The sequence below is a fragment of the Zalophus californianus genome, chromosome X (genome assembly GCF_009762305.2).
Source record: "Zalophus californianus isolate mZalCal1 chromosome X, mZalCal1.pri.v2, whole genome shotgun sequence".
NCBI lineage: Eukaryota > Metazoa > Chordata > Mammalia > Carnivora > Otariidae > Zalophus > Zalophus californianus.
In genome coordinates, this window is record NC_045612.1 from 29,727,919 (window position 1) to 29,799,613 (window position 71,695).

Consider the following 71,695-nt stretch of genomic DNA (forward strand, 5'->3'; position numbering starts at 1 on the left):
ATTTGTTTCAGAGGTACAGGTCTGTGATTCATCACTCTTACACAATTCACAGCGCTCACCATAGCACATACCCTCCTCAATGTCCATCACCCAGCCACCCCATCCCTCCCACCCCCCACGACTCCAGCAACCCTCAGTCTGTTTTCTGAAATTAAGAGTCTCTTATGGTTTGTCTCCCTCTCTGGTTTTATCTTGTTTCATTTTTTTCCTCCCTTCCCCTATGATCCTCTGTCTTGTTTCTCAAAATCCTCATATCAGTGAGATCATATGATACTTGTCTTTCTCTGACTGACTTATTTTGCTTAGCATAATACCCTCTAGTTCCATCCACATCGTTGCAAATGGCAAGATTTCGTTTTTCTGATGGCTGTATGATATTCCATTGTATATATATACCACATCTTCTTTATCCATTCATCTGTTGATAGACATCTTGGCTCTTTCCATAGTTTGGCTATTGTGGACATTTCTGCTATAAACATTGGGGTGCACGTACCCCTTCGGATCACTACATTTGTATCTTTGGGGTAAATACCCAGTAGTACCCTACTGGGTCGTAGGGTAGCTCTATGCAAAGTTATTTTAATATTATTGAATATAATCTCTATGCTATACTTTATATCCCTATGACTTATTTATTTTATAACTAGAAGTTTATACCTTTTGATCCCCTTCCCCTATTTCACCCATTCCCCAACCCCTCCTCTCTCTGGTAACCAACAGTTTGTTTCCTGTATCTGTGAGTCTGTTTCTGTTTTGTTTTGTTTGTTTTGTTTTTTAGAACCCACATAGAAGTGAAATCATATGGTATTTGTCTTTCTCTGTCTGACTTATTACAGTCAGCTTAATACCCTCTAGGTCCATCCATGCTGTCGCAAATGACAAGATCTCATTCTTTTTTATGGCTGAGTATTATCCCAGTGTGTGTGTGTGTGTGTGTGTGTGTGTGTGTGTGTGTGTGTGTGTGTGTACACATATATATCACATCTTCTTTATCCTTTCATCTATCAGTGGACACTTAGGTCATTTCCGTATCTTGGCTGTTGTAAATAATGCCACAACGGGGGCACCTGCCTGGCTCAGTCAGTGGAGCGTGTGACTCTTGATCTTGGGGTTGTGGATTTGAGCCCCACGTTGGGTGTAGAGATTACTTACCAAAATCTTTAAAAAAATAATGCTGCAATGAACATGGAGTGCATATATCTCTTCAAATTGGTGTTTTTCTTTTTCTTTGGGTAAATACCCAGAAATGGAATTTACTGGCTCATACAGTAGTTCTATTTTTAATTTTTTGAGGAACCTCCATGCTGCCATTCCCTTTTTTTAAGATATTCCCTTTCCTTGGTTTATCTGACACATCACTCTCCCCACTTTTCTCATACCTCTTTGGGTCCTCCTTATCCTCCTTTTTTTTCAACCATAAATGCTAAGATTCAACTCAGTTTAGCCCCTCTTTTCACTTTAAAATCTCATCCAGGGTGAGATTTAAAATCTTTAGATTTAAAAGCCTTAAATTTAAAAACTTTAAAACCTTACCCGGGTGGCTTGGTCAGTTGGGCATCCAACTCTTGATTTTGGCTCAGGTTATGATCTCAGGGTTGTGGGATCGAGTCCAGCTCTGTGCTGAGTATACAGCCTGCTTAAGATTCTCTTTCTCTCCTTCTCACTCTGCCCCCCTCCCTAAAAAATAATTAAAGGGCGCCTGGATGGCTCTGTTGGTTAAATGTCTGCCTTGGGCTCAGGTCACAATCTTGGGGTGCTGGGATCAAGCCCCGCTTCAGGTTCCCTGCTCAGCGGGGAGCCTGCTTCTCCCTCTCCGTCTGCCGCTCCCCCTGCTTGTACTCTCCCTCTGTGTCAAATAAATAAAATAATTTTAAAAATAAAAATAAAATCTCATCCAAATCTTGGACTTCAATTACCAGCTGTTCATATGTCTCATAAATTTGTATCTCCAGCTTTTCTCTGAGCTCCAAAAATTTTTATCCAAATGCTTACTATATGTCTTCTCTTGGATGTCTCAAAAGCACTTCAAGGGCTCCTGGGTGGCTCAGTTGGTTAAGCGACTGCCTTCGGCTCAGGTCATGATCCTGGAGTCCCGGGATCGAGTCCCACATCGGGCTCCCTGCTGACCAGGGAGTCTGCTTCTCCTTCTGACCCTCTTCCCTCTCGTGCTATCTCTCATTCTCTCTCTCTCAAATAAATAAATAAAAACTTAAAAAAAAGCACTTCAAATTCAACATATTCAAAACCAAACTCTTCCTCTTCCCCCTAAAAGTCAAGAACAATAATCTGGTCCTTTGCCAGTGTTCCCTATCTCAGTGAATGGTACTAGCATCCATCCATTTGCAAAAGCCAGAAACCAGGGAGTCATCCTTGCTATGTTCCCTCTCTCTCTTATTTTCATGCAGAACCCATCCTGAGGCCCTATCAATTTTGCCTACTAGGGATTTTTTTTTTTTAATGTATTTAGACCACAGAATGCTACCAATGCTACCCATTAGGGATTTTTCCTTCCTTCCTTCCTTTTTTTTTTTTTAAGATTTTATTTATTTATTTGTCAGAGAGAGTGAGAGGGAAAGGGAAAGCACAAGCAGGGGGAGCAGCAGGCTCCCCACTAGGCAAGGAGTCCTATGTGGGACTCAATCCCAGGACCCTGGGATCATGACCTGAGCCGAGGGCAGACGCTTAACAGACTGAGCCACCCAGGCGTCCTACTTACTGAGCACCGGTTAAAGCTCTCTTCTCTCTCGATGTCTACCACTCTCCCCACCATTAAGATATCTTCTTTTCTCACCAGAAATGTAGTTGTAGCCTTCTAATTGAGCTCCCTGCTTTCATGTTTGCCCCTCATCTAATAACTTTTATAGACGGGATAGTCTTTTTCACTTTTAATCTTTTCAATAATCCCTACTGTGCTTAGGATAAAGACACAAATCATCACCATAGCCTCTGAGGCCCTGCACAGCCTGGCCAATATCTATCTCATCAGCATCATTTTTTTTAAAGATTTATTTATTTGTTTGTTTATTTATTCATTTATTTATTTGACACAGAGAGACAGAGAGAGAGAGAGAGCACAAGCAGGGGGAGTGGCAGGCAGAGGAAGAGGGAGAGGGAGAAGCAGGCTCCTTGCTGAGCCGAGAGCGGGATATGGGGCTCATTTCCAGGATTCTGGGACCATGACCTGAGCCGAAGGTAGATGCTTAATGACTGACCCACTCAGGCGCCCCTCATCAGCGTCATTTTATAAAATTCTCCACTTGCTGACTGAGTTACAGCTGTACCAGCTCTCTTTTGTCCCTCATATGCATTAAGCTTCCTCCTGCCATAGGGCCTTTGCACGTGCCTTTCCCTCTGCTTGGAATGCCTTTTCTTCCTCCTCATCCAGTTAATTTCCATGCATTTTACAGATCTCTGGGGAGGTTTCGCTTGCTCAGAGAAGCTTCCCTGACCTCTCATACCTCTGTGTGCCTCTCCTACAGAGCACTCATCACAGTTGTAGTTTTACATGTATTTGAATTAATACTTGAATAATGTTTGTCTCTCTGACTAGACTGTAAGCTTCAGTGGCAGGCACCAAGGTTGTTTTGCTTGCTACTGTGCTCACAGTACCTAACATAATACCTGACACATAATAGGTGCTAAATATATATATTTTAGGGCGCCTGGGTGGCTCAGTCGGTTGGGCGGCTGCCTTCAGCTCAGGTCATGATCCCAGGGTCCTGGGATCGAGCCCCGCATCAGGCTCCCTGCTCCGCGGAAAGCCTGCTTCTCCTTCTCCCTCTGCCTGCCGCTCCCCCTGCTTGTGCTCTCTCTCTCTCTGACAAATAAATAAACAAAATCTTGAAAAAATAAAATAAATATATATTTTTAGAAGACAATAGGGGAAAGGTAGGAAAGCGATGAGGACAGAAGGAGGGAGGGAGGGAAGGGAGAGCGAGAGGGGACTCTCCCCCTATGATTGGTTATTTGTAAATTTTCATTCTCCTTGTATTTCTTTTTTTTGCATTTTGGACTGTTATAAAAGTTTATTTAACAAAAAAAGTTCAATATGAAAATGCACACGACCTGATTTTTATATAGTAGTGAAACAGGTACTATGGAGGGGACATGTGGAAGCAGTTGATTTCTTCCGATGAACACACCCGTTGTTTATACTCGCTCCAAGGCTTCTAACATGATGATACTATGTCCTCGTGTTACCACCATTCCAATATTGTTCTGTTGCCCACCAGTTGCCATCTCCACACATTCATCTATCACAAGATTCATAAACGGATCGAACCCCCACAATATTCCTTGGACATGTCTGCCACCATTTAATCTCAATGATAATTTATTGTCCATAAACTCTTTCAACTTGGGAAGGTGAGCTTTGCTCATGGTGTCTACTCGGCGAGCTCAAAGATGCCTCCAAACGGAATTCGTGGTGTCCCTCACGCTCCCGCGGTAGGCCCCTCTCCTTGTATTTCTAACACACTTTGCTTTGTATATCTTTAATTCATTTGTTGTATGCATTAAGGTCCACGATTGTCACACGTTCTTGGTGGAGTGTACCTATGTTTTTTAAGATTTCATTTTTAAGTAATCTCTACACTCAACGTGGGGCTTGAACTCACAACCTTGAGATCAAGAGTCGCACGCTCCACCAACTGAGCCAGCCAGGCCCCTTGTGTGTACCTTTTATCAGTATTACATATCCCTTTGGCTCTTTTAATATTCTCAGCTCTGAATTATATTTCCCTCTGATTCAAATTGGGCTCTTTTTATGCTAGCCTTTGGACAACTCAAAGCTTTACTATTTCTTTGTTTACTACTATTTCTTATATTCCACAATGTTCCTCTTTTAGGGATTCATTTTCCAGTTTTCTGTAATACCTACCTGAGTAATTCATAGAGGTTCTGAATATGTCTGCAACGTGTTCTGAATATGCCTGAAAATTAGAATCTGAAAATTGGAGTTTTGTTCCCTATATTATTTCACTCCCCCACCCCTTCACCACTTAGGGTCAGTTGTACTATTTATCCATTTTGGTTCTTCTCTCATGTTGTAGGTTTTCTCCAAATATTGTTGGTAATCCTTTGTTGATCATATATATTAGTGAATAAGGGACAAATCCTTAGCAAAGATAGCTTGCCTGGGTTTCCTGTGCAGTTTTGTGTCTCCCAACTGGCCTGTCTTCTGAGCAGGAGAGTTGTATGTGTTGCTTTAAAGTGGGTGGGTATGGAGGCTTCACTTTATTTTATTTGTAAAATATATATATTTTAAAGAGAGAGAGTGTGTGTGTGTGTGCGCGCGAGCAGGGGGAGGGGCGGAGGGAGAAGGAGAGAGAGTCCTCAGGCAAACTCCCTAGTAAGCCAGGAGCCTGACACAGGGCTGGAAACCAGGACCCTGAGATCGTGACCTGAGCCAAAATCAAGAGTCAGACGCTAACTGACTGAGCCACCCAGGCATCCCTGGAGGCTTCACTTTAAAGTGGGTGGGTATGCAGGCGACAGAAAGGCTGTTCCTCTGAATCCCTGCAAATTACCAAAACAATTTTACTTTGACAGCACAGGATTTGAGTGTATTTCTCTCGTGGCTGGAGGTGCTTCTCTTTTTTTGTTTTTCCGTATATTTTGTGGAAGTCTAGATTATACATACCAAGGTCTGCTGTGTGTGTGTGTGTGTGTGTGTGTGTGTGTGTGTGTGTGTGCGCGTTGTGTTTTCTAGAATCCTACACTCACACAAGCCAACTTTGGGAAGTCAATAGCTCACCTCAGTGTGAAAGTTTAAGCTTTACCTTTGGAATGAGTCGAGGGATGGAGGGGCAGAGCTGGTCACAGAGAGGCTGAGCTGATCCTTCTTTTCTGAATGCAATTTTTTAATTGAATGGAGGGACCCCCCCCCCCATTGCTTTTTCTATTCATTCTGAGATTTGACTTTCTCTGGATTTGCTCCAGTAATTTTCTCTTGCATTTTTTAGATGGGGCTCCTCCTCCTCTCTTATCAATAGGATTATATCTGATTTCTATCCTCAAGGAATTCTTCACAATTTCTGAACTGCTGATGGTACACTTTCCTTTAATTATACCACTCTTGGTCCTTTTAAAAAGATTTGGGGAGGAGAAGATAGGGATGAAGTTACCAGTGCTTAAGGCTGTCCTCCTGATCTAATCTGGCCAAAGTAATTTTCTTATATCAATTTGCCTAAGGCAAGGAGAGTGGCTAGGACCCTGAGAGGCAAGGGGAAAGGGCCACTTGCAGCCCTGGCTTCTGATTACTCAGGCCTAAATTAAGGCCCATTAGGATTTAGAAAACTAGTATCTGCATATCAGTGCTTTTGGAGAGAGCCAAGTTGGCCGCTAGCAGTCAGAACCCTCAGAGTAGAAAAATTGCACACACACACACAAAAATGACCCTCAGGGTAAATTAATTAGAAAATGGCACCCCTTTGGATAGGCCAATTGTAAAAAAGCTTGCCTTTCTCTGCCCATAGCGGCATGCTTGCATGAGGGCACAAGGCTGGCGGACTCCAGGCTCCTGTCACCGTCCTCCCACATACACCTTCAAATGTGCACCCTTGTGCGGGACATATCCTGCAGAAACGTATATAGCAAATGGTAGCCTCGGCTAATGTCAATTACAACAACCAGAGACAAAGCCTCCACCCTCTGGGGCTTCTCCCAATTCCACCCGCTGGCACAGGGCTGAGAGGTCAAGGTCAAGGTCAGAGAGACTTCGCTCAAGTAGGCCTCCTGTGACAGCAACCTCTGCTCCCCACCACCCTCTGCCCCAAGAGACAGGCTTCTGACTTCCCTAAGCCCTTGCAAAGCCAACATTGTAGAGAAGCCAGAGATCATGCCTCCAATAATCAGGGAACTCTGGTTTTAAAGACTAGGCCCTCTTCACTGGACATAGATCCACCGTCAGCTTTAAGAGGAGAGGTCTTTAATGCAAATGCCACCAATAGCCCTCAGAGACCATCAACCACCACTAGACCCCTCCAGGAGTTCTCCCCGGGAACTAGGGACAAGGCTTCTATTGACCACACTAGAGTGCCCCCTCCCTCGCCTGCCCCCACAACCTACCCACTTACCCAACCTGGGTAACTTTCACAAGCAGAACCAGCCATATCATGAGCATCTAGATCTCTCTCTGGTTCAGTTTCTACAAATAATAAACCTCTTTGCTGGGTAACATATGTGAAGCACTTAGAACAGTCCATACGATGTTGTGAGTGCTTCTGCATCATTTAGTTACCTGTCAACCCACTTCCCATTTTCACAAGTTATGCTTTCATGTAACACTTATCTCTTAGTTTCATGGAAGGTGGAGTCTACATTCCGATTTTTTTTCCTTGCTGTTTTCAGGTGATTTCTGTACTTCACTCCTTACAAAATTTTTATTTTTTATGTAGTCTTGTCCATCAATGGATAGCCAAAATGTACTAGATAAAAATCAGCAGCTGTTCCTTATAAAAGTTCTAAGTAGAGGGGGTGCCTGGGTGGCTCAGTCAGTTAAGTGTCTGCCTTTGGCTCAGGTCATGATCCTGGGGTCCCGGGATTGAGCCCCACATCAGCAGAGAGGCTGCTTCTCCTTCTCCCTCTGTCCCCCCTCCCTTCTCGTGCTCTCTCTCTGTCAAATAAATAAAATCTTGTTAAAAATTCTAAGTACAATAGAATAGAAGAGAACTTTCTAAACATAGGAAAGAGTATCAAAAAGCCATGTGCAGGGGTGCCTGGGTGGCTCAGTGGTTAAGCGTCTGCCTTCGGCTCAGGTCACGATCCCAGGGTCCTGGGATCGAGCCCTGCATCAGGCTCCCTGCTCCGCGGGAAGCCTGTTCTCCCTCTCCCACTCCCCCTGCTTGTGTTCCCTCTCTCGCTGTGTCTCTGTCTGTCTGTCAAACAAATAAATAAAATCTTAAAAAAAAAGCCATGTGCAAACATCATGATCAAGTTATCTCCCATCAAATTCAGGAATAAGGTTCAGATGTCTTCTGTGGTGTTTTGAAGGTTCTAAAATATAATAAACCAAGAAAATGAAATAAGTCATATAAATCTAAAAGGAATAAAGAGAAAAAGAATAATTATTTACAGATGATATGATTACATGCATTGAGAATCCAAGAAATGCAGTTTAAAAACTATTAAAACTAAGAAGCCTGTATAGTGGACATCTGCTGCTTTGGTTTGCCCAGCATTCTTTGTTCCCTGCTTCTAGTAAAAGCATTCCTCTTCCTTTGGAGAGCTGTTCCTCCTTCACCGACCATAGTCCTGGTGGGACAGGTAATGATAGTACCCTGTCCCATTCACCCTCCGCACACATGGCTGTGCACCTAACCCAGGATGGGCTAATCATAATAAACTCTGCTGGACACAGTGGCAGCTCCAAGCAGTTAGGCATGTGTCCTAGGCCAGAGATATAAGACCGTCCTTGGAATAATCCAAATCAGAGGTAAAGAAATAGCTTTCTCTTTTCTTTGGCTATTAAACTGTAAGGATGTGACCCCAAAGTAGATGGTATCGTACCCATGTCTCTACCATGTGAAAGAGTCTTAGAGAATGAGGCAATACAGAGAAGAGAGAAGCAGAGAAGAGAGATGGAGAGATGACTGAGAATCTGGTCATTTGAGTCTCTGGATCCTGGTGTGTCTGAGATATGTCCTGTCCTTCCCAGTTATAGAAGGCAATAAACTCCATTTTCCTCAAGCTTATTCAACTTGGGTTTCTGCCACTTGCAAACAAGAATCCTAATACAAGCGGTATGTAAGATAAATATACTGAATCCCATAGCTTTTGGTTTTTTCTTTTCTTTTCTTTTCAAAGTATTATAAAATAATTCCCTCTTGCTTTATTTTCCAACATTTATTATAAAAATTTTCAAATGTACAGGAAAGTTTAAAGAATTTTATAGTGAATACCAATATACCCACCACCTAGATTTAGCATTCTATTATTATATTCCAATAGCTTTCTTTTATTTTAACAATAACAGGAATAGAGACGGGAAAAAAACCTAACCCATTCAGAAGAGTAGAAAAAGAGATGTGTGAAACACCAACTGGCACAAATAAAGCCCCCACAAAATTCTGCTTTTTCTTTTCTTCTTTTTTTTTAACTTTATTTTTAAGTAATCTCCACACCCAACCTGGGGCTCCAACCCACAACCCCAAGATCAAGAGTCCGGGGCTCCACCAACTGAGCCTGGCCTTGCTTTTTCTAGACAAAGGACCAGGAAAGGAGTGACCCGGCAAGACAGAAAATTTTAGATAGAGCTACTCTAGCCAAATGCCATGGAAAGAAACTATGGCTTCACCCTCACCCACGTCAGCAATGGGCAGGGCGGGGAGTCTAGACTTCCACCCTTGGCAGGTTATAATGAGGCTCCCACCCTTACCCCATCACCCACTTGCCCCACCCCTCGCACCTCAGGGGAGACCACCTGGGGAGTCTGATGCCCCTCTACCGCCCTTCTCTCCCCCCCCCCCCCGCGGGGTGGTGTCAGAGGAGACCCAGTGGAGAGTCAGGATTTCGGTCACGGTAGGTTTTGCACAGAAAAACCTTGGCTGACTTACTGATGTTCCATAGGTGGTATTTTAAAGACAGAGAAACTCGGGACTTTAAGACATGTATCAATATCAGAGGGCCGCCTCCGTAGCTCAATCTGTTAAGTGAGTTTTCTGTTTTTGCTTCTGACGCCTATCAGGCCCCTGTTAGGTGAGTGGGGTTTCCCCTGAAGGGATTGGTCAGATCCGCTGTCAATCAATCATCCTTGAAAACCGTTAACTGCACCAGAATTCCGGGTTGGGTGGGCAGGACTTAGCTAGAAGAAAGCCCGCCAGTTGCCAGCGTGACTAACGGTCGTCGGTGGTCAATTGTTCCTATTCGGAGCTGTCGGGTTCTGATCCTAATAGATGGAACACCAGTAACCACAACAAATCCTGTTGATCCTGGGATGGTGAGTTAAACAGGTTCTTCGCGATCGTGGAAAGCGGAGAGGGTATCTATCCTTTAGGAGCTTACTGGCTGTAGGCCTGCCTTCGAGCCAAGAGACTCTATCTAAGCCAAGGCTCATCTCTGGCTATTTTAAGTTATTTTGTTGTACTTCTTTTCGTTACTGGGGAGAAAAAGCGCAAACTCAAAAGAGATATGTTGCTATAGAAGTTAGAGCCTTTACTCACCGGCGATATGGAGAAGTTACGGAAAAGCATGTTAGAGCCATAGTTACCTGCAGAGAAAATTCTCGGCCAGGTGGTGACCACGATGGGGCAGGGACCCCCAAAACCTTGGCTCTGTAGCCTGATGAAGAGGCCAATATATTAGATAGAGACCTGGTTCGGATCTCAGTGAGATCAGTGAGACCCTCCGAAATAGCTGGAGGACACCTTGATGGGAGTCTGTTGGCCTTGAACCCCCCCCCGGGAGGGGGCGGTGAGTGGGGGGCACAAGCCATAGTAATTTAGGAGGACATGGCAGATTTCCAATTCAAGATGTTAGTCTTAACAATTGCGCTTTTTCTCCCCAAGTTAGCATTATATGAAAGAAGAAAACTAAATATTAGAGCTGTAACCATAAGGGATGATGGATAAGGGTGCGGTTAGCCGGCCAAAATTGTGAGTAGCCTTTCAAAGACAGACTATGTCACAGTCATCAGAATCAGAGAATGGGAGTGATGATGCGGCCATCTCAGAAGGTAATAGTGCGTAAATGAACTAGTAAAAGTGAAATACAGAGTTAAATACAAATAATTGGTAAGAATACATCTAGGAAGGAGCGCCTGGCTGGTTCAGTCTGTAGAGCATGCAACTCTTGATCTCAGGGTGTTGAGTTCCGGTCCTACTTTGGGCATGGAGCTTACTTAATAAAAAAAAGAATCTGGGCACCTGGGTGGCTCAGTCAGTTAAACCTCGGACTCTTATCTCAGCTCAGGTCTTGATCTCAGGCTCCTGAGTTAGTTCCCCACCTTGGGCTCCAGATGGAGCCCACTTAAATTAAAAAGACAAAAAAAGGAAGAAAGAAAATCAAGCATAATGAAACCATTCATATGAAAAATTAATAGCAAGGTGGAAATAAATTTCTGGAGAGAGGATAGTGGTAAAGAGGGCATTTCTGCTTTGTTGTGGTTGTTTTACAGTGAGATTGAATTCACGTTTATTTTGGCAAAAAATTGAAAGTTTGATAATATTTAGCGTTGCTAATGGTGTGGGCAATCTGCAGTCATTCTGAAGGTGAGAGTGTATGTACTACATTTCTGAAGAGTAAGATGGCAATCTAGCAAAATTTCCCTCGATTCTACTTCAAATATATCCTCAGAAATACTTTTCCACATGCATAAAGATTTATATTACAGGATGTTCAATGCTGCATATTTGTATTAGAAAAAAACTGGAAATAACCAAATATCCAAAAATAAGAGAGTGGTTAAATAAACATGGTATGTCTTTACTATGAAATAGTTTGCAGCCCTTAAAAAGAGTGAGATTTCAGGTACTGTCATGGAGAGACCCCCACAGTATATGACGTTTAAAAAGCAAATGGGCTCCCTGCTCTGTGGGGAGCCTGCTTCTTTCTCCCTCTCCTCCCCGCTTGTGCGCGCTCTCTCTCTCTCTGGCTATTTCTGTCTCAAATAAATAAATAAAATCCCCCCCCCAAATAAAGGTGACCTGATACATATCTTTTTCTTTTTTTAAAGATTTTATCCATTTATTTGAGAGAGAGAGAGAATATAAGCAGGTGTAGGGGCAGAGGGAGAGGGAGAAACAGACTCCCCGCTGAGCAGGGAGCCCGACCCGGGGCTCGATCCCAGGAGCCCGGGATCATGACCTGAGTTGAAGGCAGACGCTTAAGCAACCGAGCCACCTAGGTGTCCCTAAAGTCTTTTTCTATACATTTAGCAACGTAATTATTGCTTTAAAAAAATAGATCATACTTATATGAATTGTTCTGTGACTTTCTTTTGCTTACTATTGTATCACGGACACCTTTCCTTGTCAGTATACATAAATCTGCCTTCCCACTTTTAAGGGCAGCATAGTATACTGTATGTGAATACACATATTCCTATCGCTTAAAAAAATCTATTAAGTCCCCATCTTGTGGACCGTGGAAAGTCTATTCTTCCACCAGGTTGGAGGGGGATTCCCCCAGGTCCCAAAGGAATCCATGAGAAATGCCTAAATGTTCCAAAAATCAGTCCTAGTTGTCATTTGCCATCTCTGCCAGCTATTCTTTCTCCAAACTACTATGCTCTAGTGTTCAACAAGTCACTACTTGGTCTTTATACTTTATTATTATTATTACTATTATTATTATTTTTAAAAGCTCCTTGTTTCCCTTTAAAAAAAAAAAAAAAAGGATTCCTCTATGCCCAGGGGCGTTTGGGTGGCTCAATCAGTTAACCGTCTGACTCTTGGTTTCCGCTCAGGTCATGATCTCATGGGTAGTGAGATCGAGCCCGGTATCAGGCTCTGTGCTCAGCAGGAAGTCTGCTGGAAGATTCTCTCCCTCTACACCTCTCCTGTTCTTGCTCTCAAATAAATTAAAAAAAAAAAACTTAAAAAAAAAAAGAAATCTCTATGCCCAACATGGGGCTTCAACTCACAGAGTCGCATGCTCTACCAACTGAGCCAGCCAGGCACCCTCGTCCTTATACTTTTAAAAAAAACTTATTATGGGGCACTTGGGTGGCTTAGTCGGTTAGGTGTCTGACTTTTTTTAAAGATTTTATTTATTTGACAGAGAGAGACACAGCGAGAGAGGGAACACAAGCAGGGGGAGTGGGAGAGGGAGAAGCAGGTTTCCCGTGGAGCAGGGAGCCCGATGCGGGGCTCGATGCGGGGCTCGATCCCAGGACCCTGGGATCATGACCCGAGCTGAAGGCAGATGCCTAACGACTGAGCTACCCAGGCGCCCCAGGTGTCTGACTCTTGATCTCAGCTCAGGTCTTGATCTCAGTCATGAGTTCAAGCCCCGTGTAGAGCCTCCTTAAAAAAATAATAACAATAAAAATAAAAAATTTTATTATATAATTTTAATACATACAGAAGAATATGTGTGACATGTAATTTATGGAGCATAATAAGAAAACAAACACCCATGAACCCATCATCAACCTAAGAACTAGAACATTACCAATGCTTTTGAATCTACCTAAATTCTCCCCCTTGCTTCCCCCAGAGCAGGCCCCTATCCTGGATTTTGTGTTTATTTTTTCCCTTCTATATTTTAATGGTTTTACCATATTTTCTACCCATTTAAGTTTTCCTTATTTTTGAGCTTTACAAAAAGTTATCAATTGCATATATCCTATAATTATTGCTTTTTTCATGTAACATTTTTGTGATTTATGCATGTAGCTGTAATTAATTTTTCAGTGTCATGTAGTATTTCATTGTGTGAATATACCCCAATTTATTTAGTCATTCTATCAAAGAATATTCTCTTGCTGTTTTTTGAGGTCTGTATCAAAGGTGATGCAGACTAGGAACAGATAATCCTTAGCATGTTTTAATCACTTCCCCCTTGTGCCACCACTATACAGTCTCCATATATCTATTATTAGCACTTTGTATATTCAAGGGCAAAGGTCAGCAATTTCTTTTTTCTGTAAAGCACTAGATAGGAAATATTTTAGGCTCTTAGCTGGCCATATGGTCTGTCCCAACTACTGAACTCTGTTGTTTTAGCACAAAATCAGCCACAAAAAATATGTAGATGAATAAGTATGGCAGCATTCCAATAAAACTTTCTTATTTAAAAAAAAAAAAAGATTTCAGGGCGCCTGGGTGGCTCAGTCGTTAAGCATCTGCCTTCGGCCCAGGTCATGATCTCAGGGTCCTGGGATCAAGCCCCTCATCGGGCTCCCTGCTCGGCGGGAAGCCTGCTTCTCCCTCTCCCACTCCCTCTGCTTGTGTTCCCTCTCTTGCTGTGTGTCTCTGTCAAAGAAAAAAAGAAAAAAAAGATTTCATTATTTCAGTGAGAGAGAGTGAAGGGGGAAGGGGCGGAGGGAGAGGGAGAGAGAACTCAAGCAGACTGCACTGAGCGTGCAGCCTGATGCGGGGCTTGATCTCACTACCCTGAGATCAGACCTGAGCTGAAACCAAGAGTCAGATGCTAAACCAACTATGCCACCCAGGCACCCCTCCAATAAAACTTTTTTTATACAATAGGCAGCTGGCTGGGTTCATTCCCCTGACCATCCTTTCCCAAACTTGGCTCTAGTTCATCTGAATTCCTGTAGCATTGTCCAGTATTGTGGTCATGTGTGCATCTGTATTATCATTTCTTTCTCATTACCTTATTTCCCATGCTTATCTCTCCCCATGCCCACTCTTCCCCCCCGCCCGCCCCAGTTCCTGAACCAGTAGCCACAACTCCAGCAGCAAGTACAGGATAGGTATAAGGCCTGGTGCTAATAAGAGGCCTAAGAATTACTGTACCAGATTTGGGACTGGGATGCTGCCTTGATCTCCCTCCTTAACACTCTAGGGGTTTCGGTTAGGACAAATTATTCCCCGAGAACTAGTTTCCTTGCAGATCCTAAATATGTCTTAGTCTTTCTCACCTTCAGGATTTAAAGCTGTACCCTGTTTTCCTTCTTTGTGCCCCCTGCCCCTCCCACTCTTCTTGCCCGGTTAATTCCCACTTATCCCCACAGATTTAAATTGAATTACTTTCTCGGGAAGCTATTATTTTCTCAGGAAGCTATTATTTTGTAAATCCCCAGCCCCACCTTATCTCGACCCTACCCCATCTTCCTAGGCTGTGCAGGTGTCTCTGTGTTCCTACAGCAGCTTTTATCACTCTGTCCTCTAATCGTCTGCCTCACCCACTAGGCCAATTGAGAACTGTTTGAGGGCAAGGGTTGTCTTTGTATACTCAGTGACTGGATCATAACAGGTCCTCAGGCAAGGCTTGTTCAGTGTTTGTCTGGATTTGGCTAGGAGAGGGAGCTGGTTTCTACCTCTGGTGAAATCAGCCATTGGCTGAGCATCCAGCTAAATGGGCTGATTCTGATCTCTAGAACCAAATTGCTACTGTCTCCTTGAATGTGCATTGCTTGCCGCTGGGTCCTGCCTGAACTGAATCCAGGCTTGGTCTCCTATTGGGCACTATGATTTGGCTCATCTCAATAAAGGAGTAATTTTTTTTATCCCTCTTTTCTTTTTTTCCTCCTGGTGAGTGGGGCTCTGAACGTCTTTTCCTAACTTGTCTATTACTTGAGACAATTTTATGGCATGTCTCCTTACTAAACTGGAAATTTGGGGAAGTACCATATTTGGGTTTTGAGAAAAAGTGGGTTTGGTTTAAGTCTGTGTGCTTCGTGTCTTTGGCAAGTCATTTTAACCTCCTTCCCTGAGCCTGTTTCTCATCTGTGAAATGGGGATGGCACCTGACCTATCTCATAGTGTGGTTATGAGGATAAAATAAGATTGTGTGTGAAAGTGCTTTGAAAAACCGTAAAATCAACCACAAATGGAATTTTGTATTAGTTCTGTATTCCCTTATGACATCTAGCACCATGCCTTGCCCAGAGTAGTTGCTCAATACATTTTTGTTGAATGACCAAATGAATTGGCAAGAAAAATAATGCTATTGGTGGGAATAAAGGACATTTAATGGAATCAGGAAAAACAGATCACTTGGCAATAGAAACATCCATATGGTGAATAATTCAGAGTTGGGCATTTATACATAGCCCCAAATCTACATTCCCAATGTCTGGTCTTTGTTTTGCTTATAAAAAATATTTAAATTTCTTTGAATAAGCTTTTGGCAGCTGAGATAAACTTGACTAGATCTTAAATATGCAGTCATCACAAAGCAGGATTGGCCCCAGGCAATACTGTGAGATCAGCAAAATGTACTCTCAGAAATCTTTCCTTCCTTGATGGTAGCTTTACCCACCCCTCACCCCCATTGCAATGCCTAGTCGTAGTTCTCTTTACCCCCAGGCACTTAGGACTCTTGTATTATCCTTTGTTCAAGGAGCATTCACCTTAAAGGGTCAGGACTGAGTCTCCCTGGCTAATTTGCATTTGAAAAAAGGAGTCCTAGAGAAGGAGACTATTTTTATCAAAAGGAATGAATAAATAATTGTGAAATTTCAGGCATTAAAGAGTACAAGGGCTTATCAGCCTCATTCAAATCATGACGGTACTTAGTTCACCTACAGCTGGGGTCTCAATCTTGGAGGTATGTAGTTCACCCTGAAAGCTTCTTAGAAATAATGATAATTGAGGCCCTACTCACAGAGATTCTAATTCGGTTGGACTAGTTTCAAAACCTGGGCAAAGGTGGTTTTTTGTTTTTCTTTTTAAAGTCCCCAGGCAATTCTGTTGTTTATTTGGAGTTGGGAGCCACTGATTTAAGCCTAAAACGGCCTTGCTCTTGAGAAAAAGAAAAGCCAAATGCCTTGGGAAGATCAAATCTTAAAGCACGGTGGGAGGGACTGTGAGAGTCATTGATAAAGTGAAGGGAAGGTTAAAAATAGGCCCAGCAATTCCACAATAAGCAAGTGCTTGGCAGCACCAAAGGAAGTAATCTGTGGCTGATCTAGTCCTCCACCCCAAACCCCCAGGGAAAACGGCCTGGCCCTAACTGTTAGTCCTAAAATCTGCTTTCCAGATGGTTCACAGGTTATGACTGTAGGTAAAATCTCTGAGCTAAGGGGCTAAGTCTTCAAATGTTTGATGTACCCAAGTCTGTAAGTCTTCAGTTGATATTTTATGTAGAAGATAAATGATTTTGTTAAAAATATGAGGTCTGTGTTCTTTATTTACATTGTACTGAGCACCACGGGTTTAGCATTTGTTATCAAGTTCCTTGCTTTAAACTCTAGGATGGGCAAAGGGTGAATTCACATTGTGTAGCTGGATCATCTTTGCTTAAGCTTTGACCTCCTCAGTCGTCCCCTAGCTGCCCCGTGCTGTCGATAGCATCACAAAGCCCTTATTATGATGTAATGTTGGCTACCTCACCGCAGCTTGGTTTGCCTTTTCTGTATTTCCCTGCTTCAAAGATGGTCTTTCAGAAAGGCAGATAGGGAACATGGACCACCATTTACCCACGAGTTCTCTTAAGCAAGCAGTGTCTCCTATTTTTAAGGAAAATCCCACCCGTGGATAACAAGGATTTCATGAGTGTCTATCCGCTCTGAGATGTCTGGAGAAGACTCAGAATCAAGCACTTTGGGGAATCTCTGTGATCAAAAAAAGGAAACAGGTTCATACTCTTTGTTAGAGACATGACTGCTAAAATAGGGGAATGGACATTAGAAAAACTAGTGTCTTTGTATTTCTTCCTTTATGTGTATATTTACCTTTATAAATAGCTACAGATTTATTTTATTTGCTTGATTGAAAGAATACCAGTAATAACTATACTTCATCTGGCAGCACTGTAAAGTTTAATTAATGTTTCTGAGGTATGAGTTGAACTCACAAGATGAAAGATTCTATATATGGAGTATGTGTTAAGTGCCCAATCTGGTTTAGTCTGATAATGGCCATAATTGTATGGTGTCCTACATTGCATGTCTTGATTATTGTGGTTTCAGTGAGTTCAACCTTGAGAAATGTATTTTAATGTTGAGAATTTGTTTAACGTTGGTTGGCAAATGTTTAGGTGTATAGAATATATATGCTTATGTTTTAATTAGCCCAATTATTTGATTCTTGATTCTTGATTTAAAATATGTTTTACAAAGAAACATGGAAGCTTTTTCTTTTTAAAGTGGTCCAAGGGTCCAAGAAGGCACAAAGTTCTGGCCCTTGCACATCACATAGTAATATCTAAGTTGGTTTGTGCCACAAAATCTAAATGTTAAATTTAAAAATCATTATTAAAATTACATATCTCTATTAAGATGTGCTAAATATGTGAGGATTGACCAAAATAAGGCTGTTAGGATATCAAAAGGAAGATTACTATTAGTGACCAAGATAAAAAAGGAAAATGGTTTTCCCACAAAACTCATTTAAAGATATTTCATGGAAAACTTAAATAGTAAGTTAGACTACCAGGTCATTCAAAGTGAGCTAGCGCTCAAGAGCCAAGGATCTGTGCTTTTACAGCCAACATGTAACTTGGAAGACTGAAGGGCTTAGATAATCATGTCAGATTAGGAGCTATTATTATTAGAATGTAGTTGAATATTAACAAGACTCAGCTATGCTTTATGTTAGTATAAAAGTTTATCTTTGAAGGGCAAAAGCAGTTTTCCATCGTTTTGTCTTTTAAGAAATATAATTACATGAATTAGAACAAGCCCCACTTTTTTGGTCTTGAGAAGTCTTTGGTTAAATTGCCAATCCTTCTAGAAAAGGTATCGATTTGAGCCATTATCAGCTGGCCCATCCATACACCCTTCTAAGAAATATAACTATACAAATCAGAGCAACCTTGTTCATTAAATCTGGAAAATTAGCCAGTTAATCCTCCCCTGTAAAGACATGGCATTATTTTAGTCTCATTCAATGAGATATTCAATAAGTATTTACACTGCATTTACAGTTTTTCAGCATCGTGCGAAATATGAGACAATAAAGGAGGGTTTAATGTTTTAGGATACCTTCCTTGGCTTTAAGAGTTTACAGTCTCATTTTAGGCAGCAAGAACGAAACGGTACATTCAAAAAAGATAGGAGTCCATCTTCCCCCCTCTTCAGCCTCTATCACAGTTCTCTGGCTCTAGGGCCCAAGTTCCATTAGAGCCTTGCTCTCAGCCAATTGTCATCAAACGGCACCAAGCTGATAGTGGCTCAAGGGGGTACCTCTTTCTAGGAGGATTTACATTTTAACCAAAGACCTCTGAAGACCTAAAATTTTAAAAATAAATACATAAATAAAAAGTGGGCTTGTATAAACAGCTAGAAAAGGGATTTATTCTTAGAGTTCTGATTTGTCTATCTCAAACTATACAATACAAAGTGCTTTTACACCACCCACCATCCTGTTACTCCCCTGCTTTTAAAAGCCCAGCTTGCTCCCTCCTCTCCTTGCTGTCTACCCTAGGCTACAGGGTAGACCAGATTTTTGGCTTTGTGTGCCAGAGGAGGGAAGGAAAAATTCTTCCTCTACCCTTCAAGGTCTTCCATCTGGATTAAGAATTAAATTTACATGAGACAGATTAATAGGAGAAAAAACCCAAAGTTTTATTATGCGGCACAGAGGCCCAATAATGACACTGAGACCCCAAGAAATGATTAAGACAGGCAGTTTTTATACGTTTTAGACAATGAGACAACAAACTTGTGAGGAATTGACAGGATAAAGAAAACAGGTGTTTGGGAGCTTTAATTAGTAGGGAATTCTAAGCAGAATTTAGATTGAGGTAGATTAGAAAAATGTTTCTGCAGCTTTCTCAGCTTTAAAGTCTCTGTCTCTGGTAATAAAGATTTTTTTTTTTACATCTTAGTACAGGGAGGATATTTTTCGTATGGGAGATTTGTTTCTTGCTTTCAGGGGGATAGCAGAGGGTCTTCCTGTCCTTGCACCAGTTGCTTCCTAAGTAGCTTCAATTCAAAATAATCAGTAGGTCATTGTGTTACATTTTTGAGCCTCATTTTCCTTACTTCCAACCAGACATCTTACTTTCTGGCTTCATTGCACTTTCCATATTTCCATAAACAGGCCAGGCCCTTTCACAACTCCCTGCTTTGCCCATTTCCACTGCCCAGAATGCCTTTAACCTTCTTCCCTCTTGTCTTTTTGGCAATTCCCACTTTGGGACCCAGCATAAACAATTCCTCTGTGAAACTGACTATTCCCAAAATTCCTCCAAATCTCTTGATTCACCTGTTTCCAGAGCACTTTGTGCATTTGTTATAGAACTGTTACAGAAATTAGTTTTTTTGAAATTGTCTTCCCCTACTGGCTTTCTCAATGGCAGGGACCTGGTATACTGTGTGGCATAAAGTCTTTCAGTACAAGCTTGTTGAATGTTTCTGCAGTTAGAATCAACAGGTTGGCAGACCTAGTTTTATTTGACATTGTGCTGCCCCCCACCATGCCCTGGGGTTAAATAAAAACTCCCAGCAGGAAATTTACAAGGTTTATTGTTGCTAATTTAACCAATTTAGAGGTTTGTTCTTATGAGTAATCCATTTTGAAATTTGAGCTTGTGGAATACATTGGTAGAAAACATTGATTTTTGCCAATGTCATTCTCCTAAAATGTGTTCTTTGAAACAGTATATGAACTGAGATTTAGTAAAAGTGGCTATGTTTAGGCTGTAAATTGCTGGATTGATGACGGAGGAGATCGGGGTTGGGCTTGGTACTGGAAACTGTGTTGTGTGTGTGTATGTGTTGGGGGGAGGTGTTAGTTACCTTCCTATTTCTTGGGCCTTAGAATGCACCCTTAACTCTGGCCAGCCATCTTAGAAAATGCTCCTGTTAGGAAGGTAAAAAGATTTGCGGCTACATAGTACTGAGAAAAGTATCAAAACTCAGGCCCTAATCATATTGGGTCAAGGGGTGTCCTTGACACAAAAGAAACAATTTATAGCTCAATCGAAGCAAAGACTCATTTTCTTTTCTTTTTGTATCTAAGATCTTTTTCTTTTCCTTTCCTATTTTAACATCATGACATTTCTTCTCAGCACCAGGCATAATGCCATGATTATGTTTTCCTCCATTTCGGGTTACTCCCCCTGCCTTGCAACCCCTCCTTATTCCTTTATCTCTTTCAAAGTTTCCATTCTCGGTTCCCTAACTTTTTACTCCCTCCCTTCCTCTCTTCCTCCTCCTCCTCCTCTTTTTTCCCAGCTAGCTCACCCCGCCCCTCACCGTCACCACCTTCCCTCCCCTTCAGGCTTCTTCCCGCTGCTTCTCCCGCCACCTTCCCCCCACCCGGCCCGCCTCGCGTTCAGAAAGCGCCAATCAGGAGCTCGGGAGGTGTCTCGAAAGCCCGCCCCCTCCTCCCTGTCCACTTCTCTTTCCCCCCCCTTTTCTCCCTCCCCCCTCCCCCCCCAACTCAAGTCCTGCGGACCTGGGGGCTTCGGGATCTGGGCGCTATGAAAAGTGTCTGCCCAGTCACTTCCGGTAAGGGCGCTGCAGCGCGAAGCTCCCCGCGGGACCGTTAAGGAGGGGGTGGGAGTTACCGGCGGGCCGGGGGAGGACAGTGCTGCCAGGGAAGGGGAGCGGGAGAGGGAGGGGGAAGGACAGCGAGAGCGAGCGAAGGAGCAGGAGCGTCTTGGGCTCCTTAGCCGCCGCTTTCCCGCCGCCTCTCCCGGAGCCAGCTCCCCCGCCCCCCGGGCGCCTGCAGTGCTTCTCTCCACCCCCCACTCCCGAGGACAGACACCGCCCCTCCCTCGCCGCCGCGTGACCGGAAGTGGCGCCATCTTTAGCCTCCTGTGCTATTGACAATAACAAGCCCTGGTTCTCTCCCCCTCCCCCTTCCCCCTCCCCCCAACCACGGCATCTCCCCTCCCAGAGAGAGGGAGAAAAGGAGGAGGAGCTGCAGCCTCACAGACTCACTGAGTCGCTCCTGCAGAAAGGGGGGAGAGAGACCGAAAAGCAGGGGAGGGGGACGGCACTGCCGTTTACCTGTCTGCCTCCTCACTCGCTCTCCCCCCCTCGTTCGGCTCACTCCTGGTGTCAGCCTATCCGCCTTCCCAAACCCTCCCATTCCCCCGGTGTAGCCCCCCCCTTCACTTTCCTTCTCGTCCTCTGTGTTTCTCCTCTCTTTCTTCCCTTCCCCCTCTAGCATTGCCACCTTCACTCCTACACGCACGCAGGCATATAAACGTAGGTTTTTGATGCTCCTCTGCCTGTTGACCCCGCTATTTTCATGTTTCCAACAGGTTTTTCTTCCCCCAATCCCTCAGCTGCTGCTGCTGCTCAGGAGGTCAGATCTGCCACTGATGGTAATACCAGCACCACTCCGCCCACCTCTGCCAAGAAGAGAAAGTTAAACAGCAGCAGCAGTAGCAGCAGTAACAGTAGTAACGAGAGAGAAGACTTTGATTCCACCTCTTCCTCCTCTTCCACTCCTCCTTTACAACCCAGGGATTCGGCATCCCCTTCAACCTCGTCCTTCTGCCTGGGGGTTTCAGTGGCTACTTCCAGCCACGTACCGATACAGAAGAAGCTGCGTTTTGAAGACACCCTGGAGTTTGTAGGGTTTGATGCGAAGATGGCTGAGGAATCCTCCTCCTCTTCCTCCTCATCTTCACCAACTGCTGCAACCTCTCAGCAGCAGCAACTTAAAAATAAGAGTATATTAATTTCTTCTGTGGCTTCGGGGCATCACGCAAACGGCCTAGCCAAATCTTCTACCACCACTTCTAGCTTTGCTAACAGCAAGCCTGGCTCTGCTAAGAAGTTAGTGATCAAGAACTTTAAAGGTAACCAAGGCCAAAATCCATAATCACCTACTAAGGATTTGACACTTGAGCGGTCACGTGCTCTATTTATGTTAATATATTAAACAGTATAGAGGTGGCCTAATGTTTTATGCATAATCAATGAGGTGGAGGGAGGTCCTTTTTTGGGTGGAGGGTTCATTTTCCGGGGGTGGTTAGTATTCTTGTGCTGAAGCATACACGGAGTGTTTCTGTGCAGTATTTTGATGTCTGGCTCAGTTTATATCTAATCTGTTACTCATTATAACATTGACAATCGGTATGATTGATCTGGATTATACAGGTGAGAAATTTGTATTCTACAGAGGTTTATTTCAGGTGCATGGTGAGCCTTGGCACTGCTGGGATTTTTATTTTTATGCTTCAGTAGGCCACATTTTCTAGTCCCTAGAAATGCAGGTAGCAATGGTGATCTTTTCATGCTCAATGATGATTTATAGTTAGATTTATAATGTTGGATACTATATTCTTGAAACTCATTGTGGAAGCAGTATTTGGAGGAAAATATGATCTCTGCATTTCTTTCCAAAGGTAGGGTTCGGAAGTGAAAAATACTGTATACACAGAAGTAGTAACTCTGTGTACCACTAGTCTAAAGATAGGAACAATTACTACATCTATTTTTTTTTTCACTAAAATGGGTTTTAAAGTACTGACCTGCAGCTTTTGGGAAAATTTGTTCACTTTATGTTTGAGATACATGATTGAGAGTATTATGAATGCATTGATGCATATAAAATCAACAGTTTTTTAAAAACGTAATTGAGCTGAATTACTTTTTTCTGTTGACTGTGTTTCTGTTTTTCTGACTTAGTTTTTCAGCATCCTAAACTGGCAGGTAATAGATGCTAAGATGTTTGTTAAATGGAGAAGTAAATGAATGAACTGAAGTAATATTTACCAGATAAGCGCCTTGAGGCTAAATATTAGTATTGAGAAAATTAGATTCTCAATGCTTGTGTTTTCAACATTAGTGTGGAAATCAGGAATATGCTCTGTTTTGTTTAAAGCAGAGGGTTATGGTGTTTATTTTTAACCTCTTTTTTTTTTCCTGTCACTCCTCTCCCATCCCCAGGTTCTTAAGAGTGTTGTAATCTTCCTGATTTAATAGTAGACCTTTCTAAAGTAAATGTGAATTGTAATTGGCTAATGTGTTCACTGTTCCACTCAAAGTATATCAATTTAATAGCCAAGAATTTTTAAAAGGGATGAGCTATGATCCTAATTTCATTTGCATACTGGTTTCTGAGGTTTTGTTTGGGTTTTTTTCTTTCCCTCTTAAACTAAAAATATATCATTAAGGTATTAGGATGTTTTAATTAAAAAAAATACTCATTGCTGGTCAGTGAAGTTTAAAGCCTGGGTTAAGATAGTCCTTTCCATTCTGAAAATGCTACATAGGTTCTGGAGTCATTTGGATGTTTTAAATTTTTTTAAAATTTCACTCTGCCCATTGATTTAGTTTAAATTAAAAGATGTTTCTCTCCATTTGTAGATGGTGCATAAATGTGAGGGTCAAACAGACTTGGATTAGACTCTCAGTTTTGCCACTGATTAGCTTTGATGACCTTGGGCAAGCCTTTCTAAATGAGTCTTCTAGCCTCAGTTTTCTCGGTTGCACGATAGGGATAAATAATACCTTCCTTAGAGCATTGTTAGGGAGATTAAGATGTTTGGAAAGTACCTTGTGCATAGTAGACATTTAGTATTTTAAATCTCAGGTGCAAAATTCACGTTGACTGACTTAGGTTTTACATGTGATGGAATAAGATCAGGATTGTTATTTTTTATCTGTGATTCTTGAATTTTTAGTTTTTGAAGCAATACAATTGAAAAAAAGAAACCTCACCTTTAATTCTAATAGGTGAGTCAAAATGACTTAAACAGGATGCTGGCATTTCAAATTTTCTTTATGCTAAGCCTAAATACAGTAGCTACTTTAATATTTAGATGTAATAATTATAAAAATCACAATTTACCCTTAAAAAGCAGTAATACTATTATTGTACTTTAATGGATCCTTCCATTACTATATGCTACATATTCTGATACCAACATTGTACATATTATCTAGATAAGCCTAAATTACCAGAGAACTACACAGATGAAACATGGCAGAAGCTGAAAGAAGCGGTGGAAGCTATCCAGAATAGTACTTCGATTAAGTACAATTTAGAAGAACTCTATCAGGTATGTATTAATGTGGATAACCAGATTTGGCTAGCATAAATTGAGGTAGTATGTAGACGGATTTTACTTTGAAATGAGTCCTTATGTAGACTTTTGGTTTCCTTTTAGTGAAAATTTCTTGATCAATTTATGCACTATGTTTTATAATCAGACTACACATTCTGACGTACTCTGACATTCTGACAAACTATGAGTACAGTCATATTGGTATATATTGGGTTTATCTTGGACCCTTCTGATTAGGGTTTACAGTGAGGAGTATCTTGGTATAATCAAGGTTTTACCTGTAATGGAATCCTACAGCCGGGATCCCAAAGATGATTTCTGGTGACATGTCATTCTGTTACGGTACTTCTTGCTAAGTGGTGTTACTCGCCTATAGGAAAGGCTTCAAGAAATACAAATATTCTCTATACTTTATCCTTCCTCCTTTATTAGTAGCCTTTTGCCATTTCTTTTTCTTGCTCTTTATGTTTGTTTTATTTTCTGGGCTACAAGACAGTCCTTAGCCAAAAAATGAGCATCAGATTGTAGTCCATTGACTTGGTCTGAGGTTCAGTTTGTTTCTTTTGCTTAACAAATGGGTCCATACTTTAAGTGTTTAGTTTAAATATACTATTAAGGGCAATTACTGATTTAGACTGCTTACTACCATGATATTTTGCCCTACTGTATTGTTTTAAAGATTTTATTTATTAGAGAGAGAGTGCACGCATGAGCGAGGATTGGGGGGGAAGCAGAGGCAGAGGGAGAAGCAGACTCCCCGCTGCGCAGGGAGCCCAATGTGGGGCTCCATCCCAGCACCCTGAGATCTTGACCTGAGTCGAAGGCAGACGCTTAACTGAGTTACCCAGAGGCCCCTGCTCTACTGTATTTTTGACACAGCCACTTCAAGAAGTCATTTTCCATTATAGCATAAGCAGTTTCATATAAAAAAAATGCTTCAGAGTCCCAATAGTTTGTGTTTTTTTTTTTAAAGATTTATTTTAGAGAGCGACAGCATATGCTATTGAGCAGGGGGGAGGGCAGAGGGAGAGAGAATCTCAAGCAGACTGTAACTGAGTGTGGAGCCCGACTCGGGGTCGTCACGACCCCGAGATCATGACCTGAGCCAAAACGGAGAGTTGGATGCTTAACCGACTGCGCCACCCTGGCACCCTTTTTGTGTTCTTCATATTGATAAATACCTTGTAAGAAATTAAGTTGGTTTGATTTATCAGAATTTGTAGTTTTTATCTATTCATTTTAGTTGCAGAGGTGGTATGGTAATGGCAAACCCTGGATTAGCAGTCCGAAGACAGATTTGGGATTTTCTTTTGGCAGCTATTACCCTTCTGATCTTGAGCAAGAAACTAGACCTCCCTCAGCTTCAGTTTCCTCCTCTGTAACAAACAGGGGAAAGAATACTTGTCCTCTCTACCTCATGGGGTTGCTTCTAAGAGTCAAATAAGATGTGAAAAACAACTTGAATCGCTATGTTACAGAAATATAAGATGATGTTATCACTAGTAAAGCTCTTTCATAAGTCACAATGTGGCTTTTTCACTTGTAATAAGTCAATTAAGATCACCAGTTTCTGTTGCTGTGAGAATTGAACGAGTCAGTGCATGCAAAACACTCACAACGATGCCCAACAGGTAGTAGTAATGTTATACAATATAGTCGTCGTAACACTGTGTCAGTGGTAGTACTAAGCTATTAAGGAGAAGCCCACTTACTTGGCTATGTTGGTATATTACATATGTGGCTCCTGAGTTGTACAGTAATAAAAGTAGAATTATGGAATTAGAGTTGGAAAGGCCTTAAGAGATCATGTAGTCCAATAGCTATTCTTCATATAGTGCAGGTGGTCCTCTACAAATTAGGTTTATTTTTTATTTTAAGCATTATAGAAACCCTTTGTGAAGTAGACAGGGTGGTAGTTATTATTCCTCTATGATGAGGAAACTGAGTTTCAGGGAAGTTAAATAAATGTGCCCGGAGTCACACTGAGATGCCCAAGTTTTAAGTCCAGTGCACTTTCGCTCCTCTGCTGCTTCAGGAATACACCACAGCACTTGGAATACCTCTGTAGTGCGGCATTAGAGGCAAATAGTTTCACTTTAGGGAAAAGAAGTGTCCTCGAAGGTAATTTTTTTCCTTCATGTATATGGTGTTTATTTGGATATGGTGGTATACAGCATCTTTAGTTTCAATAATGTTATTTTATATGTTTTATATTTATAGCATATTGATTGTGATTGTTAATGAACCCGATTTACTTTACCTTGAATATTTTTCTAGAGCTTTTGGGTTCAAAAATATTTTCCTGATAAATTGATTCTGTTAAATTCTTTTATGTTTCAAGAGTTCATAGCTTGTATTTTTTGTTTTTCATTTTCTTCTACTTCAGAATTATCACCTGCTGTTGTTCAGTTGCATTTCTTTAGCCTAGCATCAGTGTTATAACTTTTTACTCTCTGCACTTTTCACAGTACTTTACTGTTTCAGCTATAATAAATACAAAAGCATTTGTTTCTAGCTCTTTTGTTGTTTTTGACCTTAATTTTGTAAATGCTCCTTTGGATTGTTCTCAGAAAGTTTATTTTGAGATGTTCAGGTTCAAAAAAGGATAAAAAGATAAGGGAGTAAAATTACTTCATACCATCTGGATTTCAGGTGCTTGTTTAATTTTGACTGGTTGAAATGTAAATGAAAAGTACTCTCCTAAAGAGGGGGTAGGGGAGGGAAATGGCAAAAAAAAAAGTACTCTCCTAATTCCTAAAATTGAAACTATAGAAGTATGTAGTATACCAAGCAAAAGTTCACCAGAACCCTCGGTCCCCCATCCTACCTTCTGTCTCTGAAGTAAGTGCTTTTTTGGCATATGTCTATGCAGAACTTTTTTCTGTGCATGCAAAACCGTTATGTTTTAAATCTTAAGCATGGAAGTCCCTAGTGTGGATTGCATGTACTGCCTCCCTAAGTTTTTAATTTCTAGAAAAGAACATGTGGTTCTGAGTGTATTTGCAAGAAACAAATGTCTTTTAAAAGTGATTTTTAAAAAAGGATTTTATTTATTTATTTGACAGACAGTGAGAGAGGGAACACAAACAGGGGGAGTGGGAGAGGGAGAAGCCGGCTTCCCCGCGGAGCAGGGAGCACGATGGGGGGCTCGATCCCAGGACCCTGGGATCATGACCTGAGCTGAAGGCAGATGCTTAACGACTGAGCCACCCAGGCATCCTGAGAGTCTGATTCTTGACTGTTTCTCTCTCTCCCTCTCCCTCTCTCTCTTTTTCCCCTAAAATCACTTTTTTTTTAAAAATTTTTTTAAAGGTATTTATTTATTTATTTGAGAGAGAGAGACACAGCGAGAGAGGGAACACAAGCAGGGGGAGTGGGAGAGGGAGAAGCAGGCTTCCCGCCGAGCAGGGAGCCCGATGTGGGGCTCGATCCTGGGACTCCAGGATCATGACCTGAGCTGAAGGCAGTCGCTTAACCAACTGAGCCACCCAGGCGCCCCAAAAAAGTGATTTTAAATAAGAATTGTACTTGAGTTTTTAAAATTATCTTTCCTCGACAACCTTGAAATCCTAAGTATGAGGCAGTGGTTAATGTTGTTTTGTTTTGGGGGGATTTTGTTTGTTTGTTTGCATGTTTTTGATTGACTACAGATAGTATGGTTAAGCGCACTGACTTTTGAGTTATCAGCCTGCCTTAGGTTAGAGATCTGCCACTCATAATTTTGGGCAAGTTACTTCTCTTAAGCCTTGTTTTCCTCATTTGTAAAATGGGAAGACCAACATTACCTATATGGCAGGGTTGTTGAGCTGTAAACAAAATACTGCAAAAACTACTTATTACAATGTCTGCTACTTATTGGTGTCATTGATGATGATGACGATAATAAATGAGTCTTTTAAAAAGATACCTTTAGGGGCACCCGGGTGGCTTAGTCATTAAGCATCTGCCTTTAGCTCAGGTCATGGTCCCAGGGTCCTGGGATCGAGCCCCACATCGGGCTCCCTGCAGGGAAGCCTGCTTCTCCCTCTCCCACTCCCCCTGTTTGTGTTCCCTCTCTCGTTGTCTCTCTCTTTCAAATAAATAAAATCTTAAAAAAAATGAAAAGATACCTTAATTTTAAGATTATATTTTATTATACAGCTCTAAAGACACACATGTTTTAAAATTCTAAATCCACACTGGGCCAGAACAGCTGGCTGATAAATAGATTACATTCCAATTATGTGTCAGTAGACACCATTAGCCAAATTGAAAAAATAATAGAAAAAGAGAGGAACTCTCTAGGAACAGTGTCCTTTACTTCTTAAGACTGTCTTGTTTTTTACATGTGGCATCTTATAATCGTTGGAATTTGGAGTATTTTAAATAATGGGATCATTTTCCTCATGTTCTCAGCCTTTGTATAAGTAGCTATGTAGTGTTTTTAAATCAGCTACTTTTTTCTGGAGCTGGCTGGTTGTTTATATATGAAAGTATAACATTTATTCTTAGTATAGCTATTTTCTTTGAAGGCAAGCCTAGTCCATACTTCAATTCTGATGGAAATAATTTTATTTATTGTTAATAATAGGAACTCTTGTTTGGTTAGCTTTTTGTGAAATAAATCTTTAATAATGGCCTTTTCTAGTAATGCTTCATTTATCAAGTAGATGACTGTAAGACTGGAAGCAAATAGTGTGTCCATCTCAGTACAGGTTATTACCCATTGTAAAATCTGGTTGTTTAAGCAGTCAGAGGTTACAGAAGAGCAGTTAGATTCTTAGCAGAGATGATTAGCTTTTGTATTCTATATATTTTTTAAAGATTTTTTATTTATTTATTTGAGAGAGCATAAGTGAGAGCACAAGCCAGGGAGGAGAGGCAGAGGGAGAAGCAGACTCCCCGCTGAGCAGGGAGCCCAATGTGGGGCTCCATGAGGGGCTCCATGAGGGACTTCGTGCGGGGCTTGATCCCAGGACCCCTGGACCCCTGGACCATGACCTGAGCCGAAGGCAGACACTCAACCAACTGAGCATCCCTTTTGTATTCTATATTGATAAGTAGCTAGTTGTGTTCTATGTAAGGTTATTTTTAATTGTTGTCACTCTTGATGTTTTTTAAGTTTAGTCTATCACATTATGTAGTGCTTCTCTCTTTATTGAGTTAGTACTCAATATTATCCCAGCAATTTAAAAAGTGTGCAACTACAAATTCTTAGTCCTTGGTAGTCTTACTTAAACTAACCTTTTTACTAGATGTAAATTCATGTCTGGCTTCCTTTCTGCAAGTTCTTAGTTTTTGATGTATTTCAAGTATCTTATTTCAGCCATTTTTACTAAATGTGAAAAGATAATTTAGATTTTATTGCTGTCTCAGTTCTTGAAAACTTTGTGGTGTGCCTTCCTTTCTTTAAACATGTGGTTTGAAAAATAAGACCCAACCCATTAGGCCAGTGGCCGGAGTTCAGAACCCTGATGGGAATTTAGTATCTTTCTGGGTGTCTATTGTTGTTAAGTCAGAAGAGTTTCTAGATTTCCTCCCTTATCGTGTTTAATTATGTTTGTAGTCTTTGTGTTTTTTATTCTTATTTTAATCCTCTTCATTTTTTATTCTAGGCTTACTGCTCACCCTCTCGTTTCTATTCCCTTGTCCCAGATGCAATCTTTTGTGCCTTTGCAGTTTCTTAAATCCTGTATTCCCCAAAGCATCAAATCTCAGGAACTATAGTTTTACATTTCATTTGCTACGTGTTTACATTTCTTTGGAGTGTATGGTTTTGTTTGTATCAGACAAACATGTTTTTTTTTTTTCTTTTTGCAGACATGTTTGTTGATGTGACATGTATGGATTTTGGCGGGTAAGGGGCTGGGATTTAGAGGAATAATGGTTAGAACCTTGCTAGAATGTTTCTATTTTATTTTATTTATTTTATTTTTTTTAAAGATTTTATTTATTCATTTGAGACACAGAGAGAGAGAGAGAGCATGAGCAGGGAGAGAGGCAGAGGGAGAGGGAGAAGCAGGTTCCTCGCTGAGCCAGGAGCCTGATGTGGGGCTCAATCCTCCTGGGATCATGACCTGAGCTGAAGGCAGACGCTTAACCATCTGAGCCACCCAGGCGCCCCTAGAATGTTTCTATTTTGTATCTGATTACCTTCAAAAAGGATTTAAGGTCCCATATTTTACCAGTAATGATTGGGAGCTTGCATAGAAAAAAAGTTTTATTTAAGAGACTTATAAAACTATGTACAGTCTGTTTGATACAAATAGTTGCATGTGAAATGAGAGAAAATAATACTTAATACATGTCTAATAGTGCATTTCAAAGATCTGGAATAAAATAGAGCTTATCCCAAACTTTAAGTATTGATTTAACACCTTCCTATTCATGTTTCTATCCCAGCACCTTACAGGGTACAGAGTACTTACTTAGTAAACAGTCGCTGCTGAGTCAGTTACTGCTTCCTGTGTGCAAAGCTGGACAGATGCCCTGGGAAGATCACTTAGGCCTTGCCCCTGAGGTGCTTATATTCTAGTAGGTTCATGAAATTGTAGTGTGTGACGAGCATTTTTTAATTTTTTTTTTAAGATTTTATTTATTTGACAGAGCACACAAGCAGGGGGAGGTGCAGAGAGAGAGGGAGAATCAGGTTCCTCACTGAGCAGGGAGTCCAACTGAGCCACCCAGACACCCTAATGAGCAGCATTTTTTAAAAGACAAAATAGAAAAAAATTGGAGAACATTGTACATAGTAACGATACGTGTACTTTCATGAAGATTTTGTTTCAATTACATAAATTTATTTTTAAAGATTTATTTATTTATTTATTTATTTGACAGAGAGAGACACAGTGAGAGAGGGAACACGCGCAGGGGGAGTGGGAGAGGGAGAAGCAGGATTCCCGCCGAGCAGGGAGTCCGATGCGGGGCTTGATCCCAGGACCCCAGGATCATGACCCGAGCCGGAGGCAGATGCCTAACGACTGAGCCACCCAGGCGCCCCTCAATTACCTAAATTTATTTTACATACAATGGATTGTGACATAAAATGTATTTCTTGCTGTGGCTTGTCAAAAATTTTTGGAAGCCCCCGTTTTAGGCACACATGACTGCTCCAAACAAACCTTGCTTAAAAAAGTAAGGAAAGTAGAGTGTTTAGATCATGGTGTATGTGGAAGATTATAAACAGACATGAGACTACTAAAATGGTAAGATTGAGGCTTGAATGCCGTGCTGAAAAGTGTGGTGGTGGGGAAGATAGAAAAGGTTTATTGGGTGAGGTGAATATTTTAAGTTTTTTGAGTACTTAATATATATTCATCTGGTTCAAAGCCCAAAAAGTATTACAGAGCATGTAGTGAAAAGTTTCACTTCCACCCTGTCCTCTACCCTCCTCCCCACAGCTAGTTCCTCAATCCACAAACATTATTAGTTTGGGGAGTATCTTTTCCAGCAGTGTTTTATGTATGTAAGAACAACTGTGTGTGTTTTGATTTATTTTGGCTTTTTTACATAAATGATACTAGACCATGCACCACATGGTTCAGTCCTTTGTATGTTTTAACAGATTTTTTTTTTTAAGAATTTATTTTTGAAGAGTGTCTGGCTGGCTCAGTCAGTTAAGCGTCTGCCTTCGGCTCAGGTCATGATCCCGGGGGTCCTGGGATTGAGTCCCGCGTCGGGCTCCCTGCTCGGCAGGAAGCCTGCTTCTCCCTCTCCCTCTGCCTGCCACCGCCCCTGCTTGTGCTTTCTCTCTCTGTCAAATAAATAAATAAAATCTTAAAAAAAAAAAAGAATTTATTTTTGAGTAATTACAACACCCAACGCATGGCTTGAACCCACAACCCCAAGATCGAGAGTCGCATGCTCCACTGACTGAGCCAGTCAGGTGCCCCAGTCCTTTGTATTTTTTTATACCTATTATAGAATTTCTCTATAACAGTACCTGAGGAGCTTGATGAGAGGTTGTTAAGGAAGGGAAATTACTGGGTCTGGTCTATATATGTTAAGAAGCAGTCGAGGCTAACTAGAGAAGCAGAGTGTTCTATTCCAATTTGACCTTCAGGACTCATCTTAAATGCTCCCTTTCCTGTTTTTCTTGCCTCTAACATCTTAAGTAACTCTCCAGCTAAACATGGAGGAGATTGTAAGCATAGAAAGCCCAGCTTAATTCTCTATTTCTCATTATTCCCACTAGCTCTTCGTTTTCCTCTGGTCTCTGGGATTCCACCTGTAATACCTCTGCTCAGGAAGCTTTTCCTGACTTGCTCCAGTCCTAAAGAGACTGGGTTAGGGCCTTTGCCTCTATGCTTATCCTCATCATAGCACCTAATACAGTGTTTTGTAAGTCCGTGTTTTCCGGTCAGTTTTCTCCTTACACTATAAGCCCCTTCTATGTGCAGGACACATTGCTAGTTGTAAGTACATTAATTTTTTGAATATTTACCATATTGCCTGGTTTAAACCCCCAAAAGCATTAAAAGAATATACAGATACATGAACAAGCACATAGTCTCTTTTTCTCATTAAGGAGAATTGGGGGATGGGATATACACAAATAGAGACAGGATTTTAAAAAAGACATAGTATTGACTCAGTGCCAAATCAGTGTGTTCTGACTGGTGACAGTGCCAGCTAAGGCAGTTAATGAAAGCTTACTGGAAGGGGTGGGACCTAGCCGAATATTGGCAGGGGTGGGACCTAGGCGAATATTGGAAGAGGTGGGACCTAGGCGAATATTGGCGGGGGTGGGACCTAGGCGAATATTGGCGGGGGTGGGACCTAGGCGAATATTGGCGGGGGTGGGACCTAGGCGAATATTGGCGGGGGTGGGACCTAGGCGAATATTGGCGGGGGTGGGACCTAGCCGAATATTGGCGGGGGTGGGACCTAGCCGAATATTGGCGGGGGTGGGACCTAGCCGAATATTGGCAGGGGTGGGACCTAGCCGAATAGTAAGAGACTATGGTATCTTGGGTGAGAAGAGAAAAACCACAGCAGAAGGGAATGGGAGAAGGAGGACTTGGCGAAGTACTGGAGGTGGGACATGTGGGTAAGATGAAGTACAAAGACGGAATCCAAGCCGGGAAATGAGAGATGCTGAGAAAATGAGTCAGTCAAGAGGAACGTGAGCTACAACGAGAAGAATACTAAAGAAGGAAGGGGAAGAGTCCATAGAGAACCAATGTGAACAGAACGGCTCATGAAATAAGCATCAATACACTCTTTAGGTACTTGTGGCCTAACCCAAGGCCCCATGGAAAGTGGCCGGAGGAGAATCAGCTTTCTTATTCCTCCTTAGCTACAAGGTCTAATTGGCCTGCTGTTTCCTAGTGAGGTGTAGTGACTTTCCTGCAATGATATAAGTGGTTTTCTTTAAGCTTTCTTTTCATTTGCTAATTTATTTATTGGACCTGCATGCTGGGACTGTGACTTCCACGTACTTATTTATAAAATTCCACTCCAACCTACGGAACTTGGATCCTTCCTTAGACTCAGTTTTAATGGATTTTCTGCCTTTTGTTGTGATGAGGAAGGAATCCTGGTGTTATACTTAAGTCATTACTAGTTGGAACTGTAGATTATATCGGAGTTCATCCAAAGAGTTTTACCAGGCCTGTTGTTTTAAATGTGAAAGTCTTTGATACACATAACAAGAAACTCACAGAAATCTGAAGTTTGTCTTTTTGGGATCTGGGTATGAAAGAAGACCAATTCAACTATTAGAATGAAGTAAAAGTAGTCATTTCTGTTGTAATTAATGTTTACTTAATTGTGCAAATTTAAAAACCTCTATATTTAAATATTCATAAACTGAAATATTGGAGAAAAATATTTGGTGTTTACATCATACCCATTATAATACTGCTAGCAATAATTCATTGTTCTGTTCAGGAAAACCAAAGTGTAAGTTTTAATTCAATGGTGGTCAGACTGCCCAATCCATCTGGTAACCAATTCGTGAAACTGTTTTTTAAACTCAAAATGGAATGCTGCTTATGAAGACAATTAACATTTTTAAGAACAAGACAGCACTGATATGTAGTCATTCTTACAAATCGGATGTCTCCCCAGGGTAGAACTTGACTTGATTCCCTCCATCCTTAACCTGAACAGCCGTAATAAATATATTAGTGGGGTTTCTTTTTGGTACATTGGTTATGAAAAAGTTCATTCACATTCATATTTTGTTACTTTACTTTGTGTTTTAAATGGATAAATAATGCCTTTTAATAAAATGATGTAAAATATTAAAATAGTAAGAATTTGATGTAAATAATCAATAACCCTGTTTTCTCCTTAAGCAAGTATGTGTTTAATCTTGCAGGCTGTAGAAAATCTCTGTTCCTACAAGATTTCTGCAAACTTGTACAAACAGCTGAGACAGATTTGTGAAGATCACATCAAAGCACAAATTCATCAGTTCAGAGAATATCCTTTTAAACCAAAAATACTGTATTTTTGTCTGTTCCCTCCTTTCTTATCCCTCACTATTTAACCCAACTTGAAATGGAATGCCTGTGTTTTGTAGATTTGTTACTGTTTCTTACATTTCTGGAGAAAGAAGAAATGAGTTTTTGACTTTTCAACTTTAATTAGGTTCCAAGTCTGCATTGTGATGTTAGTGCAAATAAGATGTCCTTATGTCCTTACCCTTTTTGTCCTAACAAATTTCCATTTAAGGACAAATAAGGGAAGTCATAAACAACATAATACTCACTTAGCGTAAGATTTGTTCTAAAAGGTATTTAATGGGACCTAAAACTTTTTTGCAGTTTAAAAAATAACATTTTGTTCTATAATTAAGTGCTATTTCATTTGTTGTTGTTTTTTTTTAAGATTTTATTTATTTATTTGCCAGAGAGAGAGCACAAGCAGGGGGAGTGGCAGGCAGAGGGAGAAGCAGGCTCCCTGCTGAGCAAGGAGCTGATGCCGGACTCGATCCCAGGGCCTGGGATCGTGACCTGAGCTGAAGGCAGGCACCTGACTGACTGAGCCACCCAGGTGTCCCTATTTTTATTTAGTGTGTAATACTCCATATTTAAGACAAATATGCTCTTGCATTGCTTACATTACTTGTACTAAGCACTTAAAAGTATCCTTGACATATCTCATGGATTCATTGGATAGTGTTCTTTTTCTAAAGAAAATTGATAGATGCTGGCAAAATCATTGCAGACAAATGGTAAGCTGGAAAAAGTATTGTTTCAGCTAAGTATTGTAGTTAAATAGATTTCTTCAAATACACGGATGTTAGTTTTAAAAGCTTTGCAGTGGGGGGGGGAATTGCCTCAATATCTGCTCTTATTCTGAACTGAACACTAATTTTGGTTAAGTTTTCTATTTTAAAACTGCAAGTTATAGGGAAACCACCATTTTGGAATGACTTGCACCTTAGGATCATTTTTATTTTTGTCACACTTAACGAAAAGGTATCTCATTTTTAAAAAGTTACATTTTTGTCTGTTAGTCTTGATGGCTGTCCCACCCACCTACTTGATTGCCTGTGAAGATGCCTCATGGTCCTGCATTTTAGTTCATTCAGATCACCACCTTTTCCTTTCTCCCTAATCTGGTATTTATTTTCTACCTTATATTCTGCAAACTCAAAATCTTAAAATCCCCCTACCCAAAACCACACATGTACAATTTAGGGCAGCTTCACCCTGAATGAGCTGTTACTGAGGAGGAATTGTATGTGTGTCCCCTTAATTCCCTGTTTTTATTTTCAGTTACATCTCAAGTTGCAGAGAAGTCATAGGACCATTTTAAGTGTCCCTTTTCTAGAAACTACAGCAAGGATTAAGACAATAGAATAGTTTAATAAAAATAGTATAGGCATATTCTCAGGTAGATTTCTTTATGTAGTAGTCCAGGATATATATAAAAGTGAATCCTGCAATTTTATTCTTGTTTTATCAAGAGCAAATGTTTCAGCTTAACAAAATATAAAAATCAATTTCTTTTTTGTTGGCAGATCATGATCAGGAGCATTTTTCTGTTTCTGGATAGAACTTACGTGCTACAGAATTCAATGCTACCCTCCATTTGGTAAGGATGCCAGAAAAAAAATACGAAAAAATTTGTTACAAGTCATAGTCAAATCTTAGTTACACTAATGGAAAGAGAGTAAGTGATACTGTGAATATTCTCCTAAAAACGCAAATTTGGCTTCTAGACTTGTATTTATAGCAGTTTTACCTTCTTAATTATGGTTTGCCTATTCTAATACTAGAGATAGATAGCTAACATTCCCTGAGCATATAATAACTTAAGAAGTTTTTTTTGTTAGCTAAGGGAATTAAAGTTTGCTCTGGACTGTCTAGGAGTGTGCATTATTCTGTTGCTTATCAAGAGTTTGTTCATTATCTGTTAACATTGCTATGGAAAATTCCACGTATACACGAAAATAGAATATTATAATGAGCTCTTTCCCCCACCTTGTGCCTAGCATCTACCTACAGTAATTATCGGAGAGTTTACTGATTTTTGAGTACTGAAGCCAGATGACAAATGGCCAATTAAGCCTTCATTACCAGTACAGTGAAAGCCGTTTTGTCTTTGAACTAATTTTGTCTCTTGATTTGACCAAGGAAGAAATCCACCAAAGGAAATAATACAAGAAAACTTAGTTATGGAGGAAGACAGGAATTTAGCTTCAGTTCTCATTAAAGCCTAAATGAGTTTCCTGTATGCTTTAACTCTAATAATGTTGTGTAAAATTAAATGTGTGGATTTTATCTTTTTACAATTGCTGCTTCAAATCTGGAACCCTAATTAACATGTGGTGAGAAGTTAAGCAGGCCTCTCTAGAAGTGGTATTTATTGTTGTCAATTAATTTTGATTCTATGTATTTTTTATTTTAGGGACATGGGACTGGAGTTATTTAGGGCTCATATTATAAGTGATCAGAAAGTCCAGAATAAGACAATTGATGGCATTCTTCTCTTGATTGAGAGGGAAAGGAATGGTGAAGCAATTGATAGAAGTTTACTCCGAAGCCTTTTAAGCATGCTGTCTGATTTGCAAGTAAGTTAACTTACAGAGCTGATTGCTACTCCTAGATTGATATTTAAAAACCAAATTCATAGTGCTGTTCACGTAGAGGATGTTTAATAAATATTTACTGAATAAATGAACTCTTTTATTTTGATCCCTCCTCCCAGATTTATCAGGATTCTTTTGAGCAACGATTTTTGGAAGAAACTAACCGGCTCTATGCAGCTGAAGGCCAAAAATTAATGCAGGAAAGAGAGGTATTTAAAAATCATGATTAATAAATCCACTGTGTCTCACAGTAGACCTTGCACTCTAGAACATAAGCTGCCCTTTGCGTTTATCTTCCCAACATTGTGATGCTTTTTTCCTCACTTAGGTGCTCCTTTCTTTTCTCTCTTCTTAAAGGCCAGAATTCTGGATCATAAACTACCTATAATTTTACATATGATTCAACCCTGTCACATTTGACAGGGCTGTTCCCGGGATTTTTTGGACTTGACATTTTCTGAATGATTTATGGGGAGGAAAACAATAATATAAAAAACTATCTTTGTAGGTTCCTGAATATCTTCATCATGTTAACAAACGTCTAGAAGAAGAAGCAGACAGACTTATTACTTACTTAGATCAGACCACCCAGTAAGTATTATACGCTCAACCTAATAGACTTTAACCAGTGTTGTTGAATCACTTAAGGCACTTTCAGCGTCCCCAAACGCATTAGTACCTATTTTCAGGTGTGATTTGAGATTTTTTTTTTTTAAGATTTTGTTTATTTATTTGACAGAGAGAGAGCACAAGAAGGGGGAGCAGTGGAGGGAGAGGGAGAAGCAGGCTCCCTGCTGAGCAGAGAGCCCCATGCAGGGCTCGATCCCACGACCCTGGGATCATGACCTGAGCCGAAGGCAGACACTTAACTGACTGAGCCACCCAGGAGGCCCTGATTTGAGATTTTTAACAGTTGTTTTCTTGATGTAAACTTCATTTCCCCCCAGCTAATTAGATTTAATCAGTTAGGTCTAATGTGTATGTGTTTAAGCAATTTAAAAATAGTATTATTAGAGGGGTTGCCTGACTGGTTCAGTCGGTAGAGCATGTGACTCTTGATCTCAGGGTCATGAGTTCAAGCCCCACACTGGGTGTAGAGCTTACTTTTGTAAAAAATGAAAGAAAAAAATGTGTCAGAAACAGATGTGATCTTCGAAATCTTAAGGCTGATTAAAATTCAGTAGATGTTTGGAGGAGAAACTGTTTCTGTGCTTTCCTAAATATTACCAACCAGGGAGTTCCTGTAAGCAGCATAGATAACTACCTTCCTAATAAAAGCAGAGAAACTTGGAAAAAGCCAGCCATAGCAATACCATGGAAATAATTGATTCAGTGATGTAAATCAAATTCTGAAATACTGCACTTTTCCTTCTTATGGTGTAGAGTAACTCTGAGCACCGATACATTTAAACATAGGCTAGGGATATTGAAATTAACATAAAACAGGCTATTTGAGGGGTGCTTGGGTGGCTCAGTTGGTTAAGCATCCCAACTCCTGATTTTGGCTCAGGTCATGCATGATCTCAGAGTCGTGAGATGGAACCCTGAGTTGGGCTCAGGCACTGGGTGTGGAGCCTGCTTAGGATTCTTTTTCTCCCTCTCCCCGCCATCTCTCTATTCTATTTTTTTTTTTAAGGATTTACTTATCCATTTTAGACAGAGAGCTGGGGGAGAGGGAGAGAGCAAATCCCAAGCATACTCCCCTCTGAGTGTGGAGCCCGATGTGGGGCTCGATTCCACAAGCCCGAGATCATGACCTGAGCCGAAATCAAGAGTCAGACACCTAACTGACTGAGCCACCCAGGCATCCCATTGCTCTCTCTTTAAAAAAAAAAAAAAGGCAGCAAGCTATTTGTTCCCACTGACCTCTGGAAAGGCTTTAAATTTTCAGCAAAGTCAAATGTCAGTAATTCTAAACTTTTTTTCCTTATAGGAAGTCATTAATTGCTACTGTAGAAAAACAACTTCTAGGTGAACACTTAACAGCAATTCTTCAGAAAGGTAATTGACCAGTTTATAAAGAGATCACTTTTAAAATGGTAGCAGCAAATAAGTAAAAAAAAATTCTTAAGGATTACCCTTTTAAGAAGTTCGATACTTTGTGGCTGCTTTTCTGAGAATGGACATAATCCCTTTTCCCTATTTATCATGGTAAACTTTGAGGAGGTGCTTCTTGGCTTAATTTAAAGATACAGGAACTGAGAATGAGAGGGGTCCACTAACATCAGTAAAAACAAAAAGCAACAGTGGGAATATGGGAATTCTTGACTTAATTTGTAAGACTATGGTAGGGGAAAGAATTTTTTCTTACACTAAAGTGTATATGTTCATAGCATATAAAACCAAGCACTTCTAATCCCAAATGATCTTAAGGGTAAACCCTGAATTTTACTTGGACAATGCCAGAAATAGACAAAAGCCTTACCTTTCTCTCCAACCATCTTTTCTTTTATATAAAATGGTTATATTTTAGAAGTTTAATGCAGTTACACTATTAGTTCATTCTGAAAATGGAATGCATTAGAATCTTGTTCAAACTTGGCCTATTAGTGCACGGTTTTTGAAATACCGCAGACCATATCCAATACTCTGAAATACAGTTGTGTATACTAATTAGTGCCAGATGTAGGATGGCTACTGCACATATGAGTGAGTTATTTATAATGTGTATTTAAGTAAATCAATTTTTACGAATTGGTTTATACATCTGATCTACCATGCTAAATAGCACAAACCATTACAGAATTGTTTTTGTGTTTATATAAACTAAAGCTCCTTGTATTTAGTTTGCATTTGGAAAGGTGATGTATCTGTTTGGATTTAAAAAAAAACAAATCTTTATATTAAAATTCATAGACTAGTAATAGTTTAGACCAGTATCACAATAATAATTTAACTTAATTTTCATTAAAATGTCTGGCATTTTTGTTCACTATTTTTAATGCCAAAATGTTTGAAAATTCAGGTTTAAATAACCTCCTTGATGAAAACCGAATTCAAGATTTGTCTCTCCTGTATCAGCTCTTCAGTAGAGTTCGAGGTGGAGTTCAGGTTCTCTTGCAGCAGTGGATTGAATACATTAAGGTATTAACAATTAACCTGTGGCGTTTTTTCTCTTATGTCTTAAAATCAGAGTACATATCAGCAAGCATTTCTTAATTGTTAGACCCGGGTTTTTTTAAGTAATGTGAGTTTTGAGGGCAGTCAGCCTGAGAATGATCTGTGTAACAGATCAGCAATAAAAGTTATCTTCTTGATATCTGATGGGATTTCTAGCTCCAATATTGAGAATAGTGAATATGGGGAAAAAAAAGAGGACTTTTTTGGGGTCCAAAATTTCTTTCCTTTCTTCAGTTTTATACTGAAGCCAGATTGCCATTTAAAAAAAAATTCATACCTCACTTCCTTAAAAGTTAGGGACAAAAGCCTAGAGGCTTATAATAATGCCCTATTATGATACTGTATACCCAGTGGGTCATTCCTTATTTTGTGATTATAGATGAATGGTCATCAGTCTGGATGTTCTATCACTTTATTTTTCTTTTCCTGACTTCAAAAACAGCTTTATTTTATTTTAATATCTTGTAATTTAAAAATGTGTACCTACTTAAAATATGATTTGGGAATTGTTTTCATCAGAGATAATTCAATTTTAAAAAGTGGTCATTTTTGTTTTTTAGGCATTTGGCAGCACTATTGTAATTAATCCTGAAAAAGATAAAACCATGGTTCAAGAATTGCTGGATTTTAAAGATAAGGTTGACCATATAATTGATATTTGCTTTCTGAAAAATGAAAAATTTATCAATGCCATGAAAGAAGCATTCGAAACATTCATTAACAAAAGACCAAACAAACCTGCTGAACTTATAGGTATTTTTCCAGTCTTTTTTCCCCCGGCTATTTAATGTTCTTTTATTCATAAAATTTTAGTCAATTTGAAATTTTGACAAGGTTGTGTAGTTTATTAACACATTTATTTGGGGTTGCTTAGGTGCTAGTTTCTAAGAATCTAGACATAAGGAATAAGTAAAGAACATCTCAAGGTAGAGAACGTCTCAAGTTCACATGCCAAACATAATGTTCTTTCTTTGTAAGATAGTACATTGAACCCTGTTTACTCTTATCTATACGAAGCTGGATATCTGATTTCTAAGCCTATAGCAATTTAGAGGTAGGGCAGGGTGCTACTTCTAGAGGCCCGCACTTAGTGCTACAGGAGAGGGTAGCAAGAAATTACCGTTGCTAGCGAGAAAGGAAAAATGTCCAGGACAAAAATAAGCTTAATAATCTGGGCCCATTTAGTGTAAGGCTGTGGTATACAGCAGTGTTTCTTGGATTTCCCTACCAAACTTCCCTTTAATGTCAGAAGGAGAGGTACCCTGTGATGAAGGTCTAGGCTCTTCTACCAGAAGGATAAAATTTCGTTGGTCTATTACTTATCCTTTAATTTTTTGGCAAATTTTGCCTTTTACTCTGTGATGTGTCTGGTTTGTTTTAGTAAGTAGTCTTTAAGGTTCCTTAACATCAGTGTAAAATGGACACCCCAGGAGATGTGCCAGGTCTTTCAGTGGCTTTTTTTTTTTTTTGAGATGTACTTGACATACAGTATTATCTGAGTTTCAGATGTACAACATAGTGATTCAGTGTTTGTATACATTGTGAAATGATCACCACAATAAGTCTAGTTACCATCTGTCCCCTTACAGAGTTAATACAATATTTATGGACTGTATTCCCTATGCTGTACATTACGTCCCCATGACTTACTTATTTTATCACTGAATTTGTACTTCTTTATCCCCTCCACCCATTTTGGCACCCCAGCCCCCCTTCCCTCTGGCAACCACCAGTCTGTTCTCTGTGTTTGAGTCTGAATTTTTTGTTTTTTAGATTCCACATATAAGTGAAACCACATGGTATTTGTCTTATTTCTCTGTCTTCATTTCACTTAGCATAAAACCCTTAAGATCCATGTTATCGCAGAAGGCAAGATTTCATTCTTTTTATGACTGAGTAGTATTCCATTACACACACACCCACACATACCCTTTCTTATCCATTCATCCACTGATGAACACTTAGGTTGTTTCCCTATCTTGGATATTGTAAATAATGCTACAGTGAACATGGGGGTGTGTATGTCTTAGTGTTTGCATTATCTTTGTAGTGGAATTGCTGGATCATATGGTAGCACTGTTAATTTTTTGAGGACCGTCCATACTGTTTTCCATGGTGGCTGCACCAGTTTGCATCCCCACCAACACTGCACGAGGGTTCCCTTTTATCCACATTTTCACCAAACATTTTTTTTGTCTTTTCAGTCCTAGCTATTCTGACAGATGTGAGGTGCTATCCCATTATGATTTTGATTTGCATTTCCCTGTTGATTAGTGATATTGAGCATCTTTTCATGTGCTTGTTGGCCATCTGTATGTCTTTGGAAAAAGACATTCAGATCCTCTGCCAATTTCTTAATTGGATTTTTTTGTTACTGAGTTGTATGGGTTCTTTATCTATGTTGGGTATTAACCCCTTATTGGATATATGATTTGCAAATATCTTCATTCCATCTTTTCCCAAAAAGGTCGCCTTTTCATTTTGTTGATGATTTCCTTCTCTCTGCAGAAGCTTTTTAGTTGAAGTCCTATTTGTGTATTTTTGCATTCGTTTCCCTTGCATTTGGAGTCATACTCAGAAAAAAAAATTGCTAAGACCTGTGTCCAGGAGCCTACAGCTTATGTTTTCTTTTCTTTTTTTTTTTTTTAAGATTTTATTTATTTATTTGACAGAGAGACACAGCGAGAGAGGGAACACAAGCAGGGGGAGTGGGAGAGGGAGAAGCAGGCTTCCCGCTGAGCAGGGAGCCCGATGCGGGGCTCGGTCCCAGGACCCTGGGATCATGACCTGAGCCGAAGGCAGACGCTTAACGACTGAGCCACCCAGGTGCCCCCAGCCTATGTTTTCTTCTAGGAGTTTATGGTTTCAGGTCTTCATCCATCCATTAAAAAGACAGTCAAGTCTCTAATCCATTTTGAGTTAATTTTTCTGTATGGTGTAAGATCATGGTCCAGTTTCATTCTTTTGCATGTGGCTGTCCAGTTTTCCCCAGTACCATTTATTAAAGAGACTGTCTTTTTTCCCATCATATATTCTTGCCTCCTTTGGCATAGATTAATTGACCATATAAGCATGGGTTTATTTCTGGGCTCTCTATGCTGTTCCATTGATATGTATGTCTCTTTATATGTTAATACCATACCGTTTTGATTACTACTACAGGGGTTTATTTGGTTTGTTTTTTTGAAATATGGAATGCTTCATGAATTTGCATGTCATCCTTGGAGGGGCCATGCTAATCTCTGTATCCTTCCAATTTTAGTCATACGTGCTGCCAAAATGAGCAATGATTACTAAAGTTTTGTAGTATAGTTTGAAATCAGGGAGCATGATACCTCTGGCTTTGTTCTTCTTTCTCAAGATTAGCTATTTGGGATCTTTTGTGGTTCTATACATATTTTTAAGTTACTTGTTATAGTTTTGTGGAAAATGCCATTGGGATTTTGATAGGGATTGCATTGAATCTGTAGATTACTCCCTCTGCCCCTTCCCCTGCTTGTGCCTTGTCTCTCTCTCAAATAAATAGATAAAATCTTTTTTAAAAATTTACTTTTAGGTATTTTATTATTTATTTTTTTAAGATTTATTTATTTGAGAGAGAGAGTGGGGTAGGGGCAAAAGGAGAGGGAGAGGGAGTCTCAAGCAGACTCCATATGGTGTTCCATTTTGCAACCCTGAGATCACAACCTGAGCTGAAACCAAGAGTTGGATGCTTAACCGACTGTGCCACCTAGGTGCCCCGGTATTTTATTCTTTTTGATGCAGTTGTAAATGGGATTGTTTTCTTGAGTTCTCTTCCTGATAGTTTGTTATTAGTGTATAGAAACACAACAGACTTTTGTATATTTTGTGTTCTGCAACTTTACTGAATTCATTTATTCTAATAGTTCCTCGGTGGTCTTTTGGGTTTTCAATGTCTAGTGTCATGTCATGTACAAATAGTGACAGTTTTACTTCTTCCTTTCCACTTTGTATGCCTTTTATTTCTTTTCCTTGCCTAATTGCTGTGCCTAGACTTCCAATACAGTGTTGAATAAGAGTGGGTATAGTGGGTATCCTTGTCTTGTTCCTGATCTTGGAGGAAAGCTTTTCACTGTTGAGTATGATATTAGCTGTGAGTATGTCATATATGGCCTTTATTTTGTTGAAGTATGGTCCTGCTATACCCACTTTCTTGAGAGTTTTTAACATAAGTGGATGTTGAATTTTGTCAAATGCTTTTTCTCTATCTGTTGATGATCATATGATTTTTATCTTTCATTTTGTTAATGTGGTGTATCCTGTTGATTGATTTGTGGATGTTGAACCATCCTTTCATCCCTGAAGTAAATCCCACTTGATCATGGTGTAAGACCCTTTTAGTGTATTGTCGACTTCAGTTACCATGTCCAAGCCCCCTCCCTACGCTAGCAGGCTATGTGGAAAGTGCAGTGATGGTGTCTGCCATCACCTTGATCTCTAGGGAGCATATGAGCTATATCCCGCCCCTCCGGCTGATATGCCCCCAAGTCAGCAAATGTATCTTTCACATACAGTCTAGGTGCTTTTCAAACTGCTGTTTTTTCACTGGGTCTTGGGGTGAGCCACGCCACAAGAGAGTCCCCCAAGAGTGGAATCTCCATTTCCTACAGCACTTTGGGATCCCTGGAAATCAGTTATGTTTGTTTTTTAAGTCTGACATTTCAGGGGCTCATCTCTGTAGTGCAGATCACTGGGGCCAGGGTGCCTGAAGTAAGGCACTAACCCCTTCTTCCTCCAAGAGAAGCACCTGTCTGGTGAAATTTTTCCCTGTTGTGTGTTGTTATACCTCTGTTGTCTCTGCCTCTGCTACGCATCTTGATGTGATCCTTTCATCCTTTGTTGAGGAGAAGAGTTCATCTAGTTTTCAGATGTTTTTCAAAAGGAAATGCTCCATGTAGCTGTAGCTGGGAGTGTGTTCATGGGAGGAGGTGTGTTCGGGCTCTTCCTATTCTGCCATCTTGGCCCTCCCTCCCATCCTCAGTGGCTTTGATGACTCCAGCATGGTTCTGTATACACTACCTCCCCGACGCTACCCCATTTTAATCATCAGGATAGTGGAAGTGGAAAGTACATTTGATCAGGAGCCGGAAGACTTGGGTTTGAGTTCAGGCTCTGGTATTTATTAGCTCTGTGAGATTGAATAAGTCATTTGCTAACCTTGACTTTGGAGACTTTAAAAAATGCATGTATACCTCTGAAACCTTGAAAAACTCAGTATATCATACTCCTGTTTGGGTATATCTAGTGCCTAGTACCTTACGGATACCCATGGTCACTAAATATAATCACTAAACAATGAACTTTCCCCCCATTTTAGCTAAGTATGTAGATTCAAAGCTTCGCGCAGGCAACAAAGAAGCTACAGATGAAGAACTTGAAAAAATGTTGGATAAAATTATGATCATATTTAGATTTATCTATGGTAAGTGTTTTTGTTTTAAAATTTTTCTTTTCAAACAGAGCACTCAGCAGAGAAACTGTCAAGTATAATTAACCAGAAGGGAGTATTTATTTGGGAGTTAGATATTTAAAATTGTATTATACTTGTTGCATTTAATTCATTAGGGTACTTGAGGAATATTACCTCATTGCCTTGTGCTTTGACTTTTCCACTTATTAAGAGCCTGGATTTTTGCTACTTGTTTTAATTTCTATTGATGCTAAAGCCACCAGTTGACTCAAGTTTTTTTTTTTTTTTTAAGTTAATGCAGGCTTAATTCTTTATAGCAAAGAACTTTAGAAATATCCGGCATAAATATCTACCTCTAATGTCTGTTGTATTTAATGAACTTGGGTAAATGTATACATTAAATAACTTGAAGTAATGGTGTGATTTATTAAGCACTTTGGAGCAATTTTGTCAAAACTTTTTATTGGACTCCTTTGAGTTGTGTTTTATTATTTAACATAGGTAAGGATGTTTTTGAGGCCTTCTATAAGAAAGATTTAGCCAAGCGCCTGTTGGTTGGGAAGAGTGCATCTGTAGATGCTGAAAAATCAATGCTGTCCAAACTTAAACATGGTATGATTGTCATTCTTTCTGTTCCTTTTCTTTGATTTCTGAGGGAAAATGTTAGCTTAATTTTTACTCTTTAATTGCCTCTTTGATTAATCATTGTTCATATGATGAAAATTAAATAAGCTTATGAGGTTTCCAAGCTGTTGTACATATCCAGAGCTGTTGCAGTTTTTTAAAAAATAAAGCATTGCTCTTGTTTTTGTTATTTGTATAGATATTTTCCATTTATTTTATGCCTAAATAGTAGATAAGGTTACTACAGGATTAAAGAGTTTGACTGTGAATTAATGGGGCATACAGTTTGGGGTAAGGATTTTTTCATTCTTGTGAATAGTTAAAGATCATATTTCGTGCTAAAGTAAGTTTTATATTTCATGTTTTCAATTTTCAATTCTTTGTTTTCACTTTAAAATATCATAAATGTATAAACATCTTTAATAGAATGTGGAGCTGCTTTCACCAGCAAACTTGAAGGAATGTTTAAAGACATGGAACTTTCAAAAGACATCATGATTCAGTTCAAACAGGTAAAAGTGAGTTAAACTCTTACTTAATTTCTCAAACTTAAGTATATTTAGTTATCTTCTTCCTGTGATTTGCCCTGAAGAGGATAAATAGAAACCTATATTTGTTGTAAATATATCATAGCAGCTTAGATGATATTCACATTAGAGGGAAAAAACCACCAACAAAATACATTTGACCTACTTCAGCATTTATTCCAGATATATATATACCCAAGGTAACAAAAAACCCCGAATCAAATGTATTGACTGAAGTCAGGACAAGAAAAACTGTAGCTAGATCGTGAGAACAGGGCTTTCACTAGCATCTAATCACTGTTGGTGATATGTATGTTCAAAGCTGGCAGTGGGGAGCGGGGGGAGGTGATAGAACGGTTGTATAAGGCCTCTGGGAACATTGGGAATGAAAAGCTAGCTCCACAGTTTTGCAGATATTGGTAGAAGGTGGTTTTGAAATATTTAAGAGCATGGGTAACAGTGAGAGCAAATTAGATTCTGCTCTGAGTCTTTTAGTGGTGACTTCTTTACCACTGTGTTGCCCCGGTGCGGACTGAGGGCGGGCAACACAAGAGAAAGACCAAGAGGACCATGGTCCTGTAGTAGTGACAGAATAGGGCTTATGTTCTTTGCCCTCTCCCCTTCTTCTTCCTGCCCCACTTCAGATCATCCCCTGCACACAGGCAGTGCAGCAAGTGAAAAGCCGGAGACTTGGGCTGGCTGGTGGGGTGAGGCATGGGGTTTGCTACAGGGACTTCCAAGCCACATAGGGGTCTCCAAAGGTGGGGACTGCAGGTGGTAGGGGGAAAAGAATGGAGAATGAGGGACGCCTGGGTGGCGCAGTTGGTTAAGCGACTGCCTTCGGCTCAGGTCATGATCCCTGTCCAGCGGGGAGCCTGCTTCTCCCTCTGGCCCTCCCTGCTCTCCAGTCCTCTCTCTCGCTCACTTTTTCTCTCTCAAATAAATAAATAAAATCTTAAAAAAAAAAATGGAGAATGAGATTCTACCTATAATAGCCCAGCCATAAGTGAGAAATTATTTAAGTCACTGATGCCTCTAACAAGGTCACGTGATCCTTGTGTGCCATTGTAATAAAATACTAACTAGTACATTTAATGTAGGCTTCATTCATAGTCCTTTTATAACAGTTGCCTTTTATTTTAAAGATGGTCAGTGTTTGCATGTAATTTTATAATGGGGAACTTCTTGAATGGGTTGTTATTATGACATGAAATGTATGCACCTTTATTTTTAAGATCTTAGTGTATGTGTTGATCTTATTGTAGTATATGCAGAACCAGAATGTACCTGGGAATATTGAATTAACTGTGAATATCCTGACAATGGGTTATTGGCCAACATATGTGCCTATGGAAGTCCATTTACCACCAGAGGTAAGACTTGCTGTTCAGGACTTGAGTTATAAGCATAGAAATACATAAAGCTTCTGTTTTGCTTGTCTTTGAAAAATAAATACTTTCTAAAAGTTTATGCCAGCTGTTTTAACATTTTGCTCTCCTTTTTATGTGACTCTCGTACTTATATCATAGAGTGTAGTTAATGATGTCAAGTTTCTGGGTTCAGGGCCAACTTCTCTGACTCTTCTTTTAGTTCCCCAGATTGTAACCATCATTCTGCCCAGCTCTCAGAAATTTTTGCTCACGTATCACCTGGGGGTTGGATTGCTGAGTGAGTGGGCTTGAGTAAATGCATCCTAACTTTTGGGATCTTAGACTCAGGACTGAAGCTTAGAAAGGGGGTTAAGGCTAGAGATAGATATTGAGACTCCTTCGTGGAGATAATCATGGAAGCCAAGGGGGTAGAGATCTCCCTCATTAAGAGGAAGAATGTAGAAATAGGAAGAAAAGGGCTGAGACAGAACTTTGGAAAAGGTTCACATTTGGCAGATGGTAGGAAGAGGAACCTGTTAAGGAAGCCAGCGAAGAAGCAATAGTGAGATAAAGGAACCAGTATGGTTTGGAGGCACAAAAGTCCCTGGAGGTGAATGTTTCAAAAGAGGGGATGTTTAAATGTTGCCGAGAGATCAAAGAGTATAAAAACTGATAAATGCCATTAGATTTGGTAGTTGGGAGACAAGTTACCTTACATCAGAGTGATCGGTGGAGCTACTGGGTATGAAAACTGATATTAAAAACTTCCAGAAATTATTCCACATGAGGTAAATATAAAGAATGGTGAAAGTGATAACTGGATACAGAGCTTAAATAAAGCTGTATTTTATTTATTGTAGATGGTGAAACTTCAGGAGATTTTCAAGACCTTTTACTTAGGCAAACATAGTGGCAGGAAACTTCAGTGGCAGTCAACCCTAGGCCACTGTGTGCTAAAGGCAGAATTTAAAGAGGTAAGTAGATGTTCCCCAAACCTAGTTTTCATCTTTGTCTTTGATGTTGAGGTCATCCTTCTTTTTTTCCTTAAAAAATTTTTTTATTTGAGTAAAGTTGACATACACTGTTACATTAGTTTCACGTGTACAACATAGTGATTCAACTTCTCTATACATTATGCTATGTTCACCAAGAGGTCATTCCTCTTAACTTGAAGGTTTAAGCTGTTTTAAAGTTTATCCTAAATACATGACAGAGTGACTGCTTGTCACAGCTTTTGTGTGTATTATAAGAATGTGATCTTCATGGTTGAATTGGCCCTGCTGCAAAACCAAAAACCGGTAACCCTTTTTTTGCTATCCTTTCCCACCTGTGGATGCAGAATTCTCATTGCTGCTTCTTGACAGGAAACTTCTTGTTGCTGGGAGCTAGAGAATAGAGTGGGTGTAAAGGAGAACAGTTCCCATATCTAATTTCAAAAAAAATCCCTGCAGCTTTTCATGACTAATTTGAATCCAACAAGTTGAAAATGCATTTGAAATAGTGATTTCTTGCTGCATGTGAAAAATAATCTGTAATGGCACATAAGGCTGAGTTATTAATTTTCATTACTTTGTTGTTCTGTTTTAATTATACAAATTAAAAAAAAGACCTGTAGAAAGGTCACCCAGTCCTTCTTCCTGTTTTAGGTGGGATCACACCTAAATCCTACACTGAACATACTGGCTTTTCTGGATAATGTTAATCCGTGTTTCTGAATGCACTAATTGAAAAATGTTTTTCCTGTTAAAGATTAGTTATTTGATTAATTTTCATGTATTTTTTTAAAAAAAGAATGATGGCTGAACACTGCTGTTTCTCCAACAGGGTAAAAAAGAACTCCAGGTCTCTCTTTTCCAAACCCTGGTGCTGCTAATGTTTAATGAGGGAGAGGAGTTCAGTTTAGAAGAGATCAAGCAGGCTACCGGAATAGGTTTGTGTTGAATCAGTCAATTAGCAAGCATTGTTCAATGTCTGCTATATGCATTCCACTAGGTTAAGAGCTCTGGGGGCATACAAAGGAATAATCCCTCTCCTCAGCACTCATAATCATGGAGAAAGGGGGACATGACATTTGTAATAATTTCACAACCAGTAAGTTACCAATCTGTGGTGCCTACTAGGAATGTGTTAGGAGTTCAGTGAAGCAGGAGATGTCTGTGGGCTGGCATAATTGGGAAATCCTTCACGAAGGAGGTGATATTTGAGGTGGGCCTTCAAGTTTTAGTTAGGGAGATGGCGTAAGCTGCCAGGGGAGGTACTGTGAGAAAAGGCTTAGCGCTAAGAATGAGCACAGTGTGGGCAGGAGTCACGAAGTACTTAACTGCAGCGTCAAATAGTGAGATACAAAGCTAGATAGGTAAGGTGAACAGAGCCTGATCATGGAAAGCCTTGCAAATCTAGCGGATGAAACCTGCTTTGTAGGGTCTCAAGTGTGAGACATAATAGAAGTGGCTTATTTGGACAACTGACCTGGAATCAATAGACAATAGGGTAGCTTGGAGGTTGAAGAGATGCCAGTCCAGAAACTAGTGGGGGTAATTCAGGCATGAAGTGATAAGGGCTTTAGTTTAGAATGAGGCCAGTGAGAACGGAGAGGAGGCATCTAACTCTAAGGAAGTTAACTACTAGGTACATGAAGGATGAAGGGGAAGGAGTAGTTAAAAGATGATTCCAGGGTTTCTCACCAGGGTAGATTGGTAGTTTCAGGGCTGACAGTTGGAAAGAGGACACAGTTTTATGGGGAAGATTATGAATTAAACTTTGGACATATTGAAGTTGATGATAGTAAAACAGTCAGGTGGAGGTGTCTTTTGTAAGATTTTTTTAAAAAAATTTTATTTATCTGTCAGAGCAGAAGCAGGGGGGAGCAGCAGAGGCAGAGGAAGAAGCAGGCTCCCCGCTGAGCAAGGAGCCCGATGCGGGACTTGATCCCGGGACTCTGGGATATGACCTGAGCCAAAGGCAGATCCTTAAGCGACTGAGCCACCCAAGGCCTCCTTGGAGGTGTCTTTTGAATGTGGGATTAGAAGCAAGTGAGATGTCATTTCTGAAGATTTGGTAGTTATCCACATGGAATATTGAAGCCTTTAGAGGACCATAGGAAGAAAGGCATTGGTTAGGACAAAGAGGAAGTCATTGATGACCTTGGGGAGAAAAAGGAAACCATTTTAATAGAGGGATGAGGTAGAAGTAGATTGAGGTGAATGTAGTGGTTTGTGTTGATGAACTAGTAACAAATAACTAATCCACTATTTCTTCTTCAGAGGATGGAGAATTACGGAGAACACTGCAGTCATTGGCCTGTGGCAAAGCTAGAGTTCTGGCAAAAAATCCAAAGGGCAAAGATATTGAAGATGGTGATAAGTTCATTTGTAATGATGACTTCAAACACAAACTTTTCAGGATAAAGATCAATCAAATCCAGATGAAAGAAACGGTATCTCTTTTTGCATTCTCCTTGTTCTGATGCACTGTAATTATACGTGTTCATAATAAAAACTTATAAAGAAGATTTTATGCCTATACTACAGTCACTAACATTTTCTGTGCCTTTATCTAGCTCAGTATATTTCAGTACTTGATCTTGGAAGTTTTTTGAAGTGCACACAGTTGGGCCGGATACTCAAGATAGTTTTATATCCTGCTTTTTTTGCTTAACATTAAATCTTTAGAATTTTCCATGCCATTAAATATCTTCATAAAATGGCAGATGGCCCCACAGTGTTCTTTTACATGGCCATTATAATTTATTCAACCAATGCCTGTTGGGCAATTAAATTTATAATTTCTTAGTGTTGTCAATAAAACTGCAAGAAACATCTTTGTACCTAAATCTTAATCTCTCTGACACTTCGTGATAAATTCATGGAAGTACGTCTTTGGGGTTAAAGAATATGAACATTATAAGAGTTGTAAAAATGATGTCGTATTATGTTCCAGAAATTCTGGACCAATTTACACTCTGTCTAGCAGTGTGAATGCCTGTCCTAATGGTGCCCTCACCAGCACTAAAGATTATATTTTCTTTTTTAAATCTTTGCCAACTTGCTGAGTGAAAACTCAGTGATTTAGTTAGTATTTCTTTGATTAACAGTGAAGTTTTTGTTTGTTTTTGCAAGAGACTTTTATTACAGAAACAAACAACTGCAGCATTTCCTGAAACCATTTGGTTTCAATTCCAAGGTTTAATGCAGTACTTGAGGAAAAGCTTTAATGTGGGATAGAGATCAGTATCTCAGAGACAAGTTCTGTCTTATTCGCATTCACATCAAAGGTGTGATACTCCCTTAGAAGAGTACTGTGTTCTTTTAAAAAAAAAAAATTGATGCTGTATCAGAAAGAAATTGACTACAAAAAACCCAAACTATTCTTAATTTAGTTGCTAAAGATGGACATTTTTGCTTCAGCATTAAAATTGATAAACTGTCTCCTAAACACCTAAATTTCTGTTAGTCTTGAACAAATATAATCGCTAACACTGCATTTCTGATTTATGTATTATAAAATAAAAATTAATTTTTAAAAAGTTTGACTCTAGTTAGCTTAACTAGTACCATACTTTAAGAGGTCAGAGTCAGTGTGTTTTGCAGATAAGCTAATGTCCTACAGAAATCTGGTCAGTAACCCCTTGTGACCCATTTAGAAGATTTTGAGGACAAAGTAAAAGAAAGTGGTAAATGCTCCATCAGCCATCTCTACTTCTATCCAGCTGAATTCCTGAGACCAGACGAAATCCGGGTCTCCTACTCCTCCGCCATCTTGCTCCGCCTCCCAAATTATCAGCCATCTCTACTTCTAAAAAGACAACTTTTAAGTGGTATTTTTCTATTAACTAATATTGGCATTACTTCATTGGTACAGGACAACATAATTAGGACAGAAAGGAATTGTTTGTAGGTTTTTTTCTGTCATCATCTGTATTTATAAGGTTTCTTTAAATAATTCAGTATATTTAAATCGTTAATAGTGTGTCATGTCCCTAAAATGTACAGTTCGTGTAAGCAAGCAAGTTTCACTTCAGGTACAATTGCTAAGTTTAAAAACCTTTTTGTTAGGTTGAGGAACAAGCAAGCACTACAGAAAGAGTATTTCAAGACAGACAGTATCAAATTGATGCTGCGATTGTTCGAATTATGAAGATGAGAAAGACACTTAGCCACAATCTTCTTGTTTCAGAAGTGTACAACCAGCTGAAATTTCCAGTAAAGGTAGGTACTTCTGTGTTTTTTAATTGAGTTTGTATATATAGAAGAGAACACGTTACATTTTGAGACACAGATCTTAAAAACATAGATTAAAGCCTCAAGACCATTTGGAGGGACAAAACTTTTCATTTCTCATGCTCATGTATATGATCTCCCCCGAAAAAACCCTGTTGTTAGCATATGTGGATAACTGTGACAAAGGGGAAAACTGTAAGGGCTCTTGTACCTGAAAGTTTAGCTGCTTAAATGAGTGTGAAATTTTCAGGTTCATTCACAGTATTTCCTTTGAGCTTTGTTATTTTTGTTATGTTTTTTTTCTTTTTGAAATACCTTGGTATTTTGACGGATTTGGTTATTTTAATCTTCTGTTTAGTTAGCTTATCTAAGTGTCCATTAAAAACTCTATACAGATAATTAGCCATCAGGCATCTTTTTGAAAAGTTGAGCAATTGTTCTGGCAAGCTGAAACTGGTCATTTAAATGGACATGCTCCAGTGTAAATGTCCAGTAATAAAGAGGCTTAGACAGTGTGGTGTTTTATTAGCCTGTTTTCCAAGTTTTGTTTTTTTTTTTTTTTTAGAAGGTTCCCAAACCTTTGTGATGATAAACACCTTGTAGAGTTTGGGTAGACTCTTGGCTCTTGAGGTTCTCAGGAGCTTTGGGCTTAGGTACATCACTTCACCTTGTTTTGTAAAATGGGGATGATAATAGTACTTAACTCATAGGTTCATTGTGAGGCTTAAAAGAGCTATGATCTATGGACAAAACTTAGCACTGGGCCTGGCATAATAAGTGCTTGTTAGCTATGAATGCTAATAAGTCAGGCTTTCTCTCTTCTCCAGACCTAATACTGCCTTCTCATTACCACACTCTTACCCTTATGCTCTGCCTTACAACCATGTCACCTCCAGCCAAAGAGGTCACTGAGGCAGTTAAAGGATCACTATAATAAATAATTGGTTTTTGTCTGCCCCATCAAACTACTTTTGCTCTTTACTCTTCTCAAATCAAGTGGCCATTTTACACTATCTGAAAAACTCTATTAGCAAGATTATATTCTTTTCATAGGCTAGATACAAAAGACAGTGAAATTTTGTCATCTCAGAGCTAAGAATGCAATCATGAGAACAAGTTAGAAGCTTTCTCAATTTTTCAACCACAAGTAGGATTCAAAAATCTAAATTGTTTATGGTAGGTAACAGGTAAATCTTACATTAAACCTGAAATACAGAGACTGAATTATGAGGTAATTCACTTATCAGACCATTTGTTGTAGCATTCTTGTAAATAGTGTTTTCTGTAGTACATTTTTAATCTTATTTTATAAAAATGCAACCTGACTTGAAAACTAGCTTTTGCCCAAATTTACGGTCTACTTATCTTCTCAAACTCTCTTGACAAAGCTAAATAGAAATTCTGTTTTCTTAAACTATAATGTATTCCTTGTGTGAAGTTATGATAAGTTAGTCTTTTGTATTTGTGCAGAGAATAGCTGGTTCTCAAAAGACCTCTTTAAGATAGAAAAGTAACAAAGTATTGTGTAATGGTATGACAAGATGTAACAGTATATGTATAGTATAAAAACATTTCTTAATCTGGTTTTATTTTCATTATACTTTTTCTTTTTAAAAAAATTAGGAGATTAAATACATTAAATCAGTGAGCCAAAACTTTTTTTTTTAATGGGGTATTGGTACATGGGCTTGAGCCAATGATTATAAGGTTTGCACTGAAAACTTGCCTTCTCTTACAGCCTGCTGATCTTAAGAAGAGAATAGAATCCTTAATTGATCGGGATTACATGGAAAGAGATAAAGAAAATCCAAACCAATACAATTACATTGCATAAAACCTTGGCCTCCGAGTATTTGGTATCATATGCAGTAGCCAGTGGATAAACTAACCTGTTGATCCTATATTATTTGACTTCTTTTATACTACCAATGACCAAATGAAGCAGTGTAATGGAAATAGTTGAGTTGACTTTTTCAGTGGTTAACATGCCCATTTAAAGAGTTAATACTTAACCTTTAAGAAGAATGTTGTTGAACTCTTTGCATGTTATTTAGTATGATGTGCAGAAAATTCTTAAGAAAGTACCTGGTCTTCATGATTCCTCTTTGGAACTGGGGAAGAGGTCCTATGGCTATTAAAAAAGGAGGGGGGGGTTCTTATACACCATTAATTATGAAGCAAAGGGTTTATTTGCTTAAAATGTCATTTAAAGATACTTAAACTGCATGCAAACTTTATTTACTGTACAGAGTTCTGGATGTATTTATCAAATAGAAAAACCACCCTGGACTTGGTTGTTCACCTGTTTTGTGATTTCCCTTGAAAAGAAAAATAAGTTGTCATAGCTATTGATATTTTACTAAGTAATGTTCTGTTACACTGAAAGGGATGTTTTAAAAAAACTTATTTGGAAACAAGTTTTCAAGTAGAGGGACAGTTGCTTACATAATCTCTTGTATACACATCCTAGATGTTCTATTTATGACCATGGGATGTGTGTATATGGCTTAGCCCTGAGTTTACTGTTCTGATTAACAGGTACTTATAATAATAGCTGAAAAAGAAAATTGCTGATCAGCTGTACTGGAAGAACATGGTGGGAGAGAAAAATCCAACTCTTCATATTAAAAATGAATACAATATGAACATTGCAAAAGAGACCAAAATCCCCGTGTTTTGTAATTTTTTACAAGAGCAAAAATTCAATCAACTAGTTTTCAACTTCCTTTAGACTTTATTGTTGTTTGGACAGTTTTGTCTTCAACTTGGACCAATTGTTAGATTGTTACAGGCTTCCTAGGATTTAGCATTCCTGTTTTCTCTACCAAAGTTTTTTTGGGAAGCACCCCAACTTTCCATTTTGCTAAATAAACCTTTCATCCTCCTAACTTCCTAAAGACCTAGATATAAAGATCTTCCTTTATTTTCCCCATATGCCCCCTAGTTGGGAATTTCAAAATCTGTGTCATGCTGATCTTAATTCCTTTCCAAAATTTCTTGAAGAGTTCTCATAGCCACTGGACATCTTCCTTTCAGGGGAATGTCCTAGGATTGTTCATACATAGAAAATAGCAAAAGTATTGTTACTCAAATTGATAATGTGAGTAAAAAGGCTTCTCTTTAGCATCAGTGGGGGGTTGGTTGGTTGTTTGGTTTGTTTGTTTTTGTGGGTTTGGTGGTTGGGTTGTTTGGTTTTGTTGGGTTTTTTTTTGTTGTTTTTTGTTTTTTGCTTCCTTGTATTTCCTTGAAGGGAATCGATCCTGGAGGAGAAGCAGAAAATTTTGTTTAGATTTTTTAAACAGAATTGCTTTGATGCTTTTGGCAATAGTGTATTTTCTTGACTATTTGGAGCCATTAGGAAGAATACCTAGGTCCTAACCATGAACTGAGGAGACTTTTGGCTCTTGTATCTACTATTGATTATTTTCTTGAATTCTCAAGACCTGTGACCAGCTACTATAAAAAAGTTGCCTGTTTCTAATTGCATCAACTTGCACACTGTTAATAATATGTGGTATTTAGAATGTCTTCCTAAATCTTTTTGAGCAGCCATTGCCTATATTTTCTCAGCTTCTCCCTGGTTTCCTTGCATGAGCTCATCTGACAAGGAAATGCAGCTATTCTGTTTGACCTCTCTCCACACTGGACCATTATGTCGTGTCCTAACTCATCCCTGATGGTCTCTGAGATATATAGACTATTCCACAAGTCTCAATAGTTACTCTTAAGGAATTTTTAGGTAGAATTGGTCCCTGTTAGGAGGAGACTCTTGGTGTCACTTTTGTTATCTTGAAAGCTGGTCCCTTCCTTGAGGCTCTTAATTTTTTGAAAACTTGATGCTGTTTCAACTGAAAAATTGGCAAGAATATTAAAAAACAAGTTGAGGGGAGCTGTTTAAGACATTGAAAAGTAATTGCAAACAACATTGGGTAATTGTGACTTTCAGTTGTTCTGTATCAGTTAAATTTTTGTGCTCTTTTCCCTGTGTACGTGGTGGTTCTATTTTTCTCCAATAAAACTTTTATTTAAAAAAAGTTTCTGGAGAAGATCTTTAAAATTCAAGCATTTTAAGAAAGTTATGAAACCACAGAATTTTAAATCTTTCCTAATGATTTAATGAATCCATATCTGTCAATTCTGTTATTTTAAAAATTTCTCTTTTTTATTTTTGTGGTGGTTTGGTGATAATGCTATAGGAATGTGGAGGAGGGTATTGGTAAAGGGTGAGTAAAATTCCCAGGAATTCTCAAGGTGAGTATTCATTCTTAAATGTCATATTTTAGAAAAATCAAGTGCAAGTATAAATACTGTTTCATTTGAATTCTCAAAAGTCAAATAGTTTCATAAAGTTAACGTGAAAGTAGTTTACATTGAGGGCGCCTGGGTGGCTCAGTTGGTTAAGCGACTGCCTTCGGCTCAGGTCATGATCCTGGAGTCCTGGGATCGAGTCCCGCATCAGGCCCCCTGTTCAGCAGGGAGTCTGCTTCTCCCTCTGACCCTCTTCCCTCTCGTGCTCTCTCTCTCTTATTCTCTCTTTCTCAAATGAATAAATAAAATCTTTAAAAAAAAGTAGTTTACATTGAGGGAAGAATAAAAGATTAAATACTTTTGTAATGGCACTTGATTTTCCTTTTCTATTAATATGACTTCTGGGCGATACACTCTCACTGTAAGATGCACATCAAGGACCTTACCAAGCCAGGAATCAAGAAGCTTTTTTAACCCACTTCCTGAGTCTGTTGAACAGTCTTAACATGATGTCTAGCCATACTCTTGAAAATTCTTACCCGGTACATGTGTGTACAGTTCAGGAAATCAGTTTTATTCTATTTAGGCATCTGGGTCTCAGGATTTTCAGAAGTTTCTTTTTTAATCTTAGTATCCATAAATCTTTTTTTACATTAGCTGTTTTTTTGTTTGTTTTAATGACCATTCTGTTTAATGCTGTGAAAGGCGGGAAGTGTTATAAACATGTTCTGTTCTGTCATCTACATAAATTTGCCAGAACATATTGTTCATTAAAAAGAAAAGAGCAGTACTAATGGGAATTTGCATAATTATGCTTTATATGCTATCTTTGGAATGCTTCATTAATCAGTATTTTTAAGTTTCCTACAAAAATTTGCTTTACATTTGAATAATGATGAGATTTGTTCATCTGGGAAACACTTGGTTCAAATATAACATTTTGTTCAATTATTTTCCTCGCTATTATAAAATAGGTATTTCTTTTTTGGAACAGACACATAGTATACTTCTATATTTAACAATCCCTAGGGGCCCCTGCCTGGCTCAGTCAGTAGAGCATGCAACTCTTGATCTCAGGGTCATGAGTTCAAGCCCCACATTGGGTATGGAACCTGCTTAAAAAAAAATTTTTTTTAATATAGTACAAAAAAAGCCCCAATCCCTAGAATTTATGTCTAGCATAGTAAAAAAAAAAAAAAAAAAAAAAAAAATCTAACCTTTATTTTGTAGAACCTTTTTTTCTTAAAAGATTTTATTTGAGAGAGAGAGGAACGAGCAGGGGGAAGAGCAGAGGGAGAGGGAGAAGCAGGCTCTCCCTCTGCCTTCCTGTCTGCCTACTTGTGCTCTCTATCTCTCTGTCAAATATAAATAAAATCTTTTTAAAAAATTAAAAAATAAAACCTTGTCTTTAATTAAATTTGTAAATCACACAACATTTTCCATTTTAACCACTTTTAAAATTTTGTCAGAGGGAGAGCACGAGCAGGGGGAGGGGTAGAGGGAGAAGCAGGCTCCCCGCTGAGCAAGGAGCCTGATGCAGGACTTGATCCCAAGACCCTGGGATCATGACCTGAGCCGAAGGCAGCTGTTTAACTGACTAAGCCACCCAGGCATCCCCATTTTAACCATTTTAAAGTGTACAGTTCAGTGACATTTAGTACATTCACCCTTTTGTGCAACCATCTAGTTCTCTAGTTCCAGAACATTTTCATCATCTCAAAAGGAAACCCTGTACTCATCAAGTAGTCAATCCCCATTCCTTCTCCATCCAGCCTCTGGAAAGCTTTTTAATAAGTTGAAATTAGGAAGTGTGAATCATACTTCTTTTTCAAGATTGTTTTAGTTACTCAGGTCTCTTGCTATTCCATGTGAATTTTAAGATCAGCTTTTCCATTTCTGCAAAAAAGGCCATTGGGATTTTCATAAGGATTCCATTAAATGCATAGATCTCTTTGGGAGTATTGCCATCTTAATAGTATTAAGTCTTAGTTTAGACCATGAACCTAAGATGTCTTTTTTTTTAAACATTTTATTTATTTGAGAGAGAGAATGAGAGATAGAAAGCACGAGAGGGAAGAGGGTCAGAGGGAGAAGCAAACTCCCTGCTGAGCAGGAAGCCCGATGTGGGACTCGATCCCGCGACTCCAGGATCATGACCTGAGCCGAAGGCAGTCGCTTAACCAACTGAGCCACCCAGGCACCCGAACCTAAGATGTCTTTAAATTTTTTTTTAAGAACAAGCATGTGAGTAGGGGCGGGAGGGAGGGGTGGAGAGAGGGAGAGAGAATCTTTTTTTTTTTTTTTAAGATTTTATTTATTTACTTGACAGAACAAGCAGAGGGAGCAGCAGAGGGAGCGGGAGAAGCAGGCTCTCTGCCGAGCAGGGAGTCCGATGTGGGGCTCAATCCTAGGACCCTGGGATCATGACCTGAGCCAAAGGCAGATGCTTAACTGACTAAGCCACCCAGGCGCCCCAGGGAGAGAAAATCCTAAGCAGGCTCCACACGCGGTGCAGAGCCCAACATGGGGCTTGATCTCAACCCCAAGATCATGACCTAAGCTGAAGTCAAGAGTCAGATGCTTAACTGACTGAGCCACCCAGGAGCCCCGATGTCCTTACATTTTTAAACCACTTGTTTTAGGTCTTTAAGAAATTTCTTTCAGTAGGGACGCCTGGGTGGCTCGGTTGGGTGTCCAACTCTTGGTTTCGGCTCAAGTCATGATCTCGTGGGTTGTGGGATGAGCCCTGTGTGGGATTCTGTGCTCAGCGGGGAGTGTGCTTGATGATTCTCTCCCTTTGCCCCTCCCCCCACTCATGTGCGCACATGCTTTCTCTCTCTACAATGAATGAATCTTCAAAAAAATTCCTTTCAGTAATATTTTGTACTTTTTGCTATACAAGTCTTTTATATCAGCCTGGTTAAATATATTCCTATGTAGTTAGTTCTTTTCGGTGCTTTTATAAATTGAATTGTTTTCTTAATTTACTTTTCAGATTGTTCATTGCTAGCATATACAATTTTTTGGAAGATTTTATTTATTTATTTGAGAGAGTGAGCAAGAGAGAGAAGCAGGGGGAGGGGCAAAGGGACAAGGAGAAGCAGACTCCCTGCTGAACAGGGAGCCCGACACAGGGCTTGACACGGGGCTCAGTCCCGGGACTCTGGGATCATGACCTCAGCCAAAGGCAGATGCTTAACTGACGACCCACCCAGGTGCCCCTAGCATATACAATTTTTTAAGAGATTTTATTTTTAAATAATCTCTACACCCAACATGGGACTGAACCCACAACCCTGAGATCGAGAGTCACATGCTCTACTGACTGAGCCAGGCAGGCTCCCCATATACAGTTTTTGTGTGTTGATCTTATACCCTACAACTTTGCTGAATTTGTTTACCAGCTTTAATATATTTTTGTGAATTTTTAAGGATTTTCTATATATAGCGTCTTTGTTGCCTACGAAGAGATAGTTTTACTTTTTCCTTTCCAATTTGGGTGTGTTTTATTTCTTTTTCTTGCCTAATTTCACTGTCTGGAGCTTCCACTATAATGTCGAATAGAAGTGGCTAAAGCAGGCATCCTTGCCTTGTTCCTCATCTTAGGGGGAAAGCGTTCAGTCTTCCACCATTGAGAATGGTATTAGCTGTGGGGGTTTCACAAATACCCTTTATCAGGGGAAAGCGTTCAGTCTTCCACCATTGAGAATGGTATTAGCTGTGGGGGTTTCACAAATACCCTTTATCATGTTGATGAGTTTTCCTTCTATTCATAGTTTTCTGACTATCATTAAAGAATGCTCTATTTTGTCAAATGCTTTTCCTGCATCAATTCAGACAATTGTGGCTTTTTTCCTTTGTTCTATTAAATTGGCGTATTACATTTATTGGTTTTCATGTGTTGAACCACCCTTGCATTCCTGACATAAATCCTACTTGATCATGGTGTATAATCCTTTTAATATGTTGCTTAATTTGGTGTGCTAGTATTTTGATGAGGATTTTTTTTGAAGATTTTATTTATTTATTTGACAGAGAGCACAAGCAGGGAGAGTGGCAGAGGGAGAGGGAGAAACAGGTTCCCTGCTGAGCAGGGAGCCCGATGCAGGGCTTGATCCCAGGACCCTGGGATTATGACCTGAGCCAAAGGCAGACACTTAACCAACTGAGCCACCCAGGTGCCCATTGATGAGGATTTTTGCATTATATACTCATAAGGGATATTGACTGGTCTGTAATAGTCTTGTGTCTTTGGCTTTTCTCTCAATAGAAGGAGTTACAAAGTGTTTTTTCCTCTTCTATTTTTTGGAAGACTTTGAGAAGGGTTGGTATTAATTCTTACATATTTAATAGAATTCACCAGTGGAGCCATCTGGTCCTGAGCTTTTTTCTATGGGGAAGTTTTTAATTATTCATTCAGTCTCTTTGCTTATAGATCTGTTCAGGTTTTCTGTTTCTTCTTGAGTCAGTTTTAGTATTTTGTTTCTAGGAATTTGTTCATTTTATCTTGGTTATCCAATTAATTGGTGTATAATTGTTCATAGCAGCTTTTTTTTCATCCTTTTCTGTAAGATTGGTAGTAATGTCCTAACTTCATTTCTAATTTTAGTAATTTGAGTTTACTCTCTTTTTCTTAGTCTAGCTAAAAGCTTATCCATTTTGTTGATCTTTTCAAAGAGCTAACTTTTGGCTTTGTTGCTTTTCTCTTGTTTTTCTGTTCTCCGGTTATTTCCACTCTAATCTATATTATTCACTTCCCTCTGCTAGCTCTGAATTTAGTTTGCTCCTCTTTTCTGGTTCTTTAAGGTGTAAAAGTTAGCTTATTGATTTGAATTTTTTTTAGTGTAGGCATTTACAGTTATACATTCCCCTGTTGGTGCTATTTTTTGCTGCATCTCGTGAAGTTTTAGTACAGTATTTTTGTTTATCTCAGCACTTTCTAATTTCCATTGTTGTTTCTTTTTTATATATTCATAATTTAAGAGTGTATTGTATAACTTTTACGTATTGTGAACTGTTCACTTTTCTGTTATTTCTAGTTTTTTCATTGTAGTCACAGAAGATCCTGTGTATGATTGAGTCTTTTTTTAATTCATTGAGACTTGTTTTGTGGCCTAACATAGATTTTTCCAGGAGAATGAATACTCCTTGTGGACTTAAGAATGTGCCTAGTGTTTAAGTCCTGTTCCCTTATTGACTTTCTTCTTGTTCTATTCATTATTGAAATTGGGATATTGAAGTGTTCACCTGTTTTGTAGAACTGTCTGTTTCTCCCTTTAATTCTGTAAATTTCTGCTTCTTGTATTTTGGGACTCTGTTAGGTGTTTATACGTATAGATTGTTCTAGCTTTTGGATGGGTTGACCCTTAATATATATTATTGCTCTCTGTCTCTTGTACAGGTTTTTACTTAAAAGTTCATTTTGTCTGATAGTAACAGAGCCACTCTAGCTTTCTTTTGGTTACTGTTTGCATTCAATATCTTTATACCTTCTTTCTCTTTCAGCCTATTTGTGTTTGGGATCTAAAGTGAGTCTCTTACAGACAGCCTATAGTTAATGTTTTTTTAATCCGTTCTTTCAGTCTCTGCCTTTTTTGATTGGAGAGTTTAAGCCATTTGCATTTAAAATACTGACTGATAAAACTGCCATTTTGTATTTTGTTTGCTATATATCTTACATCTTTTGTTTCTCAGCACCTTTATTACTATCTTTAGTGTTTGAATGTTTTTTTTTTTTTGTAATACACCGTATCGATTCCCTTCTCATTCCTTTTTTCTCTCTCCTTTTAGTTATTTTCTTGGTGGTTAGGGGATTGCAATTGACATCTTAAATTTACAACAAACTAGTATGAATTAGTAACCAACTTAGCTGTAGTAGTATACAGAAACTGTTCCTATACAACTCTGCCCTCCTCCTTTGTGTAGTTATTGTCACAAATTATGTCTTTATACATTGTATGCCCATTAACATAGAGGTAATGTCTTTTTTATGTTTCCTAAATCAGTCTTAAGTAGCTAGTGAGGTATTAAGTTGAGAATAATTATCAAAGAGTGAGTTGTTTTCGGGTATTTAACTGTTTTGTGTTGATTAAAAGTCCTTGCTGTGCATAAAGGTATTTTCTTCCTCTATGTCAGAAGTTATTTTTTTTAAGATTTTATTTAATTATTAGCACTTGCACGTGGGGGGATGTGGGGAGAGGCAGAGGGAGAGAATCCCAAGCAGACTCCCTGCTGAGCACAGAGCCCAATGTGGGGCTCAGTCTCACGACCCCAAGATCATGGCCTGTGTGGAAACCATGAGTAGGAAACTCAACTGACTGCACTACCCAGGCACCCCCAGAAGTTATTTTTTTTTAAAGATTTTATTTATTTATTTGACAGAGAGACACAGCGAGAGAGGGGACACAAGCAGGGAGAGTGGGAGAGGGAGAAGCAGGCTTCCCGCGGAGCAGAGAGCCCGATGCGGGGCTCGATCCCAGGACCCTGGGATCCTGACCTGAGCCGAAGGCAGACGCTTAACGACTGAGCCACCCAGGCGCCCCAGAAGTTATTTTTTAAAACATTTACCAGGGGCCCCTGGATGGCTCAGTTGGTTAAATGTCTGACTCTTGATCTCAGCTAAGGTCTTGATATTGGGGTCGTGAGTTCAGGCCCCGCATTGGGCTCCACACTCGGTGTGGAGCCTATTAGTAAATACAGTAAGTAGATAAATAGATAAATATAAATACATACATACACACAGACACACACACACACACATACATACATACATACATACCAAAACAAAACATTTTCTAGTTTTTATTAAGTACATCTATTTCATTGTTGATTTATTTAAATCATTGGTATGTTAGTATCTTGTGAAAATATTTCTAAAAGATAATTGAAAAAAGATAATTGGAAATTCTTCACAGTGGTTAACATATCTAAAAGGGCAGTATGGAATTTGCTAGATTTTAAAAAGATAACACACAAAAAAAGCAAAGGCAATTTTCCTAGAATCAGACCTACATGTCTGTCCTAAAACACTGGTTGCAATACAGGCTGTGGAGTTGGCATTTTTCAAAGATTTGTTTCTAATTACTCTGAGTTAAGGAGCTTTGATTATGATGTAGAAAGGTACTGCACAAACATTTCTGCCTTTTGTCTGACTTTCATAAGTATTCTTAAAATACTTTATAATTCATAAAATGTTTAGGAATATTAACTATTCTGCTTAACACGGTTTTGCATTTGATTAAGAGGAAGTTACATATACACGGGTCAAATGTTTTAACAATAGACAAGAGTAGCATAAAAGCCTCAGGATCTTGAAGTGAGGCCCATGGGGGCCTCTGCTAGCCTTCTCCCTCGACTCTAATGTAGGCAGTAATAAACAGAAGGTCATTTCCTTCACAGCTGAAGTGGACTAGAGAAGTCAGTTGTTCCGGACCAGTGTGCAGCATCTTACATAAAACAGGTGATCAGGTTCTATCATCCAAGAATATGTATTTTGGGGAGAGCAGGTCCTATCATAATACTAGAACATTCTGTTCACTTCCAGTTTATCATTCCAAAGCAGATCATTAAAATGTGCTTTTTAGGAGAAATGAGTGGGATGCAAGTAGCCATGGTGATCATATTAATTGTTGAAATGTTCATATATTCAAATAAAGATGGACTGAAAGTAAAATGACTAATTTTGTTGGGGAAGGTAAAAAGATTGGCACTAATAAGAGAAGATGGAAAGAGTTTGGAATCTAAATGTAGTCAGGCCTCTGTTCAGAAGAAGGACAAAGATACTAACTTTGGACTCTTAAGTATGCATATTAAAATTAAAGATGCCTAGAAATCCCACTCCTAATTTACCCAAGAGGAATGAAAACTTATATTCACACAAAAGCCTGTATGTAAATGCAGTAGTTTTATTTATAACTCCCAATAACTTAAAACAGCTGGTGAATAAACAACTGGTTGGTACATACATGCAGTGGAATACTAATACTGCTTGGCAATTTATTTATTTTAAAGATTTTATTTATTTCACAGAGATAGCGAGAGCAGAAACACATGCAGGGGGAAGCGGGAGAGGGAGAAGCAGGCTTCCCGCTGAAGAGGGAGCCCTATGCGGGGCTCGGTCCCAGGACCCCAGGATCATGACCTGAGCCAAAGGCAGACGCTTAACCAACTGAGCCACCCAGGCGCCCCACTGCTTGGCAATTTAGAGGAGCAAATTACTGGGGGACCTGGTTGGCTCAGGCTGTCGGTAGAGCATATGATTCTTGATCTCAGGGTTGAGAGTTCAAGTCCCATGTTAGGTAGAGAACTTAAAAAAAAAAAAAAAGGGTGGCTCAGTTGTTAAGCGTCTGCCTTCGGCTCAGGTCATGATCCCAGGGTCCTGGGATCGAGCCCCGCATCGGGCTCCCTGCTCCGCGGGAAGCCTGCTTCTCCCTCTCCCACTCCCCCTGCATGTGTTCCCTCTCTTGCTGTGTCTCTCTCTGTCAAATAAATAAAATCTTTAAAAATAAAAAATAAAAGGAACACGCTATTGATACATTCAACAATGTGTCTCTTCTATGCGTTACGTTAAATGAAAAAGCTAGACTCAAAAGGCTGCATATGGCATAATTCATTTACATTACATTGTGCAATAGGCAAAACTAGGAGTAGAAAACAGATTAATGATTAGCATGGGTTGGTGTGGGGAGAGGCACTTGACCACAAAGGGGATAGCAAGAGGGAATCTCAGGAGGCAATGGAACCATTTTGTATCTTAATTGTGGAGTTACACTTGGCATTTGTTAAAACTTGGGAGGTATACACCAAAATGAATTTTACTGTGCGTAAATTACAAGCTTTATAAGTCAGAAAAACAGGATACTCAAGAGTGAGCAAACAATATGAATAGGCATTTCACAGAAGAGGAAACCCCAATGGCCATTGAATTTATAAGATCAATCTAATCATGGGGATGCAAAATAAAACAGGTACAATTTCACATGTATCAGATTGGCAAAAATGGAAAAGTCTCAGCACTAGATGACAGTTATGATCAGCAATGTAAACTCAATGGTGGTGATATAAATTGGTACAACTATTTTGAAAAGCAATTTGGTGATGTTTTGTAAAGTCAAAGGTGCCCACATCTTAAAACTGAGCAGTTCTAATCCAAGATATATATCCTAGAGGAATTCTCACATCATGTACAAAGAACTACACAAGAATATTGCTATATCATCTAATTAGTAAAAAAATTGGAACAGACTGTTCAACAACACAATGGATAAATTGTGATACATTTTAAAGTATATAACATTTAAACTTTGAATTTATAAAACATACAGATGTATAAGATTTATAATAAATGTTATATAACAGTTGAATGAATTAGTACTATATCCACAGATAAATCTCTAAAACAGTGGTGGAAAATGCAAGGTGGAATACACATCCAGTATGATACCATTCACATAAGTTTTATTTTTTTTAAGTTTATTTTTTTTAGTAATCTCTCCACCCAGCATGGGATTGAACTCACAACCCTGAGATCAAGAGTCACATGCTCTTCTGACTGAGACAGCCAGGTGCCCACCCATTTATGTAAATTTTAAATAACTTATAAAAAGTAAATAATTAAAATTCCTTATTTAAAATTTTAAAAGTATAAATAATACTTCATAATGTTTAAGGGCTACACATAAACATTTGAACTAGTAAATTTTAAATATGCGTTAGAATGATAAAGACCACATCGAGGACTGTGGTAATCTCTTGGGGGAGAATGAGGGGGAATAAGGAAGAGGGGTACACAGAACTTGAATTCTGTCTGTAGTGTTTTATGAAAATGTACAAACCCTATGGTCAAGTGGTTCCACCCTCACACTGGAGAAACTTGCTCCGTGTGCATGAGAAGATTTGCACGTGAATATTCATAGCAGTTTCCAACCAAGTTTGTTAACTAGGTTCTTGAATATTCTGTATTGTTATCAATATTTTGTCTTTAGTTTTAACCTATCAAAAATTGAGAAAGGAGCATTACAATGTAGCACCTTTTATCTTGCTGTAGTGACCCTCTCATGAGGTCGCAAACAATGCGTTTTAAATTCTGTTTTGACTTACATTAATATAACTACTCTGGCTTTTGGCTAGTATTTGCTTGGTATGTTTCTTCATTACTTAACTGTCAGCCTTTCTGTGTTCTTATGTTTTAGGGGTGTCTTTCCATTTTAGGTGGATTTTCGCTTTCTGCCCCTTATTTGACAATGGCTTTTAACTGGCAGATAATATCCATTTGCATCTCTGTGGTCACATTTATTTGTATTTGTTTCTAACATCTTACTGGTTGCTGCCTATCTGTTCTAATTTCCTTTGCTTTTTCTCCTTTCTCAGCTTAAAAAAATTGAATTTTGTTTATTTTCTTATTCCATTTTCCCCCACTACTTAATTTGGAAATTATATATTCTGTGTCTGTTCTTTCATTGGTTACCCTTGATATGTTAGCATGTATGCTTAACAAAGTCTTGAGTTAATATCAATTCTTCCAGATAATATATGGATGTTAGAACACTTCAGATACTGATCACCTCTTCCCCAACTTACACGGTAGTATCCAGTATTTTAGTTTTGTCCTCTTTTTAAAAATAAACACCACAAATTAAAAGTCTGCTCAGTCACCACTTTCTCAATGAGGCTTACCATAGCCACTGTATTTAAAATATCAATTTACTTGTTGAATATCCTTATGGTATATTGTCTGTTTACTCCTTAGAGCAGAGTTTAAGCTCCATCAGGGCGGAGAGCTTTGTTTTGTCCCTTGATTATCCCAAACACTTAGGTGCATTTGTTTCCTGTGGCTGCTGTAACAAATGACCACAAATTTGGTGACTGAAATTCATAGAAATTAATTCTCTCACGGTTATAGAGGCCAGAAGTTGGAAAAAAGCTTCACTGGGCTGAAATCAAAGTGTTGGCAAGGCCACACACCCCCTAGAGGCTCTAAGGGAAAATCAGTTTCCTTGGCTTTGCCAATACCTAGAGTTGCATTCCTTGCATTCCTTGGCTCTTGTCCCCTTCCTCCATCTTCAAAGCTAGCAGCATGGCATCTTCTTGGACTCTGCTTCTATCATATGGCTCTCTTCCCTGTAATCTCCCTCTGCCTCTCTCCTATAGGGACACTTGTGATGGCATTTTGGAACCACTCAGATAATTCAAAATAATCTCATTGCAAAATCCTTAATCATATATGCAAAAACCCTTTTTCTACATAAGGTGACATTTTATAGGTTCTAGGGATTAGGATCTGTTATCTTGGGTAGACATTCAGTCTACTATAGTAGGTGATACATACTTGCTGAACAAATGAACAAATTATTTTATACAATGTATAAAATATATTCTTTTTATATACAATATATATAATATATATTTTATACTTATGTATATATACGAATTATTTTATACAATATAGTTTACATATTTTCCAATTTTTTTTCTTCATTCCTTTTGGCATCTCAGAGTTGTTAGTTCTTTTCCTTCTGACGTACATCTTTCATAAATTTGATGTAAGTCTATTGTGTGTAAGTTTGTTTTTCCTTAACTAAAATGTTTTTGCCTTGAAATATTTTTCTAGCCGCACATTTCTTGGTTGCCTGTTATTTTTTTCTCAGCTCTTGGAAGATACTGCACTGTCTTCCATCTTCTATTGTGCTAGAGAATTTACTGCTAGCCTCATTTTTATTTGTTTACAGATGATCTGACTTATCTGAGGGGGGAAGCTACTGTAGTTCTGTTCTTAAATTTTTGAGGAACCTCCATACTGTTTTCTATATTGGCTGCACAAATTTACATTCCCACCAATAATGCATGCATTATTTTTTCTCCACATCCTCCCCAACACTTATCACTTGTCTTTTTGATGATAGCCCTAATAAATATGCAGTGATACCTCATTGTGGTTTTGATTTTCATTTCCCTGATGATTGGTGATGTTGAGCACCTTTTCATGTGTCTGTTGGCCATTTGTATGTCTTCTTTGGGAAAATGTCTATTCAGGGGCACCTGGGTGGCTCAGTCGGTTAAGCATCTGCCTTCGGCTCGGGTCATGATCCCAGGGTCCTGCGATCGAGTCCTGCATCGGGCTCCCTGCTCAGTGAGAAGCCTGCTTCTCCCTCTTCCTTTGCCCCTCCCCCTTCCTTGTGCGCTCTCTGTCTCAAATAAATAAAATCTTGGAAAAAATTTTTTAAAAAAAGGAAAAATGTCTATTCAGTTTCTCTACCCATTTTTTAATTGGATTGTTTAGTTTTGCCTTTTGCTTATTGAGTTGTATGAGTTTTTATATATTTTGGATATATTAACCCCTTATTAGATGTATGGTTTGCAAATATTTTCTCCCATTTTATAGGTTGCCTTTTCATTTTGCTGATGGTTTCCTTTGCTGGGCAGAAGCTTTTTAGTTCCATGTGGCCCCACTTGTTTATCTTTTATTTTCTTGCCTTTGCCTATCTTCCATGTTTCTACTTAATTTTTTAAACATATGGAATACAATTAACTGGTTTAATATTCTTTGCTAATCCTAACATTTCTGCTTTTTGACAATTGATTATTCTCATTATGGGTTGTATTTCCTTGCCTCTTTTATGATTTTGACTGGATACCAGGCACTGTCAATTTCATTATGTTGGATCTTGAATCTTTTTGTATTTCTGTAAATCTTCTTGAGCTTCTTAGTATTATTCTGCACTACTCAGGCAAGACCTATCTGTTCTCTACTTGATGCCCTGTAACTCATGAGGTTTTCCATTCTGGCTGGTGGGATCAGGCACTGTTTCTGGTCTTACGTGTGCACCAGGCACTTTGTCCTCTAATTCTTTCAGATGGTTCTTTTCCTGTCTCGGGTAGCCTTCTCACCTGAATGCACTGCTTAGTACTCTGCTGAGTATTTGAGGGGCACCATCTGCAGATCTGTGTTCTCCCCTCTCTGCTGTTCTTTCTTATGTGCCCTAGCTGCCTGGGTGTCTCCAGATGCTCAGCCATGTCTCCTTAATTCAGGAAGTCTGCCAGGCTGCCTTGGTCCCCCTCCCTGGTAAATAGGAACAGCTTCACGGACTGGTAGCTGCAGCAAGTAGCACAGGGCCCCAAACTCCAAAGGGCCCAGGTTTGGATTTACTGCTCTGTGGTCACCATCTTGAAATTCCTAATAATTTTATCTTTGTGTGTTTTGTAAGTAAAGTCCCATGGGACTGCAGAGCATGCACTAAAGGCTTGGGACCGGGGTTCGCACATGCCCCTTTCCTCCTCTGTCTCACTGCTTCTCTGGGATAGGTTCCCTCACCCTCTGGCCCCTCAGCCTCCCCCTCTCTTCCCTTGCCCAGCAACTAGTGCCACCTTCTTGTCTTCAGTGGGACTTGGGCCTGGGCACAGGGAGAATCAGAATCAGATGTCTGTCCCTGTGGTGTATGAGGGCAGGGCACGGTGCCAACCATCCCTGTCGCAGGCCGGCAGCCCACAGTACATTCAGCGGAAGATTGCGCAGGGATGGGCCTCTTGCCTACATTTATCCAGGTACCAAATCATCCTGGCCCAGAGTTTTCAGTACCCCAGGGGGCTTC

General features: G+C 39.3%; 2 protein-coding genes and 1 non-coding gene across 7 annotated transcripts; 1 reads left to right on the forward strand and 2 right to left on the reverse strand.

The window, feature by feature from the left end:
* Positions 1 to 4,152: 4,152 nt before the first annotated feature.
* On the reverse strand, positions 4,153 to 4,383 carry LOC113931343 (small nuclear ribonucleoprotein G-like). The gene has a single exon (XM_035725357.1). It carries the CDS (start codon positions 4,381 to 4,383, stop codon positions 4,153 to 4,155), a length of 231 nt encoding a protein of 76 aa, XP_035581250.1.
* A 6,145-nt stretch (positions 4,384 to 10,528) lies between these two features.
* On the forward strand, positions 10,529 to 57,895 carry CUL4B (cullin 4B). 5 transcript variants are annotated; one of them, XM_027608637.1, is made up of 21 exons: positions 10,529 to 10,675; positions 21,787 to 22,329; positions 24,422 to 24,537; positions 34,850 to 34,953; positions 35,638 to 35,707; positions 36,500 to 36,573; positions 37,390 to 37,552; positions 37,690 to 37,779; positions 38,079 to 38,161; positions 39,504 to 39,571; positions 40,536 to 40,654; positions 41,251 to 41,443; positions 46,029 to 46,133; positions 46,623 to 46,733; positions 47,172 to 47,263; positions 48,538 to 48,645; positions 49,503 to 49,616; positions 50,467 to 50,572; positions 51,906 to 52,078; positions 53,697 to 53,849; positions 55,600 to 57,895. In XM_027608637.1, the coding sequence occupies exons 1-21, from the start codon at positions 10,621 to 10,623 to the stop codon at positions 55,693 to 55,695; spliced, it is 2,736 nt and encodes a 911-aa protein (XP_027464438.1). In that variant the 5' UTR covers positions 10,529 to 10,620; the 3' UTR covers positions 55,696 to 57,895. The 5 variants fall into 5 exon arrangements, with proteins under 5 accessions (XP_027464438.1, XP_027464435.1, XP_027464436.1 ...); XM_027608634.1 differs by lacking the exon at positions 10,529 to 10,675 and adding an exon at positions 17,015 to 17,205; XM_027608635.1 differs by lacking the exon at positions 10,529 to 10,675 and adding an exon at positions 17,015 to 17,205 and having other exon boundaries at positions 47,172 to 47,257.
* On the reverse strand, positions 43,875 to 43,977 carry LOC113931644. Its single transcript, XR_003522805.2, has one exon. It is a non-coding gene; the product is annotated as a U6 spliceosomal RNA (small nuclear RNA).
* Positions 57,896 to 71,695: the final 13,800 nt, after the last annotated feature.

Excerpts from the sequence above, each read along its gene's own strand:
- LOC113931343 (XM_035725357.1), bottom strand. The coding sequence starts at position 4,383 with ATGAGCAAAGCTCACCTTCCCAAGTTGAAAGAGTTTATGGACAATAAA.
- CUL4B (XM_027608634.1), top strand. The coding sequence starts at position 17,142 with ATGTCTGGAGAAGACTCAGAATCAAGCACTTTGGGGAATCTCTGTGAT. Across the intron at positions 24,538-34,849 it reads ATTTAGAAGAACTCTATCAG|GCTGTAGAAAATCTCTGTTC; the intron begins GTATGTATTAAT and ends TTAATCTTGCAG. Across the intron at positions 48,646-49,502 it reads AAGTCCATTTACCACCAGAG|ATGGTGAAACTTCAGGAGAT; the intron begins GTAAGACTTGCT and ends TATTTATTGTAG.